This window comes from Ptychodera flava, unplaced genomic scaffold, assembly GCF_041260155.1.
Source record: "Ptychodera flava strain L36383 unplaced genomic scaffold, AS_Pfla_20210202 Scaffold_28__1_contigs__length_4768798_pilon, whole genome shotgun sequence".
NCBI classification, from domain to species: Eukaryota; Metazoa; Hemichordata; class Enteropneusta; family Ptychoderidae; genus Ptychodera; species Ptychodera flava.
This window is the reverse complement of record NW_027248350.1, coordinates 3,869,930-3,942,018: the sequence shown is the minus strand read 5'-3', so window position 1 is coordinate 3,942,018 and position 72,089 is coordinate 3,869,930. Positions and strand designations below refer to the sequence as shown.

At 37.2% G+C, this 72,089-nt stretch overlaps 3 protein-coding genes and 1 long non-coding RNA gene across 4 annotated transcripts; all 4 read left to right on the top strand.

Annotated features, from left to right (window-relative positions):
* Positions 1 to 8,085: 8,085 nt before the first annotated feature.
* Positions 8,086 to 10,213, top strand: LOC139127089 (uncharacterized). The gene is made up of 4 exons (XR_011550923.1): positions 8,086 to 8,317; positions 8,634 to 8,754; positions 9,644 to 9,793; positions 10,168 to 10,213. It is a non-coding gene; the product is annotated as an uncharacterized lncRNA (long non-coding RNA).
* A 6,445-nt stretch (positions 10,214 to 16,658) lies between these two features.
* Positions 16,659 to 26,497, top strand: LOC139127019 (SID1 transmembrane family member 1-like). The gene is made up of 14 exons (XM_070692948.1): positions 16,659 to 16,742; positions 18,765 to 18,817; positions 19,371 to 19,511; positions 19,930 to 20,003; positions 20,352 to 20,472; positions 20,744 to 20,861; positions 21,795 to 21,931; positions 22,363 to 22,465; positions 22,811 to 22,866; positions 23,602 to 23,648; positions 23,884 to 23,989; positions 24,196 to 24,312; positions 24,483 to 24,596; positions 25,398 to 26,497. The coding sequence occupies exons 2-14, from the start codon at positions 18,782 to 18,784 to the stop codon at positions 25,461 to 25,463; spliced, it is 1,236 nt and encodes a 411-aa protein (XP_070549049.1). The 5' UTR covers positions 16,659 to 16,742; positions 18,765 to 18,781; the 3' UTR covers positions 25,464 to 26,497.
* Positions 26,498 to 27,653: 1,156 nt separating this feature from the next.
* Positions 27,654 to 58,199, top strand: LOC139127021 (SID1 transmembrane family member 1-like). Its single transcript, XM_070692950.1, has 24 exons — positions 27,654 to 27,810; positions 31,342 to 31,551; positions 34,019 to 34,140; positions 35,216 to 35,365; positions 35,933 to 35,978; positions 36,894 to 36,992; positions 38,009 to 38,092; positions 42,207 to 42,303; positions 42,571 to 42,642; positions 44,211 to 44,307; positions 45,120 to 45,160; positions 48,992 to 49,046; positions 49,623 to 49,763; positions 50,517 to 50,590; positions 50,923 to 51,037; positions 51,357 to 51,474; positions 52,491 to 52,627; positions 53,065 to 53,167; positions 53,519 to 53,574; positions 54,294 to 54,340; positions 54,556 to 54,661; positions 54,872 to 54,988; positions 55,685 to 55,798; positions 56,530 to 58,199. Exons 1-13 carry the CDS (start codon positions 27,790 to 27,792, stop codon positions 49,711 to 49,713), a joined length of 1,185 nt encoding a protein of 394 aa, XP_070549051.1. The 5' UTR covers positions 27,654 to 27,789; the 3' UTR covers positions 49,714 to 49,763; positions 50,517 to 50,590; positions 50,923 to 51,037; positions 51,357 to 51,474; positions 52,491 to 52,627; positions 53,065 to 53,167; positions 53,519 to 53,574; positions 54,294 to 54,340; positions 54,556 to 54,661; positions 54,872 to 54,988; positions 55,685 to 55,798; positions 56,530 to 58,199.
* LOC139126973 (SID1 transmembrane family member 1-like) lies at positions 54,656 to 56,595 on the top strand. The gene is made up of 4 exons (XM_070692890.1): positions 54,656 to 54,661; positions 54,872 to 54,988; positions 55,685 to 55,798; positions 56,530 to 56,595. The coding sequence occupies exons 1-4, from the start codon at positions 54,656 to 54,658 to the stop codon at positions 56,593 to 56,595; spliced, it is 303 nt and encodes a 100-aa protein (XP_070548991.1).
* Positions 58,200 to 72,089: the final 13,890 nt, after the last annotated feature.

The window sequence follows — 72,089 nt, the reverse complement described above, 5'->3', positions numbered from 1 at the left end:
CTCGGATTGTACTGCTTGTATGTGTGTGTGTGTGTGTGTATGTGTGTGTGTGTGTGTGTGTCAACATGGCCCAAGTACATGTAGTATTGTAGCACAAATATGTGTACTGTATGTACAGTGTACATAACATTATGTTACAAGTGTACATACAGGGAGTTTTCCTGACACTGGTGCAAACTCTACAAGATATTCTGACATCAAAGATAGATGTTACTTTACTTTGACAATGTACAGTCTTGTGTGCCTGACACGGCGGTTGCGTCTGCCTCAGCTCCGTGAATACGCTGAATATCTCCGATGTAGTGAGCACCGTTGTTTCCGCGTTGCATCTTTCAAGATAGGGAACAAAGGTTAGCACAGGAGTGTCTGAACAAAGCTTTGATAAATGGATGACCTGTTAAAGTGTTAGAGGGCACCGCTCACGCAACTGTACCAACTCACTGCACAGATCATTGGCCGCAGTTAAACAGTAGAAAAAAACCACGGTTTCTGGAGAGTCATGTCGGAAAACTCAGAAAAACTGTGGTATTTCAGTGAAAAGGCTGTCTTCCAATGGTTGCCATGGAAAGAGCGAATATCGACGGTTTTCTGTGCAAGCAGGGTTTTGACAAGTGTCGGGCTTACTTACAATAATCCCTCGATTTTTAAACATATTTTTGATAAACAGGAAAGTCGAGGTTCTTGTTCAATTTTTGCAATACGTTTTACTTCACATTTTCTTGCAAGTGTAATGTAGGTCTAGAATTATTGACCTCAGGAAGATTTGACGGGATAGGATGGTAATTTAGTGTTGACAACGTGGTGTGAAGTCCCAAGAAAAACAAATTGAATGTGCGCCCTCATATCATCATTGCTATACGAACGTGACATTAGAATCCTAAGAGCCTGTCTCCTCCCTTTAGCTTTAGGTTTGTCGGACAAGTAAGAGGGTTAGCTCGCCTATATGGCAGTATTGTGCTTTCTTTCACAGACTCTCTCAAGTACCTTATCCGCTTTTACTATTTGCAAGGTTTCCCTACAGACTGCATAAGACTGCATTCACAAATAACGGTTGGGGGGGGGGGCTGGAGGAATCGCGATTGAAATGGGTTTTTTTCAGATTCCCCCTCAATACCCTCAAAACTTTTCAAGTCCCCCGTCCATATGATCAAAAATTTTAAAGTGTACCCCCCAAAATAAAATTTTCATATAGCCGCATAATTAGGGATGCACGCAAAGAAGAAATATACATGTGTTGGGCAGTTCTTTTCGCAACTGTTAAACTACCTGTTACGATCAGCTTGTATTGCCATATTCCAAAGACAAGTTCTGAAATTGATTCATTTTTAAACACAGTAGTGGACTTTTTTATTTTTCAGGTCAACTCGATCTGGCCATGACAATGGTACCTGCTAAAGAGCACACAAAGTGATGATCATGAGAGAATATTCTAGATCTACATTACACTTGCAAACAAATGTTAAGTAAAACGCATTGCCAAAATTGACCAAGAACAACGACTTTCCTGTTTATCACAAATATGTTTAAAAATCACGGGATTATATGGCTATATTGGGTGCTACTTATAAGTTTTACAAAATTGACAATACTGGAATACTAAAATATTCCATCAAATAAACGTTTTAATCACTGAAAATCCGGTGTAATAATGGTAAGTTTCGTAAAACTAAAAAATTAAAATAATTCCATTTACTCACACATTTTTTTCATTTAAATTAGAGTCTTACTGTACAAAGTTTTACTTTTGCGATATTTTACGGTGACAATACGAAAATTTAAAAAAAACAAGCATGGTGACCACAGTCTTTTTGTTTAATATTTGATTATTCTCGTATGCCAGAATTTAAAAAAAATCCTTATAACTTCCAAGTGTCCTGGTCTCCTTGTCGGGCCTGTCGCTGCCAGTGTATGATTGATTGCTACAAATGAAGTAAGCCAGAGGCGGGTATTTAATGACTAGCGATTGGTCAGAAAGTTTGGAGGAAACACTTGTAGGTGTATGATTGGCTACTGTCGTGAAGGTGGCTAATGACTTTCTGATAGAGCACGAGGTCGTGTCACTCCAGGCTGCAAGCTATACGACGAAGTTGTGTGGTAAATAACTCACATTTTTCCAGAGAGCTTTTCCCTATCAAAAATTAAGGAATAGGGTATTTATCTCTCGTTTTTAGAGCGGGCAGTGAGCCACTGTAGCATTTCCTTCATCGATTTTCGCGCACGGTAATCAAAATACAGTCAAACCGCCTCCCCACAAACACAGAAGTTGCATTTACCGTGCGCGTGTTTTAATTATGCACTGCCCGTTACTGTGTAAGGTTTATACAACGCCTCGATTTTACTTCATTTCTTTGTGATTAATAACAAAAAAAGGGAATACAGCATTTTTTTATCACATTCAGTGACACCTATTGGTGTCGAATTGATTGAAATATTGTTCTAATCCAATGAAGAAACGACTGTTACTTAAAATACTTCGTTGTTGAATAGTGATGAAATCTGAGCGAGAAACAATCCAGTGACCTCTGACCTCTGTCTTTTTTGCGATGCGGCATTTCCAAGTGGTCATTGCCCCTTTGATAAATAAAGTTATGTGCTTTCTTGCAGTATTGGCACATATGTTTTTGTACACCTACATATGGCCTTCACATTCAAGGAACCGGTCATTTTCGACGAATATTGGTATGAACGAGTTTGCGATATAAGATAACTGTTTTAATTATGCATCTACCATCGAGAACAATAGAATTTAGCGTCCGCTATAAAAGCCGTACGGAACGCCCGTTCTGTAACACGTACGTTTTCCAGGTGCCCCATACCCCGCAGCTGTATGTGCGCGTTCACTGTTGAACGGTTTCAAGGGACTCATTGGACGAGTGCCAGAACATGTCTCTCGCGCGCTCTGTGGTACGTTTGTAATACACCCAGAGCTTGCAGAAGCGCGTTTTCGGATTTGGTGAGTGATAAGACCAAAGAAAAAAATTGTGCTGTTCCGATAACCCGACGAACCCTATTTTTTGTCTGCTGACCCTAAACTTTTTAGAGCTACATACACACGGAAGTGGCAAAAAGGAAAAAAACACGTAAAATCACGTGCACGTGTTCGATACATGGCATTTGATTTTTGCTTTAACGAGGACGTATTTTATGTTTTTTTTTTTCCTTTTTTATGTATGATACGTTTTTTCTGGAAATGTTGTGGCCAGTGTTTGATCGCCCTGAACCCCTTGAAAGTGCATATTTAAAATAACAATATTTCGGAAAAAATCCTTGCCGACCTACCTGCCCTATTTTTGAAAACTGTGTTATCGGAACAGCACAATTTTTTTTCTTTTTGGCCAAAGCTGCAAGCATCACACAAACGTAGAGTATCGCAGGCGAGCCAATCAGCGGCTGTTTGTTACTGCCTTCCACAAACAGTACGTGTGATAACATGAATTCTTCTACAATCAACGGTTTATAGTTCATTGACCGAAGAGACTGGATGGGCGCCATGGAATTGCTGTATGTACAATCAAAGACGCTGTCTTTCTCAGACAAACAAATCCAAAAATTCGGGTGCGAAAAAGAAGATAGTGATGCATATTTTAACGTAACTGGATCGTTGAAAAGTAGATATCAGTTAAGTGAGATATTTTATTAGATGAGAAAAATGCTTTTATTCCAGGCTTCTAAAGTTTACGCATGTGTGCGCTTTCTTGGAGTGTAACGTTAATCCTGACCAATATGCACCTGTAAACTAGTCGATCTAATTCAGTTTAATGCCGCAATACTCTCTTTGCACGAGGATACCATTGATCAGATAAATCAATCGATCAATCAATCAATCAATCAATCAACCAGTATATATCAAACACACACATTGGATGTTAGTTGCTAAGTGTAGAATGACTTGGCCTGGGTCGAGTTTTTTCCATCGAACTAGGTGTACACTGAAATCCGAGCACAGATTCTGCCTCCGTGACTCTTGGCGCGTGGCAATTACAGATAAAACTGTGCGTGCGTTCTTCTCCATCACAAACATTATTTCTACACATTAAACAGTAGTCGCTTATTATTGCAGTAATGCTCTAACATAATAAACAGGACTAAGTCTGATTTTCCAGATTAACACCCAGGCCTCGATAATCTCACTTCATAAAATGACATCCTTGCCGCTATGGTTTTGAGCTGTTGATAATGTTTATCTGACAAGGTGAAAGGTCATCATAGCATATATAAAGAAAACGAAAGAGCGGCCATAGTCAAAATTCGTTTTGCAACGGAAGATTCACGATCTGTGGTAAGTATTTCTTTGAGGTTTTCGGTATAATCATGCCTATCTAAAGTGTCAACAGTGTTTTGAGGCTAGTGAGGAGATTGCAAAATGCTGTTCCCGGCATCTATTATACCACACCTGACAGCATCTAACGCAGAGACATTAACACGCACGTGTGACACGCATGACTTTGTGTGAGCCACATCGTAAAAGGGTTGAGTAAATTCTCTCTTGTCAACAATCACACGCAAGCATATACACCAGAAAATGTTTCCCAATCTGTTCATAAAATAGTCAATTGTAATTGTTCGTACAACTATTTCGATGGTCAATAACGATGAAGTCCTCGAGAAAAGAGCACAGTAATGTCTGACCTTCGAGTGCTCTACAGGATCCACAAAATCGGTCCTATCATTGATATTTTTTCTTCCTCGTAAAACATTATGTGGTGCGCTTAAAGTCTATGCTATACTGTGGGTCTTGTTTGACCTCGTTCAGATGAAATTCTGTAGACTTCGGTGAAATTCTGGAAAATGGGGCAATGAGGGTAAGTAATTGAATTTAGGGGTGACCATTTGATATCCAAGGGGTCCTGAAGATTTAAGAGGTTGCATTTTTTTCGTACCTTATTCACTGTTCAGAATTTTTTTCACTCTCTTACTACCGGTTGTCCCCGACAACAAATGTACAGTCAACTTCTACTTTGTGCGGAGTAAAATGTTGCTGCGTCGCGACTAAGGTAAACCAAAAGGTGGAATATAATGCAATAATATATATATATATATATATATATATATATATATATATATATATATATATATATATATATATATATATAATTTAGGGTATATTTTAAACATTCAGTCGTTCTGTGTGTTAATGAAATTGTTGTCATGTCAGTTGTGAAATGGGATCTTAAAAGTGGCAATTCTCAAGTTTGAATACAGGATTTTGAATTAGCTGTTAATTTATTCCACACTTTGTATGCATACCAGTTGTCCAGAACTGTTGTAAAAAATGTGATTGTGAAATATTAGTGCATGTTGCTTTCTAGTGCTGAATTCTCAAAGAAAACTCAGAAAACTATCAGGAACTTCCCATGCTTCTGATATATATATATATATATATTATATAATATATATATATATATATATATATATATATATATAATATATTAAAGTTTTGCGCTTGGAACTGGAACTCTGAAAAATATGTCTTATTATCATTAAAGTTACGCGCTCGAAGGGTGCGCCGAAAAATGCAACTGAATGATGAAATTTGAGGCTTGCACGATGTACTTTAGGCAAGTATGAGCCATCTTTTTTATCCAAGACCCCTCTGGCTGATTTTTTTATTGACATTCGCGGGAATATTTTTTTAAATCTTCCAACCCCCCAGGATATCAAATGGTCTACCCCTTATGTCACTAAAGCTGGCCCACATCTTGAGCTTGTCGTTGCCACATATCAATGTGGAATAAGTATACCGGTCATTTCTGAATTCTCAACCGTTTATCACGTTTTCTTCTGTACAGACCATACTGTGCCATACACAATATGGGCATGGTTTCAAACTAAGTTGTTGGACTGATTAGAGAATAAATCATAAACCAGATACAGAACAAACATATTAGAAATAATGCCAATCGCTGGAGTCACGTATGACCTTCCATCGAACTTATGGTCGTCAACTATGTTCTTGTTGAATTTCATAGCGAATAAAGTAAATGGAAAGGTTTATATATGTCATCCGGGTGATATATTAACTCAACATTCACATTCAGTGGATTATTAAGTATTTAAAAAACTCTTTGCTCATCAGTTCTGTTGCTATGCTAGAAAAGTCCGGGGAACCACATTTTTTCATTAATTTATACAGAGTTCGGTGATGGCAGCGTCTGATATGCTTTACTGATGTTAATGTAAGCGAACATTACTTTTAATTCATGTTACAAATTTTGTAATACGCAGTTCTATGCTAGCAGGTAGCTGTCAATTCAAAATGTACAGCATATATGAACTGTGTGTGTTCATTTTCGATTATTTTGTATACACGTCATTTTAGTTGTATGTAACTATGCGTTTCCTTTAGATAGTACGCGCCTAGGAAGTACAAGAATTAAACTTTTGCACAAACGTTCCTTAATGAAATTTTCAAACCATTCTCTTACTTATAAATCAAGAACATAATTCCGAACTCGCCATGCACTGAAGAATCAAATTACCACCTAACATGCAACGATATTTAAAATTCAAAATGGCCGCCACCCTCCTCCACCCCCACCCCCCCCCCCCCCCCGTTAACTCTATGGTGAAAATCAAATTTAGGATTTTAGAAAATCTGACACGACGGAAATCGTTTTTACTCCAATGGCGTAAAAATGAGCTCGACCAGCGGTGGATCAGCAAAGGATTGATTGTAAAAAAAAAAAACATTTTCCTTGAGGCGCGTTCTACAAGAACCATGTCTCAGACGAGCACGGAATTTACATGAAGACTGTTTCGGCCAAGTTTTCATCCAGATTGTCGGATTCTCATTCTATCTTTAATACATTACTTAATATATATTGATAGCGATGCATAATCTAGAGCACTTTGTTTACATAATACTAGTCTCAATGAAATGCCAGCGACCACGTTACATGCCAAGTGACATCCCGTGACCTAATATCAATCGAAGTTGACCTAGTTTAACCTGGTACTAAAATTAAATTATAAACATCATGGGGCTGCCCCCATTCCTTTCAGACTACAGTCACTGTACGCCTATTTATGTCCTAAGGTCTTCGCAACCCGGCAACAGAAGTTACAATAAGATTTAGCGAACATCGCAACGAAAACGGTCCATCGGCCATTTATGTTGGCTTAAAAGATTTTGTGGAAATTCAAATCGACTTTGTCGATAAGTCATACCAAAGGCTCATTTCTTCGAACATCTAATCGTATGTAAAAGAGGCGAATCATTTTAAATCAAAACCACGTTGAGGTCTCGGTGTGCTTGAAAATGAATCAAACTGAAAGCAAAACGCAGAATATGCCTTCTCAAGCCTAATTGCATATAATATGTTACCTATTCGTCTTTGTAGGATTTGCAGTGAAAATTCTGTTCACATTTGACAACAATGAGTCTTCACTCTAAAGTAGCTTATGGTCTCAAGACAAGAAATCAACCTTTTTATGCCAACAATTTTCTAGTGGTTAATGAGCTCAGGACCCTAGTAAAAACCCTAGTGAAAATTCTGTTTTCATTGACAGCAATGAGTCTTCCCTCTAAAGTAATTTCATCACAATCAATATTACGTTTAAGGCAATTGCTTATAAATTAAAAAGACGTCGAAATGTATCTAGATGGAAGAGAGGAAACAAAGACATTTATTGTGATGGATAAGTTTGTAGAACGAACGGTAAGAATAAATAGCACATGGCTAATGATGAGCATGAGTACACGTTGAAAGACTTTAACTTTTGATAAAGTCTTTCATCGACGAAGCTTGCAATTATTTTCCTTCAGATTCAAGAATAAATATCAGGGTCGCCGTGCAACGTTTGGTACAATGGAGGCAAATTATCTAAATTTACCGATATTTGACATTCAAAATGGCACCAGTCTTGTGTTAACTCTACGAGGAAAAATGATATTTCGATTTTAACAAAACTAACACGATGAAAATTGTATTTACTCCATAAGCTTGAAAAAGGAGCCCCCACACAAATGGTACACAAAAAGAATATCGCAAAAGTCGACAAACCATATCAAAAACCAGTGGCACACATTGAATCATATTGACATAATGGATATATAAATGGCTGATGTGCATTTACTCGGCAGATGGCGTTGAAAATATCGCTTAAGAGTTCGATGTTGTTGCTGTTCCTCGGGGTGACACTTTCAGTCCGGACGTCGTGGTGTTCCAATTCAACCGACGTTCCAGCCATGACAACGGTTGAACCAACGGACAGCCATGACAATTCTTCATATCAATTGGACACTTTGTATCACGGTAATGTTAGTGAAGGAGAAGAACGACAATATGTGTTCCAAGTGAGAGGGGGCATGAACAAGGTGGGAGAAAAACTAAAAAATTACCTTTTTTACTCTCAGGTGAACGACATTCACCTCATTCGAAAAGCGCGTGTTTACAGATCAGAGGCGTTGACAATCTACAAATTCTGAACGCCCTTCCTGCATATCAATAGAAAGTATTGCACGTGTGAGAACTTCTGGCTTTTGAGCTCCTAAATGAGGCAAAAACTCAGCATATGACAATTAAGGAAGCAATATTACTTAATTGGAACCACAGCTGCCTGTACTAATTTTTGTCGCTAGTACAGGAGCTGGATATCAATTTGGTAACATAATCATGGGTTTTCTTTTCTAGTCAGTTGCAGTTCGTGTAGAGGTGAATAGCAGCAACGCTCTTGAAACGTATCCTGTGATGTTTGTCGTCACAAGCAGGAAGGTATCATATCATGGAAATTACCTTTGGAAATAATGTCACTGTAAGTATTACTGTTTTACTGGACATTTCCAAATGAAGTGTCTTGCCTATTCCATTCTTGTACATTTAAAAGGTCATTGTATGGCGTGTTCATTTGGGTCATAAAGAAGAATTAAACTATTGAACCAACCTGTTTTAATGTCCACTTGCACGGTCACTGAGTAAGTAAATGAATGAATGAATGAATGAATGAATGAGTGAATGAATGAATTAGTAAATGAACGAATGAATGAATGAAAATGAATGAATGATATTTTTCTCTTAAACTTTAAAACATTGCAATTCACGTTAAAAAGGGAAATATCAAGATTGTCGAAGTGAGGGCTAACGATGGTTAAAATTTAACTAATCTGGTTTAGCGTCAACTCTTATGAATACATGTATTAGGTACACAGGTATAGGTTTATTCAGACCATCGCAGTGAGCCGAGCGTCTTTGGCTCAATTTTCGTGTTTCAAATTTGAGCACTAAAAGAGAATGAGATCAAAACATTACGCATTTAAACAATGTCAATGTCTTCCAGCTTTACAAATGGCTTTCGGTGTGTGAAGAAACATGTAAGGTTTATGGCCAAGTGTTGAAAATGTGTATTTTGAACACCGAGCAAGACAAGAAAATTGCTGAGTCAACAGTTATAGCAGCTTATTTTATAGCAATTACAATTTTGTCGCGACTTATGACCCTTAGTTTTCAAGGTGTCCTCTTGTATCGAGTTTTCTGAAAACATTTCAAGAAATAGCTATACTAAACAGATACATTCTTGCATATTTGCAAGCACGTAGAACTAAGAAGTTCCTTGTCTGACGTTTACTGCCAGAAAATAGCGGTTTGGTTTGAGCGTATATGAGTCAACTCAAGTCACTGTTTGATTAACTTATTTTTTGTTTCAGTCAGAAATACGACACTGTTGCAAGGACACTGTGTCCGATGAACTTTGGCGATAAACCAGTGAGTAATGTGCTCATCAGAGTGACGTGTTCTTCGCCAAACGCTACTGACTACAGTCTGATTGTAACTGTTGTCAAGGATTTTGAAATGGAGTAAGTCTTACGTTACAATATTTAATCACAAGACTTTTCTTGACCTTTAACATTTTAGGACCAATGTATTCAGAAGGTCTTTATACGATGTGGAAGAAACTGCCATAAATGCTCTACTTTCTAATTTTCACTGAAATGAATGAATGAATGAATGAATGAATGAATGAATGAATGAATGAATGAATGAATGAATGAATGAATGAATGAATGAATGAATGAATGAATGAATGAATGAATTTATATCAAACAAAAGTTTTGTGTTAGCGTAGGCTATATATCTGTGCAATGTTATATGCTGATATCCCGTGTCCTCTAACATATAATACCCTGTAAGGCAAATAAGTTTTTCATTATGTGTATTTTTGACGTTGCAGATTGTCTGCCCGCCACGCTGTGATGGCATCCCCTTCACGACCACAGGTGAGTTAAGAGAAAGTACATGTCACGTAAATGTAACTGGGCTATGGGTGAGAGCAAATCTTTGAAGGACTTAAAGCCGTGAAATTTGCGTATACAAACGCAAGTCGTCATAATGACCGATAGTTACCTTTACTCATTACACAAATATCTCTGAATTTACTCTCCACCGGTGGTGGCGCTCTGACTACAGTCTCTGCCAAAACGTAAGACAGAAACCGATCTATTCGGGGCTGTGTATATCTATGTTATATTGCTTTTTATCACGAAGGGCTAAAAAATCGCCTTTGCTTTTATGCTGTGTCATCCTGACGCTTAAGTTGTGTCAGTTTGCAAATTTCTAGTGTGAAACAGGAACAAGATTTGGCATGGACCGCCTCAATACAGGTGTAAATTAAATTGCCCTTGAAAATGGCGGGAAATCTAAACCGATGTTAAAACGTTTCAATTTACATGCCACTTTCGACACTTATGACAGTATTACACACTTTTTCTGTCTTCGATGGGTCTTGTGTAAAGAAAACTCTTGGAAAACCCGGAATTTTTCGAGATCGGTTTATAACACATTTGCAGCTATTGGGGCTTTAAGCAATGTCCTGAAAGAGTATATCTAATCTCACAATAGATATCAATTGAGGGTAAATATTCATCCGATCTTGGACATCAAAGCTCTTATTAAAGCATCAGGCGCCTTTCTCGTTTACCAAACTAGGTTATTGATAACTGACACGTCACAGTATAATATAACTTGTAGACTAATGTGTGCTATGTATCAGACAGATCAAACAATCTGGCATATTAAAGGAAAACCGCTATTGATAAAAGATTATGTCCTTTTCATGATAATTGTCGAAGTACTCCTGTCAATATAATTTTGATTTCTGTAAATGAAATGAGAGTGGAGGCGAACCGTAACACCATATCCCTCCATGAACTAGAAAGTAGGGGAAAACACAGCTTTTACAGGAGTTGTATCACGCTCTTCATGAAAGCAAATGTGCAACTGATAAACGTTAGACATAACAATACAAGCAGTGGCTCCCATATATCGAATAACTTTTGTATTGCTTTCATATCTCCCTTTATTGCAGTATTACTACTTCAAGTTTCCCGAGGGCGTGGAGGCGGTTCAAGTCCGAGGACATTCCAAGGATAAGATCTGTGCCACCATATCAGTTCAAAAAGCAACGGTAAAGCAATAGCCTGGCATTGTCATTTACAAAGTCTGTATTCCCTAATCTTTGTCAAGAACTGCTCATTATTTACTAACATTTCTCTCTGTCTCCACACCATCAGCTTTTTGGTTAATAAGTCAATGATTCATGATATGTCACACCGCATGGATTAAACATAAGAAAATACTCGTTTTCCCATACACCTTTGCGATTACCTGTAAAACGCAGTCTATACACTCCACAAACTGTCTAAATTCGGGTTTTCCTTTGTTCTCACCCACATCTCTTTCCATCATCCGGTATCACCAAGATAAGTCCAATGGCTTATCAGTTATGTTCTTTTTTGTATTCTAGTCATTTCTATCCAATCCAGCTGCAATGGCATTTTCTTTAGTTTAAATCCAGCTCTTTCCTGCATCAATCACAACCTTTTCAAAGTCTTCCTCACAAGCGGTGTATTTTCAACACTAACTTCTGTGCACGCTAATTTGAGCAAATTTAACTTTTATCTTGCAATTTACAAAAAAAACCCCTCAGGTCTGCACATTTTATTACTGTCTTTAGATGTACCCGACAAAACCCAAACTATAAAGCAAAAAGTCGTACGCAAGAGAATTATCAAAGGTTAGACGAAAAATAGAGTGCCTGCGTGCTTCTATTCAACATTTTTATATTTATTAATCCATTGCACATTGCACTATACACACACACACACACACACACACACACACACACACACACACACACACATATATATATATATATATATATATATATATATATATATATATATATATATATTATGTTTTAGTGCCCTGTCTTTGACTTACTGCGCAGTGTGAAGTTTATCGGAATGTACCAGACATTGACAACGAAGTCATCGATAATTGTGCAGGTTAGGTTCATACGATTGATTTGAATCTATGTTTTAAGTTTTTTTGTTTCCAACGCGAAAATGGCATTACAGCGGGTTTTTCATGGGAAGTTGTAACGAATCGTGCAAAAAAGGATGACGTCACATATTATTCCTAGAATATGACTTCAATATAGATTTTCATATGACGTCATCGGGCACTCTCAGCACAGACATTATCACTGCCGATGTATTGTTAACAAAATGAGAGAAATTATTGAATACACCGTACATTAAAAAGTCCGTTTAACAAATTCCAAGACAAACTTAGTTTTAAGAAAGGGACATACATTAAAAATCCCCCAATTATCACCGATCCCTGTTCCGAATGTTACGGTGAGAATAGTATAATATTAATTAACTAATAACCATAATGACGATACGTTGTTTTTCCGTTGAGAATTTGACAAACCTCTGCAGCATGGTACACTGTTTCTTTCTACACTGTCATGAGATATCTTCCCAGTAGTGTATAAATATGAAGTTCCTTATCAAAGGATAAACGAACAAATCTACTTTTATGTACTGGTCGATATTCTAGTTGAATGGCTTGATTTTTTCTCCAGAAACGTGGAAAACGTGATTTTCAAGAGTTCTTCATCGTACTAGTGGTACATCCAGGCGACAATGAATGCAGTGAATTGAAACAAGGCTTGTCACTAGGAGACGAAGGTAAAATGCCATTGGCCAAGTGAGATGGATCGATGGAAAGATTGATTGATGGATGTGTCTGTCTTTATGTATGTATGTATGTATGTATGTATGTATGTATAAATGAACCTATGTATACATGCATCTCGTTGTACCAGCACAGTCAACGTCACCATCACTAACATCATCGTCGTCGTCATCCCTGTCATCATCATCATCATCATCATCATCATCATCATCATCATCATCATCACACCAAGGTAATCCTCAGAACTATCACAACCGTCAGCCTCAACATCTTAATAATTATCATCATAATCATTATCACGTAATTGTCATCATCACTGGCGAATAATAGAAAGTTTAACATAATTTTATAAGCACCTGTAATTTATTACAAGAAGCGTAGTGTTGTTGCATGTCGCTATAAAATTACTTTAATTTTTACACTTTTTCTTTTTTCTTCGGATTTAGCTAATTTCGGATATGAAGTGGATAGAATGAAGAATGTAACGATCAATATCATACCAACAGCATCAGGTAAGTGAAAATTTTACAATACAAGGTATCAGCAATGTGACGTCACTGTTTCGCTCGTTGACTACATAATTTGTTCGGCCGGAAAGCAAATTATATAGCACATTATTATATACCCATGGCTATATCGCCTCATCCTGGTGACGTTTAGCGTAAAATATCAGCCGTGATATTTCACTTTAAACGTCGAGATATGCACGAAAAACGTCATCGGTTTTGAAGTGTTCCCGAATAACATTTGCACTTTGATGGTAAACAACGTAAACAAACAAAATGGCTGCCGCTCTCCGCCTGCGAAGTGATGTCGCCGGCGTAAAAGTCTAAAGGGCTTCGAGGAACATGGATATTTTCGGGTTGCTAAATACGGAAATAATATTATGTAGGGCTCAGCCCTTGGTGTCGCGCCAGGGTTAAGACTGGCAATGTTAGTTGTATTGATTCATGATAAAATAGAATTAATTGTTACTTGCTATATACGTTTATATGACAACTATGCCCAGTTTCCCTCTGATGAAAGCAGTTCACGCACGTACATGACGTCAAACCCTGCAGCAGTGCAGGTATAGATTTCTGTTTTGTGTACAAACGTTGGACAAAAATGGGCAATTTTTACCATGATAACAGCCTATTGTGTTAAACAAGGGACGTATTATGCCATCATTACCATTGCAATGGTAACTGCACTGCCCAACCTCTAATTGCAAGCTGAAAACTATAGCGTTCTGTCTAAACACTGACAATTTTTGAATCTAGTTATTGACACAGGGGGCGCTTTTCTAAAATTCAATCCCAGCATTCTTTGCGTATTCCCCCTCCCCGTTAATATGCATGACAGTTTTTCTCCCTTTTTCTATTTTTTATGCGTGATATTAACGATCTTTTGTACCAGCGACAAGGTGGATAATAATACTTACTGGTTGATAAAGGAGATATATTTTATAAATAGCAAGTTATATAATAAAAATTTGCACGTTTCAAATTTGTTTTATGAGTACTCAAAAAAAAACATGGTGGCGCCCGTGAAAGTAGGGTGCACTTCCGGTTACTCGCATAGAATATTATGAATCTACGTATGAGTAGTCAGTAAGCCGCTGGCGCGACTATTATGTTGAGTCTTGTAATGTTTCCCCGTGGTTTTTCTGTTAAAGTTCTTGTATTTTTGTAGAGAAGCTCTAGCAAACATTCTGCTGTTCGCACTGCACGGTCTACCTCAGAACATGTAGCGAGGGCGTGGTGTGACAGCGATGTCACGCGCGCGATGCTTGTTGACACTGCAACTTTAGCGTAAACAAACAAAATGGCAGCCCCTCTACAATGATCGAGCGCGATCGAAATCAGGAGAGATTTAAAGGAAAAGACAGTTTTTGATAGGTTACAATTGTAATAGCATATTGCCCCTTAAACAGTCCCCCCATTCACGACAACATTTCACGCTGAGGTCCGGACTCAGAAAGGCGAACTGTACTCGAAGAAGTCTTTGTGTTTTTGTGTCTTTGCATGTTTGCTTGTTCGATGTAATAAAAATAATAACACATGAGAGCTAGGGCAATATCACGATTTTTTGCCTGCCCAAGGGATGGTGGTCATGATCGAAATATTGATGATGCCCTCGCCTACGGCTCGGGCATCATCAGTACTGACCACCAGCCATGTGTTACTATTTAACCAGTATATTGATGGTGCAAATACAGCGATCTGATTGATCGAGACGCTTAAAGAACCGTGGTATATTGGCGATATACCACGGCTGGCATGCTCGCTAGCTGTCAGCTTGAGGAAAATTCCTTTTTATGATGTTCCACGCCAAATTTTCAATATATTGTTATGACATATTAGCAATAAATCACACCCATCGACGGTTTACCACTCGATTTTGACAATTTCACTTCATATATGCACTCGTTATCGCTCGTGCATATATGTCGTGAACTGGTCAAATCTCGTGGTTTACCATCGCTAGGTGTGCTTTATTGCTTAAATATATGGGCCGCCATTTTGTTTGTTTACACTGAGAGTTGCCATGCCAACAGATGTCGCGCGCGTGACACTGCTGTCACGCCACGCGCTCGCTACCTGTTCGGAGGTAAACCGTGCCGCGAGAAACGAGAGAATGTTAGCTACGAAATATCCGTATTCCTCAAAGCCCTTTAGATTTTACGCCGGCGATATCGCTTCACTGGCTGACAGCCGCAGCCATTTTGTTTGTTTACGTTGTTTACCGTCAAATTACAAATGCGTGCGTATCTCAATGTGTACCGTGAAATATCACGGCTGATATTTTACGGTAAAACTCAGTAGGATGAACCGATATCGGCATGAGTAAGATTTTTTATGATAAAATATTATACCAGTACTCAAATGTGTTTGACTTTATTTAGGCATATTTTAGAACACAAAATCCCATTTCATCATGACGTTAATTGTTTTTCTGGACAGGATCTACATACTGGCTAGGCACTACACTAATGGTTCTATTTTATTTGTCGTTCTATGGCGTCTATGCGTTAATTCTGCTGATACAGTATTGTTGCTGGTGGGTATACGTATGTATGTATGTATGTATGTATGTATGTATGTATGTATGTATGTATGTATGTATGTATGTATGTATGTATGTACGTACTTATACGTACGTATACGTATATACGTAGGCAAGTACGTACGTACGTATATATGCATGCATGCATGCATGTATGCATGTATGTACATATGTACGTACGCACGGATGTATTTGTACGTACATGCGTACCTACATATATATGCGTGTATGTATGTCTCTAGGTATGCATCCAGGTATGTATCTATGTATCCATTATGTTTCTAGCGATCTATCTCTTTATGCATGTATAAATGCATGCATGCATCTATCTATCTATCTATCTATCTATCTATCTATCTATCTATCTATCTATCTATCTATCTATCTATCTATCTATCTATCTATCTATCTATCTATCTATCTATCTATCGACATATCGATCGAGATATCTATCTTGTACGTCTGTATGTCTGTATGTCTGTCTATCTATCTATCTATCTTTCTATCTATCTATATTTATTTATCTAGGCATGTTTTATTTAATATGTGAATGAATACATGGTTTAGATAACGTAAATGTTGATATTGATCGATCGATGCTCAGTGCACTCAAGCTTCTTCAATATTACAACAGTTCTTTCTGAATTTTCATCAGTAATGACGAAGAGACGGAAGGTGTTGATCCTGAACCAGAAGGAAGTAAGAGACGTCAGCAAGGTAATAAAATAAGCAATGCTCTGTTGTGTAGATTTTGTGTGCATGAATTGGTATATGGCTAAGGACGTGCATTATAGTCAAAAAAGACTTCTCTTAATGTGCGAGAGTCTTTCCGGGCCATGGAACCTCAGCCAGTCACTGGTTGTTTGCGATGATTTAATAGTCGCGCCAGCGGCTTACTGACTACGCATGCGCTTATTCATAATATACTATGCGACTAACCGGAAGTGTACCCTACCTTCATATTATGGGCGCCGCCATCATGTTTTTTTGAGTACTCGTAAATAAACAAGTACAAACGTGCAAATTATTATTTTATAACATGCCATTTTAAAATATATCTTTTGTTAGCCAGTTAGTGTTATTATCCACCTTGTTGCTGATACAAAATATCGTTAATATAACGCATAAAAAGTAGAAAATGGGAGAAAACTGTCGTGCATATGAACGGGGGCATACGCAAAGAATGCTGGGATTGAATTTTAGAAAAGCGCCCCCTGTGTCAATAACTAGATTCAAAAATTGCCAGTTTTTAGACGGAACGCTCTAGTTTTCAGCTTGCAAGTGGAAGGTGGGCAGTGCGGTTACCATTGCAATGGTAACGATGGCATAATACGTCCCTTGTTTAACACAATAGGCTGTTATCATGGTAAAAATTGCCAATTTTTGTCCAACATTTTTACACATTACAGAAAATCTATTCCTGCACTGCTGCAGGGTTTGACGTCGTGTACGTCAGTGTACGTACGTGAACTGTTTTCATCAGAGGGAAAGTGGGCATAGTTGTCATATAAACGTATATGAAGTAACAATTGATTATATTTTATCATGAATCAATACAAATAACATTGCCAATGTTAACCCCTGGCGCGACACAAAGGGCTGAGCCCTACATAATATAATTTGTAATTCAATGTCAGTGTAACTCAGATACAGAAACTTGTCACATCAACGTGATAGACAATGTGTTAATGCTTTTACTTCATTTGAAGGACGATATCAGACTAGAAATTGAGTCACAATAATAAGTAATTGTAGCAATCGGTGATTAAACATATAGAAATCAAATGCAAGTTTAACAAACAGGCAACTACGAAGCGACGTTGGGATATTTTCATAGTTTGATCAAGTTTCGATGCATAAGTCAAGGATGTGTTTTCTTTGCGGTACATACTAACCATAGCTCGGCAGAGGCAGCGCACGTCGCGTAGAACACTAAATAAACGACATGAAAGTGTATTTGAATTTAGTACGTACATTTGAAAATGTGATCGTGACATAAATCCTTACCTATCGTTCTCAGGATATGAAATAATTATGACATTTTTGCTTGCAAATTTTCTGAAATTTGACAAGATATATTTTACACCGCATGACGATAAAACTTCTGCTACTTCTACGAAATTGTCCTGTACATTGTCCATCATATCATATGGCGATTTACAGCGCATGTATTTTAGATATGTTGTTTTTGGATCTCATAGTGCTGCCTTGTTGCCATCATTCACACATTTTTAAGTTGCATGTGCAGATACTTTACACAAACAACAGCTCAATCCAATTGACTGTATTTAAACTTGGACTATGGACGTCCGTCTGTCGGTTGTTAAAAGCCCCTCTGGCAATTTACCGAAGGTTGAGATTTTGCACGTCGATCACCATAACACACATGAGTGTCAACAGATTTAAATTTACTTTGCACAATAATAATCTGCAAAGGCGTACAAATTTTGGTCAAACAACATCCTAGTAATGTCTTCCGATATAAAAAGAGCAGCCATCAAGAGTATTTTTTCAAATCAGCCAAGGGCATACGTATGTCATAGTAAATTGACACCTACCTTGAAGTATTTGAGTGGAATAAGCAGATTCACATTTAAGTGATGGATTCTGTCCTGCAAATAGTCCATCTCTAAGCATATGTTACCATATTACACATTATGTGTATACAAGCACACTCTCACAAATTAGACATGTGAGAGAGCCAATGCTGAAAAAATGTTCTCCTTCGTTTTCAACAAGGTGGAGTAGATTACCTTATGTTAAAAAGAGAGAGCAGCACTGACATCGCAAAGGTATGACCCAAGTGGTATATTGGTAAGGCATTATAAATTCGTCCAGCAAAATGAACGGGAAACACGGAATTGTTAACACACAAGAAAACGGTTGTCTCTTCTGTGAATAATAACAGTGTACATCTGTCCATCACAGGACATTTCACTCTAGCATTAAGGCTCCAGACAAGACTTTACCTGTGGTATCTATTTGATCGTTCTGCTTTCGCGCAAAATCACTGTGTGCGTGATTTGCTGAAGCAAAGTGCCATAGACAAGTCCAATGGACACGAATTCTATTTCCATCACATAACCATGTCATGTGATGGCGTCACGACTAGACCTTGAAAACAAATGAAAGCCCATTCTACCATCGAATACAATTTTAATATATATTTAATTATAGCTGTGTATAGTGACCGCAAGCAGTTGCAATTTGAAGCGTCATTCTCGCTTCTGTTATCGCTTTTTAAGTCTTACTCGTGTTGGAACATCGACTATACACATTTTTTCGTAGGGGAAAATATTCATGTATGTGAAGTATTCGGTAACCATGCAAAACTTCTTCTTTCAGCCACCACTGTCTGTGGCTGATTTGTCGAAGAATCCTGACGAAGCCCAATCTGAAAAGTACAAGTTGTATTGCACGAACCTCATTCCTATAGCCATCTTCTACGCATTACCAGTGATACAACTCGTCTTGGCTCGCCAAAATGTAGGTATGCACGAAATAAAGTCCAAAGCAAAATATGCTTGGTATATCAATATTAAAAGGTGGTTTTTGTTGTTGTTGTTTGTCGTTGTTTGTGGTCGTTGTTGTAATGTTGTTGTTGCTAGCCTTGCCTCTTGGTTACTCTTTCTAAGATGTGGGAAGAATACACGGTTACTCATGGACAAGGATGGGTAAAATGAACAAATGATTAAATAAATAAATTATATATATATTAATATATATATATATATATATATATATATATATATATATATTTAACCATTTGTTCATTTTACCCATCCTTGTCCATGAGTTACCGTTTATTCTTCCCAAATTATTATTATTATTATTATTATTATTATTATTTATTTATTTATTTATTTATTTATTTATTTATTATATGTTCCATTTTTCGTCCAAGATATTCCATGATAATGGTGACGAAGATGTCTGCTACTACAACTTCCTATGTTCTAATCCCCTCGGTGTGCTAAGGTTAGAATTTTGTCAGTTATAATCTGCCGTTATTCCTAAGAAGGTTGGAATAGCATTTTCCATTGTTGTTTCAAATAAGACCGGCCTCTGACATCAACTCTTTCAGAAGAAAACTTTATCCGACAGCACATAACATATCTTTAAAGTTGTTTTTCTAGTGACCCCTATTGTTTCTAGTATGTAAATCAAACCCTAGACGCTGGTAGAAACACCGATAGCCATTTATTGTTCAGAGACAAACACTTGCGGTATTGTAAATATAAATCCAATCAACAAGTGACACAAATATTGAAGTAGACATGAAGGATTTTGTTGTCAAAGGAATGTCTTAAATATTTTCCTCACCAGTTCTTTCAACAATGTATTCAGTAATGTCGGTTACATCTTACTTGGCATACTATTCATCATCATCACTCGAAGGGAAGAACGGAAACATATGGAGAGATGCAAATACAAAGAAAGCGGACAGGTATTGTTAAAGTTTTAGTGTAACTTTTATTTTCTTTCATGTCGAAGTGCACACGCATATAAACGAGTATTGACAATTTTGCATGGTTCTTCTTGTATTGAACCCGGATTCGTTAAATTTAGGAAATGTCGATAATTTACCTAGGTGCGGGGTGGGGGTAGGGTCTATACCGATTTGAAAATAACAAACAATCAGTTTATTACTCGTACAGATTAAATAGGGACCGCCAAGCCTTCTAAAGAATATCGTCGATCAAATGTTTCCATCACAGGAACTCGGTCTCCCAAGATATTTTGGCATATTTTACGCCATTGGTATCGCCTTGATCATGGAGGGAATTCACAGTGCTTGCTATCATGTGTGCCCAACTCATGCTAACTTCCAATTTGGTAAGTTTGATTTTGTAATATTGATTTTAGATTGAACCCAGACGGCTTAGAAGTCGCCAACTGAATCATAAGGAACAATACCTAAAAATAGTTCTGCCACGAAAATCGACTGAGCCCAGCAAACCACTTCGCCGTTCATCCCTTCCTATGTTTGGCTTAAAGCAGTGCGTGCCTCAAAACAGTCCTCTACTGTCGCTCCAACTGTTATCAAGGGAACTTTTATCATTTGCCTTTAACATTGGAAAATGCAATTAGGGTTCGCCGTAAATATGTGGTACTCCAGAAACAAATACCTTACATTTACCACATTTGAAATCCAAACGGCCGCCATGTCTCTATGGGAAAAATCAAAATTTTCTATTTTAAGAAAATCAAGTAACCTTACTTACCCAAGAGCTTCAAAATGAAACTACACGAGCCATAGGCCGGAAAGTTACTGAAAAAATTTGAGACCTCGAATACTTTCCGAAATTGCACACAATAGCAATACTATTCTAACAAGTCATGAAAATTCAAATATTTATTTTTTTCTGTAAGCGTTAGTCTAGTGTGTGCATTGATTTCATTTGTGCATTATTTTGAAAACATCAAATAACCATGAGGAAATTCGTGTTTTAAACCCATCATTACCACGGTAGAATACTACTGTGATCAGCACCATGGAGAAGAAGATTTCAAGAGCAAGTTTGGCAGATATAACGACAACCATATCCCAACAATATTATGAAATAAAATCAATTAAGACAGGTAACCATGTATGTATCCGTGCCTTTAACAATACGTTGAATACGTCTTGTCACTCATATGCACAACTAGAGTTTGGTTGCACTGAATTGTACCTGGCCTTTTCGCAATGACTCATAGTAGGGAATATTAATACAATACTTAGTAAGATAACAAAGGAATTCTATCATTGTTTTTTTCTCACCCAAGATACGTCTTATATGTACATTATGGTCGGTCTTAGCATGCTAAAGCTATACCAGGCGAGGCATCCAGACATAACATCAACTGCACATTTGACCTATACATGTCTCGCTCTTGTCATCTTTGTCACTGTCATTGGAGTGGTAAGTTTTTTCCTTCTTTTGCTGGTTCGTTATTTTTGTCAGTCTAAGTAAAGTACTTGCATTGGTGTTGCAAGTGTGTGTTTAAGCTTTTTAGATAGGATACCTCTGTTTCTGTATAACAAATGCGTCTCCTTTGAACCTGGGTGCATTGCAAAGTGAGCGTCTTCAAAATTTTCATTCGAAAAAAGGATGCGAAATTTCACGAAGAGGGCGGGAGAATGTTAGTAACCTTCAAATTATTCTTCAAACAATAAAAGTCCGGAGAGAATATGAAAGTCCAAGCGTGTACATATTTGTATGTGTCGTTGAGTTGTAGTGTCTAGTTGTGTCTTATATAAAAATTTCGTAGAGTTGTTAATACTTAAATATGAATATTTTAGGAAGTCGGTACGGGATTCTCTAAGATAGTTGCAAAGTTACATTGTTTTCAGGTCTGTGGGACTGTGTGGTTCTGGGTTACCTTCACCATATTGCACATTTTGGTGACCTTTGTACTAACTACGCAAATATACTACGTGGAGGGGATCAGCCGTGGTGAGTCGAAAGTCCCTTTCGTGTAGAGTAGACAGAGAAAATCTAATGTTTTTCAAATATGTAACTGGAAGTGAAAGCCTCATGTGTCATCTCCTTTCGGTTTTATCCGCGTATATCTTTAAAAACTCATTGCTTTTACTTTGTTGATAGCTTCATTTTATTTACCTGTTAAGCTTCCTAGGTGTGTTGGAATCAAGAGGTGAAGTCTTGCAAAAACAATGCCTTATGCACCTAATGGTTTGTTATTGTAGTGAAATGTATGATTGTACTGTAGGTGAGCACGGACATAGTGGTGGAATAGTAGTGTAAGATTAAAACCTGATTTCACTTCACTTCTACACACAGACAGGTTAGGGAAGTCATTTCAGGCACTACGAAAATGCAGTCGACCAAAGTATCCGGTGAGTGATTAGTCGTGACGAAAAGATCTCTATGGTTACAAAGTATATTACGAAATTTCACAAAAGATACGCGTTTAATCTCCGATTAACTTCACCAATTTATTCCACCCTTCTCAACGGTTGACCTTGAAAACTCAAACTAAAAAATGATTGCTCTAAACTTGACTGACGTTTTGATCCGTTTGTGTGACTATTTATTTACAATGTAAGCAATTGGAGTCACAGTTTCAACTGAATGGTAGGTCTTTGATAATAATGGCAAATTTCAAGAAGTAATTATTTACAAAAGACAGTATGTTAACAAACAGATAAGTGTTTGTTTTCACCATGTACGAATGTAAATTGAAACCATAGACGTTGAGCTGTGTCCGCCTACTATATATCATCCTATACCGGTACCCAATTCAAGCGGTTAGCTTGTTATCAAAGAATGCCAATGGTATTTTCCACAATTTATTTAACAGTAGTCAGAATCAAAAGAGATACCATGACTGCAAAAGGTTTGGCAGAATATTATTGTGTCCTGAGTATAATAACAATAGTTTGGTCTTTCACGGTTGTCATTGTCATCACTGCTGCGTCGTTTAAGGAGAAAAAACATTCTGTGTCAATTCTTTATGTGTTGAAATCGACAAAGAGAGACAGTGCACGTACATGCGCACCTTTACCAGTGTATTCACCAGATTTCTCTATGCTCCCTCTATAGGATTTGTGTTTGTTTTCTTTTGTTTTTAGGCGCGGATTGTGCTACTTCTTGTTGGAAATGTCATCAATTTGTCGTTGTAAGTTGCAGAGTCCCTTTTGTTAGATAGGTTTTATTTTTAATAGGCTTTGTAGTAACTTGGGCATGAGTGGAAAGTCGAACTTGATGAAATTGAGCTGTAAGCTTAATTGTCGTATCCGCAGGCCATAAGTGCTGGAAGCAAATGAACATGTTAGCATATTTTGAAAAGATGACTAGAGCGTTATCATGCACACATCGTTCACGCCTGTCTCTTAAAATGTTCTTTGTTTCAGTGCCTTGTACGGCGCAATCGCACAACCTCAAAATTTTGCTTCGCATCTGTTGTACGTCTTCTTGGCCAATTCCGCGTGGTACATAGGATTTTACATTACCATGAAGGTAAATGATATTCTTGCCTAATTAAGTCAACATTTGAGGTGATGATATATCCATTTTCAAGTTGTAATATCTTATATGCAGGAATTAATATTTATGCACAATATGGTAAAGGACTGCACAAACTTTCAATTAAAGTCCGCGATAGTATTCATTGCCAAGCCGCTGTCCTCTTAATTGATTATCTACTATTTTGAGTTATATTTCAGTATCTATGGGGAGAAAGAATTCTTCCAAAATCACCACGAACTGCCGTGTTTCTTGTGTTGAACGTCGTGTGGGTGCCAGCGTTGTATTTCTTCGTTCAGGGCTTAGCCCAGTGGGAGGTGAGTATAACTTACATGTAATGTATAACTATGGCTCAAGTGGCTGAAATGACGCCAGCTACATATGACAATTTTGTGCAACATGGCTGTGCTTTTTATTCACATGGTTTTGCTTATTTTCATGTATTCGCTTCCGCAACCTTATCTTTACACTTTTTCCACTTCTGCAGAAAACCCCGGCAGAATCACGTGAAGGAAATCGTGACTGTCTTCTGTTTGATTTCTACGATGATCATGATGTATGGCACTTCTTGTCAGCCTGTGGCCTGTTTTTCACATTCATGGTAGGGTTATACTATGAAATCATACAAAAGAATCTTGTTGATTTTACTCCATAAAGTGGCCCAATCTATTGCAATGGCAAGCCAGTGTAAATGTAAATTCAACTCATAGCCATCGCATTGTCCCTGTTGTTCCCAATTTCTATTTCAATACGCTAATAAATTTATGTCTTCCACTTGTTTACTTACGAAATTGCTATTAAGCCAGCTGAACAACTGAATATAAGACCAACAGCGTGGACACGTAATTAACGAAGAGAGACTTGTTGTATGTCTTGCAATGGAAACAACCAACCTATTGTAATGCTTTGTATTTAGTTTATATCAATTTTATCAATAGCTGCGTCTGTATTTCATGTAAATTCATCCATACTTGCCTACCTACCTGCCTGCCTATTTACCCATCCTACCGTGCTACCTGGCTACCTAGCTGCCTACCTACCCTACCCTACCCTACCCTACCCTACCCTACCCTACCCTACCCTACCCTACCCTACCCTACCTACCTACATACCTACCTGCCTGCCTGCCTACCTACCTACCTACCTACCTACCTAGCTGTCAATCAAGTAATCATCCACACGCACGCACCCATACATACATGTTTCGCTGCTTCTTTAGCTGCCTGTTTAGCTGTCTGGCCATTATAGGTACCCTACTGACAGTGCGACTTCCAACCAGACTTCCTTCCCTGCTATTAATCGTACTAGTTGTCGTCCGTACGCTTACTAGTCTCCATGAAAGGTATAAATGTGCCGATAACTACGATGTCTGCAATAGTCTTTTTGAAATTTACTTTCACAGACATTGTTGACTCTGGATGATGATGTGGATTACAACAAACCAAGGAACGAAATACCGGCTTTCTAGATTGGACTTGAAGCATGAACGCGCTACGAATTTGAAGAAAGAATTATCATCGATTCTATCCAACTTATTTTGCTAGCGCCTCATATCAGCAACCCTATGATACAAACAAAACTAACGATAATTAGACACTTAAACAGTAGAAACAATACTTTTTTATCTGACAGTGTACTGTTTGGAGAGTGTACAAAACCAGTAGAAATCCGATAAATTTGCCTTATTTAATGAAAGTTTATTCTGTAATGTTAGTTAAAAGTCGTGTCAACGACTTGCAGGCATGATATGGATTGAAATGAGTCGGACAAAGTGCTCTTTTTTGTTTTCAATACATTGACTAAATATAGTAGATTAGATTCCCAATGGTGTTGAAAATTCTTGAATTCACCTTCGAGGTGACTCCGTAGATCAATACTGTAACATTATATGCATGCGAAGCAAATTTGAAGCATCACTGTCGCATAGGTAATGACTTTGTTCTTTCATTAGCGCAAATCAACTTCTGTAGTTATTTTTAATGCATGAAAACAGCAGACTTGAATTAAAGCATTATTCACAAAAAGGTCTGATAGAAGTGGTATAGCATGAATTTAAGGGTAACACTCTTACATCATTTTAGCAAGGACATGATATTATGATTATTTTTAGATACTATACTTTGCATATCAGTATTTCCTAGTTGTCTTTTTCAACGGACACTCAGTCTTCTGTTTCGTTTTGAGGACATGACCTATGTCTTTTTCATTTCATGTTTAGAATTTTGCTGTGTATTTTTTCCTTTTATGTTGTCGTTCATTTGTGTACGTATTATTTTTGTGGGGCATCCAAGTACAATATCATATCTCTATGTATGATAACGTTGTGCCTTCATTAGTGCTTGCGATACCATGTTCTTTCCAACTCTACATCATATCTAGCTATCCATAAAAAGTGATGATAATGTTGCTATTGGAAAATGAAATTACTAGGTTTGAATAATATGCTCAATTCAGGGGAAATTTGGTGATATTAAAATTCTCTCTGATTTCTCAGCTTCTCAGCACATGTTGTATGTTGTCTTTAATTATATTATAGCTTTGTCAATATCAGTGAATGTTGTGACATCATCCCCTAGATTTATACCAATAATGTATCCGATTATCCAGCATTGTTGCCCCACATGTTTCCCACACCTACAAATTCACTGGCATTGCCAAAACTATAAAATAAAAGCAATGATGTACCCCGTCCAATACCTAGCCCATAATGAGCCATACGCTGGCATACGTCGAAAAGTTTTGTGCGTGCACAACATTTTCGACGACCTCGCCGCACAACGACGTATACCAGCGCGCTTCAGTGTGCTTTTAACTTATACAAAAGTTTTCAATAACGTATTCGACGTACGCCAGCGTATTCGCCAAATTTTTCATGTGTTGACATACGCTTGCTAAATCGTCAAGGTGTGACAGTGTCATTAGCTACGACTAACACAGGAATTTAACCTAGGAAAAGAAAATATATAAATTAAACAAAAATACCCCGATAAATTTGGTCTGCCCCTTTCCAAGCCCATTCCCCGATCCCATGAGGTCGCTAAAACCCCAGGAGTGGTACTCCTGAAATTTTCATTGGAGGGTGTGCCACCATGGTCGAAAACATCCAGCCAGCATATTCCAAATACATTACTCATTGTTAGAGATTTGCTTGACAAATGTTAGACATTTTCAACTTTATATTGGCCTAGCGCACGACCTAACCGACCCTGCGATGCAGGGACGTCGACACATGCATAAGCTCTTCGTTCGTGTTAAACTGCTGATCTGGGTCATTATCTACGGTTAAAAATTGGAAATGAATTGGATATTAAAAATAAACAAACGAAAGTCAAACTCATAGTAAAATCAAAACGACGGTGAATTTACATTTGAAACGAATATCATAACGAAAATTACTTTTGTTTCGAAAGTCCAAGTCAAAATGGAAATCAGAAAAATGTCAAAATGACAATAAACTAAAAATAAAAATGTAAATTGAAAGGAGACTCAAAAATGAAAACGAAAGTTAAAATCATAGTAAAATCGATCGATCGAGTTAGCAACACTGCGAGCGAGCTCTCTCGCTCGTTGATCAGCAATAGCGCCGTCACCGGATATTATTTAGGTCAGTCTATACATTCGTGGGGGAAGAGGGGGAGCTGCAATTTGCTCACGGCTTACATTATATGTGAGAAAATAAAGGTCATCAGACAATATATTAAGGAAGTGAAAGCGAGAATTCAAGCCATTTCTACGAACTCTTCTCTGCAGAGAACTTCAGACAAATTTGTACAGACGTAACTCTTAGCTTTTTGATGGAGGGAACACGACAAATGGTAAGTAAATTTCCCGAGCGCTGTCCGTATTTCTGTGGCATGGGTCTTTGCAGTCTCAACATATTATTTAATAGAAGCTAGTCTAAGGATAGAAATACACTGCTGTTGTGGATAACGCCTTTCAGGCCTTTGCAATGGGCTCATCCGGAAAGGAGAACTCCGTACCGCTTATAGGGCATATAGGGCATAAGCAGGGTCAAAATCAGACTGTAGTACCTATCATTCGGAGTGAAAGGCATTGGTTTTGAACCACGCTCAATACTCTCGTGAAGAGTGTTCGTTTTGAGCCGTGCATAATTCAACTCTCCTGAAACGCTTTCACTTTTAGCCGTGCTCACTGCAACTCTCCTGAAACGCTTTCGCTTTTAGCCGTGTTCTATGTAACTCTCCTGAAACGCTAAAACGTAGACGGATATTTCTGTTCTTGGACAACCTATGTCAGGCCTCGGCTTCTCTAAGCATTGTGTACGCACTTTTCAAGGTCATAGTAAGTTAATGGTAGTTCACGAAGCATCGTTAGAATAGAGGTCTCCTCTTCTGCAGTAATGTATTTTACAGCCGTAGCATGCGGCCGGGGGGAGGGGTTCAGTGATGCATGGAATTCTCCACACTATGATTGTGTAAATTTATGTACGTTACGCATATCCCACCCGGCCAGGTTCTGCCACCTTCGTTATCAATCTGGCCAGGATACGGCATTCTGCTTGATACCGAGCAATTTCAAAAAATGTCCACATAAAATACCCATACTCTCATGATGAATTCTCGTACGACTTTAATACGCTGAAAATCTAAACGAGGGCAGAAAGTTATTGATGAATCTATGTTAATGCCTCTCGTAATTGTGGCCTCTGCGAGATAGATTTCCGACAAAAGGTGTAGGCCTACAGGTAGACAAAGCGAGAATTCTCGTAAACTTGGCAGAGTTATATAAGATTAGCGTGAAAGGTAATTCTGTACCATCCAATGTAAGCGAATTCTCCGTACATAAAGGGAAAGAGAAAGTAACAATTTCCACGAACTGATTATGTGAATTCTGCTAAAACGTAAGTGAAAGTAGATCTTCAGAAGTCGAATTTTTTGTCGTACACATCGAAATCAGTCATCCGAATAAGAAACAATGGAGGTGTAAACTTTATTATGTTTTTGATAATTAAACAATGTATATGAATTCAATTCTTAAGTAAATTGAATTGAAACCGCATCAGCTGACATCTTCAAGAACAAACGGCAGAGAAACGTATTCATAGGGCAAGATTGGACAAGTAATTGAAACTGGATAAACATAATATGTGATTGCAATGGTCATTCGTCTCCTAGGACAGTCTATATGAATCTAATTTCCTGCCCTAATACTTCTGTTTCTAATTTTCTGCAATTCTCTTCTTATGCGAGTTAAGTACAGGAGTCGGTCAAAGTTAATTACTTTTCCCAACATTTTTTTCTTGATAACGGAAATATAATCTACTAATCTACGTTGGCTCCGCGACAACTAAGCTATGCCTGAGCACAGTCATTTAAATTCGTGCATGTGAAACACCTTTTCCAAAATCATTAAAGAACAGGCTACCTAAGTTTTCCGTTAAAGGTGTAAGCTTACAGGTAGACACAGCGAGAATTCTCGGAAATTTGGCTGACTTATATAAGACCAGCTGCAAGCTAATTCTTTGCCATCGGATGAAATCATATTCGCCGTACATAAAGGGAAAGCGAAACTAACAACTTCCACGAATTGTTTACATGAAAGTGAAAGTAGATCATGGGAAGTTGGACTGAAACTGTGTATTTTTTGTACATATCAAAGTCAGTCATCCGCATCAGAAACAATGTAGGTGTAAGATTCATTATGTTTGTGATAACAACACAATGGATATCAATTTCAATTATTAAGTAGAATGAATTTAAAGCGCATTTGCTGACATCTTCACGAATCACTTAAAGAGATATTGTGCCTAGGCTTCGCCTTTTTATTGTCATTTAAATTCATGTACTATGTAAAAACACCTCCAAAATCACAGAAGAGCAGTCTATCTAAGTTAATAGAGACGAATTCAGCCTTTTGAAACATATCTTCTGTGGAGGTTATAAACGTCAGGTGAAGGTATTTGGTTGCAGATAAAAGACCTCCAGGGTGAAAATTAGCATATTTTGCAGGAAAAATCAGCGAACGAAGCTAGTTCGTAATCAAGCCTTAGACCTGTCGAACATGGCGGCGCGTCGAGCTCGCAAACCGGAATTTGGAAATTTTAGCGAGCTTCTAAATATTATGCAGGTTTTCTTGACAATGTTGAGAATATAAACCCTGGCTCCAACCAATCACATGGCTAGATTCAAGCGAACATGTTGTAATTAAACATATCCTCAATAGTATTTTGGTTCAAAACCTCCTAAGTATTATTTGTTCCCTCGCGAGAACCACGCGATATTTAGGATAATACTGAGACAGCATTTAATTTTCATTTTGTAGATCTTAATTTCTTTCATTCTGGCAAAATTATAGTGTTCATTGCAAGTCTTAAACGCTAAATTATCCTCGTCAAGTGAAATCTACACTGATTTGTAACCTTGTCAATTTGCAAAACGAAGAGTCAAGATGGAACGATTGTTCTTACAAAAAAAGGTGTAAATTGTTTGCATACAAAAGTGATAATGTTTAGTATTCCAAGGAATATACTCCATCGAACTCCAACTATTGAAATCATCAGGACGCAATGGGAGTAAACCAAAGTCATGACAAAATGAGGAAAAATGATGGACGTACCCAGCCAGTTTCTTCAATCTTCATACGATCTGCCCAGATTGCCAGACCAAACGCTAATAGACAAAAGTGGATAAAATTGAAAGTGTCAACAGAAAGTTGAATGACTACATAAAAGTAAATAGCAATGTTGTTCTACCGCCCCAGTATTGTTCTTTTTTATTACAGCAACTGTTGGTATGTCTGAAGTCCTCTTTTAGTTAATTTCTAGGGTTTCCTAAAGAATTTACAACCAGTTATATTGGTAAGATATTTGAGATGCTATTTTACAATACCGTGTCTTCTTACCACTACTTTATCTAAACAGAGCGATTTCAAAAAATATTCGGTTTGTCCCCAATACGCACACATCATTTCTTGCCTACAATTTTCTTCAACATATGACTCAGCCAGTTGAGCTTTGTCATGAGCCCAACTTTAGAAGATCCCAGTTCGTCCATCAAGTAGATCGATCCCACAAGCACTGCAAAAGACAAAATCAAACGATGGGGGTATAAAAGAGTAAATGTATAGTTTCATAATGCTTTGTATGTAAATAATACGAGTAAATCAGACGTCCATTAAAAGTGTAAATAAATAAATAGATAAATAAATAAATAGATAAATGAATAAACAAATAAATATATAAACAATACATGACTGCACTACGTAAATGTGCATGTGGCACGCACAAACTTCATTCCTAAAACCACTTGATAGACACACAACTCCTGAAAAATACATGTAAGAGATTGAGGATCGAAGGGGTCACTATTTTTCGATTCATTCGACAGATGGGACAGAAAGCGTCACTTGGGTGTGCCATTCCACGGTTTGTATGGTTTTTGCTGCTTATTTTGATCGCTTTGGTTCAGCCGTCGTGGAGTATAACGTCAAACGGAGGCGGCAGCCTCGCCCATCAGTTTGACACACTGTACAACGGTAATGTCACTGAAGGTCAAGAGATACAGTATGTATTCCAAGTGAGAGACGGTATGAACAAGGTGAGGAACAACGCAATAACTCCCAATTCTTTCTACTAGTATATGGTAATCGACAAAATTGTATTATAAATATGCACAGTTTAGGTGAGAGACCAAGACAATCTACTTTTCCATTACGCATATGTTGTTACCGGTTGAATTTGAATGCTATGAAAGCTATACTTGATTGAATCTTGATATAGATGCCTTTGCATTGGTAACATATGCATGTTAAGTCGTATTTAAGGAAGTTTTTGTCTCGTTTACAAACATTTGGTTCAGATTTGAGATCGAAAGCATTACATTTTGTTTTGCCGGGGCGTGTTGCAGTTCTCCAGAGCCCTTATGATTCATACAAAATAAACCTCTCGAGTTACGTACACGTGTAATTAGCTGAAATAAAAGTACTTAATTTCTTTGACTGCTGTCATTGTATCACAACTTTAAATTGCAAATGCAATTGCCTTTGGTCAAGTCCTTTAAGCTTTGTTTGCTGAACTGTGAAAGCTCATTAGATATGCAAATTATGAATCAGCTGACATGAAAATGCGAAATGACTTTCAATATTGTTTTAACCGGGTATCACCAGTGTATATGGCAATCAGTGTACATAGCATGTCTTGCCAACTTTGATCCAGTAATCCAGGCATATATCCCTAATTAGGAGAGTTCATTAAATATGCAAATAAGTTATTGGTTGAAGTAAAATGCTAAAGGACTTTGAATAATGTTCTATCAAAGTATCTTAATGTATATAGGAAGGTTCGTCAACTTTGGTCGAGCCAATCAAGACAAATATCCCTAAACAGGAGAGTTAATGAAATATGCAAATTAGGAATTGGCTGAAGTAAAAATGTTTAATGACTTTCAACAATATTATATCACAGTATCTTCAATATCAATAGCAAGTTTTGCCAATGTTAATAAAGTCAATTCAGATATAATTATCCCTAATTAGGAGAGTTCATAAATATGCAAATAAGTAATTGATTAAAGTAATGTTGTATCATAGTCAGTGATCTCCCCAGGATTTCTGATAGAGTGGCGGCTAATTTGCATAACAATAATGTAATCGTTATGGTAATGAGTTTCTATTGTTTACCAAACATTATAGAGTGGCGGCCACCACTCTATAATAGCTCTGGGGAGAACACTGATCATAGTATCTTTAATGTATATAGCAATTTTCTTCAACTTTGGTCTAGTCAATTCAGATAAATATCCCGAATTCGGAAAGTTCATTAAATATCCAAATAAGTAATTGGTTGAAATTAAAAAATGCTAAATGGCTTTCAATAATGTTGTATCACAGTATGTTCAATATAAGTAGCAAGTTTCGTCAACTTTGGTCAAGTAAACTCATATATGTATTCCTAATCAGGAAAGTTCATTAAATATGCAAATTAAGAATTGACTGAAGTTAAAATGTTAATGACTTTCAGTAATGTTGTATCACAGTATCTTTGATATACACAGCAAGTTTCGTCAACTTTGGCCAAGTAAACTCAAATACATATCCCTCATCAGGAAATTTCATTGAATATGCAAATTAGGAATTGGCTGAAGCAAAAATGCTTGATGAATTTCAATATTTGATTTCGTCTTTCTCTACCAACACAGAAAATCATATTTTTGTAATGCTTTAAGAACATTTTTCTACACGTGAATCATGTATTATATGGACTGATTTAGTCCGAAATAAAGTGAAATAAAAAAAAATATGAATTTCAATATTGTTGAATCATGGAGTCTTAATGTACATTCCAAGTTTGGTCAATTTTGATCAAGGCAATCCAGAAATATATTCTTAATTCCAAATTATGACCGTATAATACCTTTCAAGGCTGATGTATCTAGTTGTGATCAACATTTGTAGCAATTCTCATCGAGTTTTGTGCAGCTGTTCTCAATGTAAATCCGTTTTTTTCTGAAATCATTAATTATGCAAATGAGCAAAAAGCAAGCAAGCCACACCCACCAAAAACTAATCAGTTCTTGCCATTTGCAAACTGAATCTATGTACCAGATTTGATTATGAGTAGATCGTTTTTGTGATATCAGACGCACAGACAGACATCGCTGCGACATTAGCTCACGTGTGTGAACACGTGAGCTGAAAGGGCTGAGTGCCTGTGAAATTCATATAAAGGGCAACGTAGTCAGCAAAGATGTTAAGAGTATTGACTATTCCTGCTTTAGACATGCCATCCACTAAGCTGGTACAATTTACTTGGATGCATTCAAAACTGCATTCCTGTCATACGACGCTATCTAATCTTGCAACCCCATATTCCATGCCTATTCCAATATGCCATGATTACTGATGCAATGGAAGGAATGATATCTCCATGCGAAAGATGGAACAATGACCGACGTTCAGCGATGTTGAACTTTCGATCACCTATTTCTCAAAATAACACAATTCGCAACTGAGTGATCGATGCTCCCCGTCTATACGATACAGCTGCCGTGTTTCTTTGCTCTTTAGTCAGTTGCAGTTCGTGTAGAGGTGAGTAGCAGTGAAGCTCAAGAGACGTATCCTGTGATGTTTGTTGTCACCCAGCAGGAAGGCATAATGTCGTGGAAATTACCTTTTGAAATAATTTCAGTGTAAGTATGTGTACTTGTCGTCGAGTGTAAAATATTTTAATGTTTTCTGGACATTTCCAAATGAAGTCTCTTGCCGAGTCAGTCCCTGTTCATCTAAAACTTCATTATATGAAATGTTCATCTTAGGCCAGGAGGAACTATTAACCTGTTAAACCGACCTACTAATATAGATTTGCACGGTCACTGATTATAAGTTTATTCGAACCGCTACATTAAAGGACAAACTCGGCCATTTTTTCATGAATTGTGTTTGATACGAGATACTCTCTACATGTTTTATTGTTTGACATGTTGAAAGAAATCTGATACTGAATGAATGGGTGCCCATGCGTGTATTCGACCCAGGTTTGAGACACAAAACATTAAACCATCGCGAAAATGAATTAATGGTCAAGACATTATTCATTTTCGCGATGGTTTCAGTTATCGTGTCTAAAACTGAGGTCAAATATATGCATGGTCATCCTTTCATTCAGTATCTTTCAGCATATCAAACAATGTAAATAGTATCTCGTATCATAAAAAATTCATGAAAATATGGTCGACTGTGTCCCTTTAAGACCGGGGACTATGCAAGGAAGAGGGCGTCTGTGGCTCAATTTTCGTGTTTCAAATTTGAGCACTTAAAGAAATAGGAAACTAAATGTTGCCATTGTCTTTCATCTTAGATATAATTAGGACATTTCTTCACAATTGACTTTTAATATGTTAAGAAACATGCGGGCTGATTATCAAGTGTTGACAACATTAGTTTGAATTCGAATACCGAGCATAGCAATGAACTTGACGAGTCAGCTTTTATAGCAGGCTATCTTATAGCCATTTTAACGCGAAATTTTGCATAGTGATATCTTTTTTATGACTCGGTTTCTTTTCAAAGTGTCTGCTCGTATCGAGTCTTCTTTAAACGTTTCAAGAAAATAGCCATACTAAACAGACATGTTCTTGCATATCTGCAAACACGTAGAATGAATATGTTCCTTGTCAGACGTCTACTGTTAGAAAAGAGCGATTTGGTGTGAGCATATCTGAGTCACCTAACGTCATTGTTAGATTAACTTATTTGCTGTTTCAGTCATAAATACGACACTGTTGCCAGGACACTGTGTCCGATGAATTTTGGTGAAAAGCCGGTGAACGATGTCGTCATCAGAGTAACATGTGCCTCACCAAACGCGACAGACTACAGTCTGATTGTTACTGTCGTCAATGATTTTGAAATGGAGTAAGTCCTATGTTATAATATCTAATCATACAAAACTTTTCTTATCCTTCACTTTTTGTGATCAATGTCATTCAGAAGATCTTTATACATTGCGGCAGAAACTAGTGTAAGTGCTCTAATTTTCACTGAATGAAGGAATGCATGAATTCATATTGTGCACAATTTTGATTTTAGCCTGGATTATATATCTATGAAATATGAATTTATATGCAGCTGTCAAGCTTGTTACCTATTTTATCATACCAGTATATTGATGGCGTAAATACAGTGATCTGATTGGTCTAGACGCCAAAAGAACCGTGGTATATTATAGCACGGCATGCATACTCGCGAGTTTGAGCAAAAATCCGTTTTTGACGTTCCACGCCAGAATTTCAATATACTGTTATGATATAATAGCAATAAATCACACCCAGCGACGGTATACCTATCGATTTTGACCAGTTCACTTCATATATGCACTCGCTATCGCTCGTACATATATGTCGTGAACTGGTGAAATCTCGTGGTATACCGTCGCTAGGTGTCACACAAGTTTTTCATCATGTGTATTCTTTGTCGTTGCAGATTGTCTACCCGCCACACTGTGATGGCATCGCCTTCACAACCACAGGTGAGTTATGAGATAATATGTAAACGTAGCTGCCAGGGCCGGGGCGACTGCATATTTTTCAAAGGACTGGTCGTCATAATGGCCAATGGTTACCTTTACTGAGGAAGGCAAAATATTCTCTGAATTTACACTTTAACAATGGTGGCACTCAGACTAGTCTTTGCCAAAACCTGAAAACCCCATCAATCTCTTCCGGGCTTGTGTATAGCTTTGAGGTATTGATTTTCATCACGAATCTCTATGGATTCATAAAATCATATTGCTTTGTGTTGTATCACAACGCTTTATTTGCTTCAAGATGAAAATCTTTAGTATGAAGCAAGACTAGCAGCTTGATACAGATTTAAATTAAATTGCCCGTGTACGGTTATGGGATGTTCCACCATTACAATAGCTGAATATGAAGTCAATAATTAAAATTTGTGGAATGTCTTGATTGACAAATAATACGCTTAAGGTTTAAATAGCAAAGACAAACCTTAAAGAGTTAAATATGTAGGTTACAGGTGATTGTTAATGGGATGGGGGAGGGGACTCAAACTCGGACAGTTACTGTCAGATGCCCCAGCCTACAGCCCCAACCTTTCACAATAGTCGTACTTTATTTTTAAGAAAAAAACACTCATACATAGGCTTGCACTGAGAATCCATCCTATGTACCCTTAATATGGCCATCATGATATCAAAACCTTGGTAGGTAGTTCACCATACACGGTGAAAATAAATCAACGGGAGTACATCATCTGCATGAACTGTTATTTTGCTCAGTTAGCTTAAGCGCCTCACATACAACAGGTCTAGAAGTAATATCGCCTATCGGGAATGGAACTATGTAACTGACAAACATTTGACATTACACTGCAAGCATTGACTCTGACATGCGTATTGCTTTCATTTTATCTCCTTTTATTGCAGTACTACTACTTTAAGTTTCCCGAGGCCGTGGAGGCGGTTCAAGTTCGAGGACATTCCAATGATAAGATCTGTGCCACCATATCAGTTCAAGAAGCAACGGTAAAGCAATAGCCTGGCATTGTCATTAACAAAGTCTGTATTCCCTAATCTTTGTCAGGAACTACTCATTCATTCTTTTCTAACTTTTCTCTCTGTCCAGTCTGCCATCAGCTTTTTGGTAAATAAGTAATAGTCAAAGGTTTTTTGCTATTGAGCATGTTATGGCTTTATAGGCAAACAATCTATCTATCTATCTATCACTCTATCTATCTCCATCTTTCTTTCTATCTTCTATTCTTTGTAAAGATATTATATATATATATATATATATATATATATATATATATATATATATATATATATATCGAAGTATACAGATGTCCTCGTGGGAAATTACTGCGCTCGATGCTAAAAGCAGAGTGTTATAAATACTAACACAGTAGCTAATCACATGCAATCATTCCGTAACGAAAGGTATCGGCACTGTACGGAGCTATCCAAGTACGTGTGGTCCTTGAAACAAAAGAACCAGGTCTTTGGTATTTCGTGGTCAATTATTGACAAAGCATCAAGTCACTCTAATATACAAAAGCGATGTAATCTTCTTATATCAGAAACACTACACATTATCAATGCTGACAAAACTACGCTGTTAAACAAACGCTCGGAGTTGGTTTCAAAATGTCGCCACCAAAACAAATATTATTTTTTTCAAATTTTAACACCACGTACAAGTGTTGAGAGTGTTGAGCTAAGAATCTTATCACTTATTCTGTCTGATGATTGCAGGATGCATGAAACTTAAGTAACATATATCATTACTTTGTACTAGAAGTAATTTTGTTATTATATATATATATATATATATATATATATATATATATATATATATATATATATATATATGTTGTATGTATGTATGTATGTATGTATGTATGTATGTATGTATGTATGTATGTATGTATGTATGTATTATTTGTACCTAAGTTCTAGTTTTCCGACGTACAGAAATTCTTGTTTAACTTGATATTAACATGTGAAAGACACGTGATAAAAGCCGCTTTTTTATGTTTTAGTGCCCTGTGTTTGACTTACTACGCAATGTAGAGTTCATCGGAAAGTACCAGACATTGACGACACAGTCATCGATTATTGTACAGGTTAGGTTTATAAGATTGGTTTATATCTATGTCTAAAGTTTAACTTTCCAATACGAAATGGCATTAGAGCGGGTCTTTTATAAGGGAGGTAGTAAAGAATCTTGCAAAAACAAATGACGTCACAAAATATTTCTAGAACATGTCTTTCATGTGAGTTTCCATATCACATCATTGGACACCCTCATCACTGACATGATCACTGCAGATGTATTTTTTAGCAGAATAAGAAAAGCGTATCCAATAGACTGAAATCCTGAAATACGCTGTATATTTAAAGTCCAGTTACATGAATGGGTACTTCGGACACGACAAATTTTATTTTAAGAAAGAAATATACATTAACGCTCCCCAAGTAATAACGATCTTCTTCTGAATATAACGGTGAGAAAAGCCAAAAATCGGTTAACTGAGAGCCATAATGGCGACACATTTTTAGTCCTTTGTGCCCTGTGGGCACAAAGTACTAATGTGATGACGCGGCCTCTGTTGTCGCATACAGTGGGCCGTATGCTGTGGACGCAGGTATCTCAGAAACGCTTCAGTAACTTTTTCTGAAATTTGGTCTGGTGGTCACTTGGGCATGTATCTCAACGGTCTTTTTCTTTTTTTGATTGAATCATTTTAAAGTCACTTTTTTAGCTTCTTTCTGAAAACCACTATTTTCAATTTTTCCTCAAAACCACTGATTTGATTATTGTGATATTTGGCATGGGTGTTCGTATAGTTGCAATGCCGTCAGAAATGTTCAAAATTTGGTGATACATGCCTTGTATTATTTTTAAACAATATTTTTATCCATTTTTATTTTATATTTACTTGATTTTGCCTCGCTTTCGTTAAAGCTACCGTCTGCGCATGCGCACAATTCTAGGACAATTCTGACTTGAAGAATTGAATCGGACGCCATCTTGTTTCTCGGTGTGGGTACATATTTTACGTATTGAACGTTTCACAGTGTATTTCAATATGTTCTATAGTTATGGAGTTGACAGTGATGCACTTTTGCGGCTGTCGTGTATTTTTTGGTACGAAAGGCGCCTTTGATCGACTGAAGAATGATGGCCTCCGTAGGCGATAAACACCGGTACCGGCAGGCATATCAGTTCTACTTAGGAAGCAATCCACTGGCCCGTATAGGTCACTTAGGGAGAACCACATGATTTCCGGGGGGGGGGTATGGAGGATTTTGAGGAAAAAAATGTCACCAGGCGAAATAAAAGAAAAAAATTAAGCCTGTCATGGCTTGAGAAAAAATAATTCTCATAACAGACAGAAATAAAAAAGGAATTGTCACAATGCAGTTGAAATTAGCAAAATTTTGGAAACTTCATCCTCATGTATTCTTTGCTGGCATACTGCCATAGGCAGCGCAAATGTTTTTACCAAAAGCAATTCTTATGTGTTTTTTTTTCCCAGCGCTTACGATATAAGCATTCACTACTTTACACCTCAGTGCACTCGATGTTTCCCTTCCCTTTTCCGACCCAAGAATCATATTTCAGGATTTCTGTTGCAATATCTCAATGGTATAGGCAATATCTAGGTTGGACTATTTGACTTCTGTAAATTGTGAAAATTTAAAACACAAGACAGGAGTCAATAAACTAGTGTTAAAACCAATACATTATTCTCTCAATATAAATATGTTAGAAAGATTACAAGTTGACAATGAAAAATTGAGGAACAACAAATATAAAGAAATACAATGTGTGAGCCTTGTTTCTCTGACCACAAAAGATAACATCCCCCCCTGAGAACTTAAAAGGAATTGACTATTTTAAAAGAAAAGCAGGTATAGTACTGATCACAGTTGATTTGAAAGTTGTATTTATACTAGACTTTCCATTTTGTTTTCATTTGTTGGAATGTAAAATGAATACATAAAACCATCCTGTGATAAGTGAAACAGTGGCTTAAATTTGAAAATTCACTGCTACTCCATTTGAAAAAAATTGATGCAGGTCTGACAGTAGAAAAAAAAATGCTGTCTCTCTGACCAAAAAAAGTTCCTGCATACCCCCCCCCCCGAAATCAAATGGGTCTCCCTTAATATGCGCATGCGCATATAACAAGTTAGCATTATTTTGCGAGGACTTTTAAAAATCAAACCGACGCCATCTTGTTTCTCGCGTCTGGTGCGAATCTTGACGTTTTTTGGGGTTTTTAGCGTGTATTTGATGTTTTGTAAACATGAAGTTCACAGTGATGGTACTCTTGTTGCTGTCATGTATTTTTTGGCACGAAACGCTCCTTCGATAGACTGAAGAATGATGGCCTCCGTACTCGGTACTCCCCAGTACCATTGCTTCAGCGAGGCAATCCCACCGGCGGCCCGTACTAATAGCCGGGTGAGAGCGAGGGAACGCTCTGTCCTTCTACCTCCATGTCATAACAAACTAGCGTCGTTTTATGTTGATGTACTGTCCTTTCGACATAGCGATAACTTTTAGTTTTCTGTTGCATATTTTGGGTAATTTCGACAGTTGTGCATTGATTTTGACATCATTGTTGACTCCGATCGCTAAAGACAGTCTGAGTGTGTGCATGCTTATGTTGACCTAGCCCTGCGTACGATGCTGTGTGTTCCGCTACAGCTAAATCGCCCCGCTCACCACAGCCATGCAAAGACCCGTACGTAGGGTGAGCGGGGCGATTAGCTGTAGCGGAACACACAGCATCGTACGCAGGGATGTTGACCGATTTACTAAGGAAGTACGCGCACTTCAGAATCACAGCATAATCCAACATGGTATAAATTTGGCATGATCATCAGATCATACATGATCCGAGATTGCACTTCAGCAAGGTCACGATAACTAATGTTGTTTGTTTCACTGTCGTTTAATACCTATATTTCCGCTAAAAGACCATTAGAATTTCATCCTTGCTACTTTGAAATCGTGCACCGGCATGCATGTAGTAGTCAACATCACTATGCTTGAATGTAGTAGACTCTTACTATGAATATATCGACTGTCACTGCATATTGCATATGTGTGGAAGTCACTCCATATCATATCAAAAAATGTAGTATTGCGACGTTTGAGCTGCCAGAAGCCAGAATTTACAGTTTACGAGAAAGTTATCTTACATGTAAACCTCAGTTCTACTGTGAACAAAATGCAAGCTATGTTGTATAACTATCGTGAATAGCATAATATTTTGTACCTATCACCGTGTCAGAAAATCAGAAGGAAACAACCAGTCAGACAAACTGTGGTCAGGATGATACTGTCCAATTTTAATATTTGTCTCTCGGCACACACCAGATACTCATGACTGTAAAACAACATTTCCATATAATTGTATATTCAGTTTTTATATTAATTTGTTTTTCACCATATTGTATGTCCTTCCCTGCACTACATAATTCAAAATTAAATATTGTCTTTGGCCTATACATACTTGAGGGGTAAGCTTATTTAGTCTCACACATTAAAGATGCACTGTTGACCTACAGAGTCCAAACTTTTTATCATTGTATTGAAGATAGGTGTACACTCCAAATACTAAGTACAAGTGTGGTGAGTGTAACAAGCAAATGTTTTTTAGTCAATGGCCCAAATTTATTTTCTATATGATGGACAATAAATACATGTGTAATCAATGCCAACAGTCCAGTTTAAGTAATTTGGTTTAGATTAGCCATTGGCTAAATTTTCTCCCCTTCTGTATTATATAAGTTCACCGTTTCCTGTTTTAGATATTGTTGATCCTATTGAGTCCCATCTCTAATTCTTAATTCACTTTCATATCAGGGTTGTTGACACTTAGAATCCACACTTGAACTTATGCTGGAGCAGTAACCAACCAGTTCAAATAACTTTCATTTATGTCCAAACAATTTGACTTTTTGCCAATTTCACATTTATGGCAAATAATGAACAGTAAAAAGGTACAAAGGACGTCGGTGCCCCCGGGCCCCATGTTTAACTTTTCGCGGAGAACTTGACGAATCGGTGATGCTTTATACTGTCATATGATATCTTTGCAGTGGTGGTGATGTAGCATATTGTAAATTTGAAGCTTCTTAGCAAAGCAGATACGAGCAAAATCAATTCTATTGTATCGGTCAGACACTCCTAATCCATTGAATTGAAATTATTCTTTTAAGAAACGTGATTTTCAAGAGTTCTTCATCGTACTTGTGGTACATCCAGGAGACACTAAATGCAGTGAATTGAAACAAGGCTTGTCACTAGGAGATGAAGGTAAACAAAGCGATATGTATGTATGTATGTATGTATGGATGGATGGATGGATGAATGGATGGATGGATGGATGGATGATCACATCAAGGTTATTATCCGAACTATCACGACCGTCATCCCCAACGTCTTCACGATTGTCATCACAAACATTATAACGTAACTGCCCTCGTCACTGACGAATAATAAAAGCTTGACATCATTATATCTGTAGCGTGTGACTGTCACTATATATTACTTACAGTCTTTACACTTTTCCTTTTTATTCAGATCTACCTAATTTCGGATATGAGGTTGATAGAATAAAAAATGTCACGATCAATATCATAAAAACAGCGTCAGGTAAGTGGTACATTTTGACTTTAATGTGTCAATGCGATGTCACAGTTGCAATTTCATTCGATGACATCAAAAATTCGTTCAGGTGGTTTCGTTCGGGTGTCCAGATATTTCCGTTCAAAGATAAAGGGAGAGATGTCTGGTTACTTCTATTTACATTGGCCTTATGTTCTGTAAACAAAGGACGAACATTGACACCATTTGCTCATCATTGCACCTTACGCATTTTTAAGGTTATTATCAAAATGTACATTTTTAAAAGAGACAATTACGTAGGGCATTAAATTCATGTTTCATATCTGCCACGTTTTTATAAGAGTATGAACTGCAGCACACGGATAGAACGTGTACTTTGAAGTGAAAAATGACGACTGTTTTGATAAATCAGAGAAATGCCCTGGTTTACTTAACGGCGTCAACGGATATTGTTGCCACAAGATAAATGTTCTCCTGAACTTGACATTTCGTCTAACTGACCTGCAATCAGATGTGTTAAGCACGTGCTGCTTCTTTACCCAACGAACAAAATCCCCAGTACCCTTTTCTAACTCACAGTCCTTGGCAGTGCTACTATGACTATTCGTAGTGACTGAATTCAGATGCATGTAATGTACTAGACTTTTTCACTTTGCTTCCACCCTAGTTTGCTTTTTCTTTTCACGTCCCTGCATATTATTTACATACTCCAAATGTATTTCTTTTCTATCCCTTCCTTTCCATCTTTCCATAGGCTACCATTTTTCCGATATGCAAAAGATATGATTTAGCGATCATGAACTCCAAGGTAGTATGGAGACCTTTTTAATCTGTGGGTCCGAAGCTTGTTGAAAGATTTGCAATCAACATGACATATAGATATAATGCCAAGTTGATTTTTATTTAAACTTGTGAATCTCATTAAAGCAAAATTTGGATGGCTCTTGGCAGGCTGAAATATCTATCGGTTATAATAAAATTAATCAAGTGGCAAATTTACGTACTGGCACTGGCTAAATTCAAGACGAAACATATACACTTTCGCTAATAAGACTAAATATTGTAAATCGATTTAAAGGAACGCAGCGGAAGATCACCTGATCTACAAAAATGCAGCCATGGTCTAATTTTTACAGTCATCTTTGTATTTGATTTATATATATTTATGAAGAATGTACACACTCTCCTTGTCATATGTTTGAGTTTATGTCGAACGCTGTTTTTGTTGTTAGAGCGTTAATGCTTTGCTCACCGTTTTATGTATGACTGCCTTATAACTCACAATTTAATAACTGATAACTCCATTTTTAACCTGTACCATGGAACCTACTAAAACCATAGTTAATATGCAGAAATCCCAGGAAGATTTGTCGATAATGATGTTTTGTCCTTTCTCAGCATTAGAGATAAAGCATTTTATGAGACCCTCTTCAACTTCTCTGTAATCTAACTATAAGGCGATATTCTTACCTCGATATCGATAGCTTGAATATACTTTGAGAGTTTTAACATATTATCCAAACGTGTCTTTATTTACGGATAATTTAGAGCACTAATACGCATTACATCATGATGGCAATTGCTTTTCTCGACAGGATATACATACTGGTTTAGCACTACGCTGATAGTTCTATTCTACATGATTTTCTATGTCATATATGGGTTAATCCTGCTGATACAGTGTTGTCGGCGGTAAGTGTACGTATATACGTACGTATATATGTATGTATGTATGTATGTATGTATGTATGTATGTATGTATGTATGTATGTATGTATGTATGGATGGATGGATGGATGGATGGATGGATGGATGTGTGTGTGTGTGTGTGTGTGTGTGTGTGTGTGTGTGTATGTATGTATGTATGTATGTATGTATGTATGTATGTATGTATGTATGTATGTATGTATGTATGTATGTATGTATGTATGTATGTATGTATGTATGTATGTATGTATGTATGTATGTATGTAGGTAGGTAGGTAGGTAGCTAGGTAGCTAGGTAGGTAGCAAGGTATGCTTGTATGCATCTATGTATGTATGTATGTATATATATATATATGTATCTATTCTTTATCTATCTATCTATCTATCTATCTATCTATCTATCTATCTATCTATCTACCTACCTACCTACCTACCTACCTACCTATCTATCTATCTATCTATCTATCTATCTATCTATCTATCTATCTATCTATCTATCTATCTATCTATCTATCTATCTATCTATCTATCTATCTATCTATCTATCTATCTATCTATCTATCTATCTATCTATCTATCTATCTATCTATCTATCTATCTATCTGTCTGTCTATCTATCTATCTATCTATCTATCTATCTATCTATCTATCTATCTATCTATCTATCTATATCTATATCTATTTAATGTGAATGAATACATGCATTGAATTACGTAAATGTTGATATTGACTGATCGATGGTCGGTGCACTCAAGTCTTTTTCAATATTACAACATTTGTTTCTGAATTGTCTTTAGTAATGAAGAAGCAACGGAAGCAAGAGAAAGACGTCAGCAAGGTAATGAAACTCTTCACTTCTGTGTGGATGTTGTTTGTATGAATAGCTACATGATTGATAACGTGCATGATTCTCAAAAAGATTTCCTCTCATATACGGGAGTCTGCTGTCCGGGCCATGTAACCTCAATAATGATTTAATAGTCTTAATTTAATGTCAATGTAATTTTGATATCAGAAATCTGTCATTTCAAAGTGAGAAACAATGTTTTCATCATTTTACTTCATTTGAAGGACGCTATCAGACTAGAAATTATGTCTTAATAATAATGGACTAGCAGCAACCAATGATACAGCATATGGAAATTAATATCAAGTTCAAAAGATAAAATCTTGCTGATATAAACAATGTGTTTTTGCTAGCAAATACACGTAGTCGACACCACTTACGCTATTTTCGCAAGTTTTGTAATATTTTCATGTTTTGATCAAGTTTTTAACGTATAGGTCAAGGGCATGGTTTGCCTTAAGTAAAGAGTAACCAGAGCTTGGCAGATGCAGTGTACCCCGCCTAGAATAACTAAATAAATGTCATAACAAAGCATATATTAATTTGTACGTACTTTTGAAACTGTGATCATGATATAGAACCCGCACCTATTTTTCTTAGGCTGTGAAATGATCATGGCATTTTACTTGCCAACTTGTATGCTATTTGAGAAGATATATTTTTAAAAATTCGCGAAGTTCATACAGTACATGCATCAAAATAAATGACGATCATAACTTTTTTTAATCCTACGAAATTGTCCTCATCAAGATAGTTAGTGCCTTTCGTTATATGCTGATTTACAGCGCATACGAGTTTGATCTAAGATGATTTTGTTTTTAAATCCTATAAGGCTGCATTCACAGCCACCTCTGGAGGGGATGGGATACAAAAAACGTTCTAAGATTGTTTCAACTCAAACTCACGATGCGTTCAAATCCCCCTTCTGACTTGCCATAATTTTGAAACCCCCTTAAGGGATTGGAAATAAATTACAGGTGAGTTGCAATTTCTTTTTGCGCAAGCATTTTCGAAGGGTAATGAAATTTCATGCATGGGGAGGTCACAATTTTTGCGAAACTATTAGAAGGCAAAATGCGGCTGATTAGGTTCTCCGCCAAAAAATATCAAATCATAATCCTTTGCCAAACTTTTAACATTTTTCTCCTAAAACCAAGCCATATCTCTTCATTTATAAATGTTTGATAACTCATGTAAATGTAATTTCCTTGAAGTGGCAGGTAAAATGTGCATTTTTGTACAAAAGTGTGATTTTTGAATTTCATTGATAATGTAGATTCACTATACGTGGAGTCTAAGAGAAAACAAGGAACAATATTTTTCCGATATAAAACGAGCAATATTTGTGCATTTATAGATGCTTGTTAATTGATATAAATGTAGTTGATTAGAATAGGATGTTATAAGTGCATATGTTTTCAAGAAATTTGATTATGGAATTTCATCTAAAATGTTGATCCACTATATGTAGACTAGACTCTCCACAGTCGCTGTGCCTTGTTTTGTGCGCGCCGCCATGGGCCTGCATTCAAACTTGAAGGCTGTGCAGCTGTGAGCACGCGCTGCCAGACACAGCGACTGTCAGTTCTTGCAAGTATATGAATATTCATAAGGGTAGTGATGTCAAAAGAAACATCTATCTAACTGAGCGGAGAGAATATAAACAAGTAGCTGGTAGACCTATATACGCGGTATGTTTTTATTTTTCATTTTTGATTTTATTTGGCTATGCTACCTGTCATTTTTGTTTTGATTAACGGATGTGTGGAGTTCTATAAAGTACCCGGATCAGGCAGAAATCCGACCGGTCGCTTGCAAGAACGTCCAGACCCTGGGATTCGCGTCGCGTCTCTGAAGGGCGCGTGCGTGTTCCAACAGGGAAGAACGCGAATCGCAGGGTCTCTGCCAGACTAGTATGTAGACAAGAAATTTGATTTTGGAATGTCACCGAAAACGTTGGGTCACTATAATAGCACTATACGAGAAAACTATGAATAATATTTTACATACTAAACTACCTAGATCTTTGCTTTTATAAGTGTTTGACAATTGATACAAATGTACTTGGGTTCAAATAGGGTGTTTAAAGTGCAGATGTGGACACGAAATATGATATCGGAATTTCACCCCCAAAATATTAATTCACTTCTCATGGTAGTCTACATGTAAACTATTAAAATGTTTTCCCTGACAAAGCTTGTTATATGTGGAAAATGTAAATGTAATGTATGTTTATATGTAAGTGTTGGTAAATATTTACTTTTAGACTGTAATAAGTTCCTTGACAAGCGATGATAGTGCTCTCTGAAAAAATTACAATCCAAACTTTAAATAAATTTAAACATTACAACTACTGTCCCTTTTGAGTTCACATAAAAAAAAGTTTTGAACACAGGGTGACTTCTCTTAGCTGTCAGAAAAACTGGACACAATTAACAAATTTGTATAAAAGGGACATTAGGTTTGACTTTTTGCCAATCATGTATGTTTTCTCCTGTTTATTGACTGCAGTTTCTTGTTCTACTCCCCACAGTATGCTAGAATAACAAAATCGTGTTTGGCAAATACTCTGTATATGCATGTGTAAAGACCGTAAACATTGTTATTGATCACAAATGAATTCTTGTCCAGACTTGAATTCGATTTTAAACAATAACAATGCTGACTGTGCAAATGTGGCTGTGTTGATGAGTTAAAAACTGGACTTTTCATCACGCCTCAGGGAGTAGAACGGGAAACTGCAGTGGATACACAAAACAAAACCACCAAAAATTAGCCAAAAGTTATAGCTTAAAATTGACAACCCAACACGTACTTCATATCAATCAGAAACATTTTTGTTTCGAGTTCCCCCATTAAGTCCCCGATTTCCTTCAAGTGCCCCCATACCCTTGATATTTTCAACTCTCCGTCAATTCCCCTCCAGAGGTGCTTTGTGAATGCAGCCTTATGTCGGATTGTTGCCATTAGTTTTGAAACTATTCGCGCCCATTCATTCTTCTCTGGATTTCAACGTGATATTTCATGATGTGTTTTGTGGTATGACCATATATAGATGTGTGGTGCCAATTTGAAACAAATATCAAGAGCCTTTAAACAGACATCCCTTGACAGATTCTCTACAGTTCTAGAATAGCATAAACAGCATGCCTATTTACATTTTGATACCATCCAATGACACTGCTGTACAGCATATTTTTTTAAATTGCATGTCCATATCCTTTACACAAACAATATTTGTAAAAACTGTATTCAAACTTGGACAGTGGGATACCAAAGCACATCCATCTGTCATGCGTAAAAATCTAATATGGCTATCGGATAGCTATTTCGTTTCGAATTATCTTTACCCTAAGTCGTTAACGAAACATTTGCGCAGATTTTAAACAGGTAAACTGCCTAATAACACGCATGCATACGTTTCTTAATTTATTTAACGATATGATCCAATGTGGATGCCTTGTGGCCATTTTACCGACACGTTTCACGTCGATCACCATAACATACATAAGTGTCAACAGATTTAGATTTAACTTTGCACAAGAATAAGGCGTGCAAATTTTGGTCAAACAACTTCCGATATGAAAAATAGAGCAAACATTAAGATCATTTTTCAAATCAGCTAAAAACATTGACATCAATCTTTAATTACATAGAATAAGCAGACTCATGGTTAAGTGATGGCTTCTTCCTTGCAAACAGTCCACCTGAAAGTATATTTTACTATTATATCACACATTACATGTATACACGCAACCTCTCACACATTATAGACACGTGACAGAGCAAATACTGACAATGGTCTTTTCCTTTGTCAACTAGGCAAAGCAGATTCCCTTGAGATCAGAGAAGGAGGGGGCACACTGATAGCGCAAAGGTATGATCCAAACGGTATATTGTAAAAATATCCAGACGTTCCCAATGAAAGAAAAACGCGGAATTGTTAAGACACAAGAAAAACAATTTTCTCATTTGCAAATAACAAAAGAGTGTATCTGCTAACCACGGAACATTTAACTTCTAGCATTAAGGCATTATACAAGACTGTTGACCTGTGGTATTTATTTGATTGTTCTGCTTTCGCGTAATTTTCTGTGCTCGAAGTACTGTAGACATGTCTAATGGACACGAAGTCTATTTATGTCAAATATTCGTGTCATGCGATGGCGTCATGACTAGGCCTTGAAAGCCAATGAGAACCCATTTTATCATGGGATACACTCTGTTGTATGTACATGTAACTGTTAGCTCTTGTTGAATGAAGTATTACTGTAAACAGTCGCAATTTGAAGCGTCAACAGCTTTTCCATGCTAGGGTTGTTTGTGCCAGTATAATTGTCGTATTGCATTCTAAGTCTTACACGTCTTGTACCATCGACTGCATACCCTTCGCTATAAGGAAGAACATTCAAATATGTGAAGAATTCGATAACCATGCCAGCCTTTATTTCAGCCACCCCTGTCTGTGGCTGATTTGGCGACGAATCCTGATGAAGTCCAATCTACAAAGTACAAGCTGTATTGGAGGAACCTCATTCCTATAGCCATCATCTACGCATTACCAGTGATACAACTGGTCTTGGCTCACCAAAATGTAGGTATACACCGCATAAAGGCCTAAAGCAAACTATATGATAGTATATCAATATTAAAAGGTTGCTGTTGTTGTTGTTGTTGTTGTTGTGGTGGTGGTGGTGGTGTTTTTTTGTTGTTGCTGGTGCCAGCCCTGCTTCTTGTTTACTGTTTCTAAGATGTGAAAAAAGTATATACGGACAAGGATGGGCCAAGTGTATAGATACATGCATGCATGCATGCATGCATACATGCATACATGCATGCATGCATACATACATACATGCATGCATGCATGCATGCATGCATGCATACATACATACATGCATGCATACATACATACATACATACATACATACATACATACATACATACATACATACATACATACATACATGCATGCGTGCATGCATGCATGCGTGCGAGCATAATTCTGAAACCTTAGGCTGATTCAGCGACATTTAAGAGATAGTGGTGTAAGGAAGTTTGGTGCCATTGTCTTTTGCTCAGGCAAAGTCATATGCATCAATATCTCTAATTGAATTTGGTCTCATGACCAGATGTAAAGTATTGATAGAACTAGGTCGGGAGGCAACTATGATATAAGATCATAAAATCTTATATGCGATGTTTCATAAGAAATGCCGTGTGCCCGCAAATACAATTATAGCTGAAACATAACTATATATTATATGTTTTCTACTACTACTACTACTACTACTACTACTACTACTACTACTACTACTACTTATGATATGTTCTATTTTTGCCAAAGATATTCCATGATAATAATGACGAAGATGTCTGCTACTACAACTTCTTGTGTGCCAATCGCCTCAGTGTGCTAAAGTATGTGGAAGTTTATAGGTTACAATCCGCCGTAGAAAAGCATTTTCCATAGTTTTATCAAATCAAAACGGCTTCTCAAAATCACATATTTCCGAAAAAATGTTTATCCGAGAGGACATAACAACTTGTCTTTAAAGTTCTTTATACTGTTGTTTCCAGTACGTGAAGAAAATCCTAGTTGCTAGTTGGAACATTGATAGCTGTCTGTTGCTAAGAAATAAATATTTGCGGTATAGTAAATGTAAATCCAACCGAAAAGTACCACAAATTGTGAAGTAGACGTGAAGGATTTTGTTGTAAAGGTAACGTTTTAATATCATCTTCCTCGACAGTTCTTTCAACAATGTCTTCAGTAATGTCGGTTACATCTTACTTGGCATACTTTTCCTCATCATCACTCGAAGGGAAGAACGGAAACATATGGAGCGATGCAAAGAGAACGGACAGGTACTGTTAAAGTTTGAGTGTAACTTTTGTTGTGTTCCATGTCGCTGTACACACTTATATCAATGAGTATTAAATTTTGCATGATTCTTTGTGAATTGAACACGGATTGATTACATTGAGCAAATACCGATCATTCATCGAGGGAGGGGGCAACGTCCATGCTGATTTCTTAATAACAAACATTCGGTTCATTAAAAAGCCACAATCTTTACTCGTACAGAGCAAACAATTGCCGCCAAGCATTCTTAACAATGTCGTCGATCAATAGCAGCTGAGATTATCAAGACTGAGATAAGTTAGTGAAATATTTCCACCACAGGAACTCGGTCTGCCAAGGTACTTTGGTATATTTTACGCCATTGGTATCGCCTTGATCATGGAGGGAATTCATAGTGCTTGCTACCATATCTGTCCAACCCATGGTAATTTTCAGTTCGGTAAGTTTCATTTTGTAATATTGATGGGGTTTTAGATTGAAACGGCTTAGAAGCCACCAAGTGGATCAGAAAAAACAATACCTGAAAATAATTCTGCTTAGAAAACTCAGTGAACCCAGCAAACTACTTTGCCGTTCATCCTTCCCTATGTCTGGCTTAGAGCACTACGTGCCTGGCAACAGTCCTATACTTTTACTCCACTTTCTTCAAGGCAACTTATTAGTAGGGTTGACCTTAAAAATGTGATACTAGAGAACCAAATTACTCTACATTTACCACATTTGAAAAGCAAACGGCCGCCATGCCTTTGTTAACTCTTTGGGAAAAATTGAATTTTCTGATTTTCACAAAAACAAGAGGGATAAATAAACATCACTTACCCAAGAGCTTCGAAAATGAGCTTACATGAGCGGTTTACCAGAAAAGTACTGTAAAAATGTAAAAACTTGAGGACTCGAATACCTGCCCTCGGGGCACTCTACCAAAGTGGTGTGAATTGGAATTGGCAAAAAAGCTGTATCCTTTTGTTCTCTCTCCAAAATTTACAAACAATGTAAGATTATTTCGCGTTTTAATTTACACTAAGTCATCTAAGTTATAATATCTATCTGTTTCTGTGAGCGTTAGTCTTCTCGTGCGATAAATCTACCATTGGTGCACTCCTTTTTGTATATTTTAAAACACCAATCAGCCATGAGGAAATTCATGTTTTGATCTCATAAGTACCAACGTCAAAACACTGCGGCGGTCAGCACTCTTCGGAGTAAGATTTCAAGAGCAATTTCAACAGATAAAAATGACAACAATTTTCTAACAATATTATGAAATTAACGCCATATACCTGTGCCTTTAGCAATACGTTGACTGTGTCTTTTGACTCATATGGATCACTAGAGTTTTGTTGCACTCAATTGTAACCGACCTTTTCACACGGATTCATGGGTTAGGAAGATTATTACTGTATCAATCTTCGTAAAATAACAAAGGAATTCGATAATTATTTTTTATTGCACTAGATACTTCCTATACGTACATTATGGTCGGTCTTAGCATGCTAAAGCTATACCAGGCGAGGCATCCAGACATAACATCAACTGCACATTTGACCTATATATGCCTCGCTCTTGTCATATTTGTCACTGTCATTGGAGTGGTAAGTATTCTCCTGCTTTTGTTGGTTCGTTATTTTGCCAGTCTAAATAAAGTAGTTGCATTGGTGTTGCAAATGTGTGTCTAAGCTTTTTGGATAGGGTGCGTCTGTTTCTGTATAACAAACGCGTTTCCTTTGAACCTGGGTGCATTGCAAAGTGAGCGACTTCAAAATTTCTTTTCCAAAAAAAAGGATGCGAAATTTCACGAAGAGGGCGGGAGAATATTAGTAACCTTCAAATTATTCTTCAAACAGTAAAAGTCCGGAGAGAATATGAAAGTCCAAGCGTGTACATATTTGTATGTGTGGTTGAGTTGTAGTTTCAAGTTGTATCATATGTAGAAATTTCGTAGAGTTGTTAAGACTAGGATGTGAATGCTTTAGGAAGTCAGAACCAAATTCTCTAAAATGGTTGCAAAGTATGAAACCATTGTTTTCAGGTCTTTGGGACTGTGTGGTTCTGGGTTATCTTCACCCTATTACACATTTTGGTGACCTTTGTACTGACTGCCCAAATATACTACGTGGAGGGGATCAGCTGTGGTGAGTCGAAAGTGCCTTTTGTACAGAGTAGACATAGAAACCGTAATGTTATTAATATAGGCCGTAGTAAGTGGAAGTCTTAAAGGTACAATGTCATGTGTAATCATATCCATTTGGTTTTACCCGCGTATTTCAAAACTCATTGTCTTTACTTTGTTGGTATTTTCATTCCATTTACATGTTAAGCTTCCACTGTTGGAATCACCAGGTGAAGACTTGCAAAAAACAATGCCTTATGCACCGAATGCTTTGTTATTGTAGTGTGTATGATTGTCCTGCGAGTGAGCACGGACATGATTGTTGAAACCTGCCCAATATAACATTAAAACTGATTTTCACCTCTTCAAACAGCCAGGTTGCAGAAATCATTTCAGGCGCTACGACAATGTAGTCGACCAAAGTATCCGGTGAGTAATTAGTCAATAGGAAACGATCTATATGCAGTTACTTAAAAAAAGTTCCGCAATTAAAGTTCCGCAAGTAAAGTGCGTTTAAAATCTGATCTAGTTCACCCATTTATTGCACCTTTCGAATAGTTGCCCGTGAAAACTGAAACATAATTGCTATGAAACTTTTGTCTGACGTTTGATTCGTTGGTTTGACTATTTCTTTACAATGAAAGTAATTAGAGTTACAGTTTTAACTAGGGGTCTTTTACAAGAACGGCACATTTCAAAAATATTGTTTATCAAAGAAATTCACATAAACAAAAAGCTAATATTTTTATTTTCACCATGTGTGGATGTAAAGTGAAATAAACCTTGCGCTGTGTCCGAATACTATATTGTCCTATACCAAATTAGAGCGGTTATCTTGTAAGCAGAGAATGCGAATGGCGTTTTCCACATTTATTTAACAGTATTCAGATTCCAAAGAGATATCATAACTGCTAAAGTTTCGGGAGAATATTTTTGTCCTGAGTATTATAACAACAGTTTGGTCTGTAGCATCTTTCAAAGAGAAAAACAGACCGTGGCGGGTTTTATGTGTTAAAACGGCCAGGAGCAGAGAGCACACTTCCCACTGTATTTAGCATATTTATTCGAACGGTTTACATTGCTCGATATGTCGCATTGGCTTCTTCTTTATGATCATTCTGTGGGAATTTTTGTTTGTTTTGTTTTAGGCGCGGATTGTGTTACTTCTTGTCGGCAATGTCATCAATTTGTCGTTGTAAGTTGCAAAGTCCCTTATGTTCTAATAGGTTTCTTGTTAAATATGTTTTGTAGTTAGGCATAAGTGGAAAGTCGAACTCAATGAAAGTGAGCTGTAATTATTGTATCCGCAGGCCACGTGATGGAAGGTTAGCATATTTTGAAAAGGTTACTAGAGCGTTAATATCATGTGCACATCGTACACACCTGTCTCTTAAATCTTCTTTGTTTCAGTGCCTTGTACGGCGCAATCGTACAACCCAATAATTTTGCGTCGCATCTGTTGTACGTCTTTATGGCCAATTCCGCGTGGTACATAGGATTCTACATTACCATGAAGGTAAGTGACATTCCTGCCTATTTTAATACTAGTCGACATTTGTAATGGCAATAAATTCATTTTTCGAGTTGCAACAAGTACTGTGCACAAAATGAATATTTGCACACGAGAGAGCAAAGCACCACACATGTAGTTAAATTCCGCGATAGCACTCATTGCCAAGCCATTGTCCTTCTGAATGAAAATACACTAATTTGGGTTATATTTCAGTATCTATGGGGTGAAAGAATTCTTCCAAAGTCACCAAGAACTATCGTGTTTCTCGTGTTGAACGTCGTCTGGGTGCCAGCGTTGTACTTCTTCGTTCAGGGCTTAGCCCAGTGGGAGGTGAGTATAACTTACATGTAGTGTATAACTATGGCTCAAGTGGCTTAAATGACGCCAGCTACATATGACAATTTTGTGCAACATGGCTTTGCTTTGTATTCACATGGTTCTGCTTATTATCATGTATTCGCTTCCGCAACGTTATCTTTACACTTTTTTCTATTTCTGCAGAAAACCCCAGCAACTTACATACACGTGTACTGAGTTCAAAGTGTATAACTATGGCCCAAGCAGTTTGTCGTCGTTTGCGCCTCGAACTTGAAAGGCGTAAATTGTTGTTCAAACTTTCCTTAACGAAGCTTTCGTTCTCTTGACATGAGAATAAAAGTCATTTCAAATTTTGTACTAAAGAAGTACATTACCTTGTATTTAGCGATATTTGGAATTCAAAATGGCTGCCATCCGTGTGTTAACTCCATGGGGAAAAATTAAATTCTTTAATTACACAAAACCAAGAGGGAAATATTAAATTACTTACTCAAAGACTTTCAATATGAACTCCCGCAGGCGGTAGACTAGAAAAGAATTATGATTTTAAGGCCGGGTATCTGTCCCAGGGGCGTATATGTAGATGCCAGATGCATCAATTATGCATATTTTAAGCTTCATGATTGTGCTTTTTCTTCACTTATTTTCGTGTATTCGCTTCCGCAGCGTAATCTTTACACATATATTATACATTTTCTATTTCTGCAGAAAACCCCAGCAGAATCACGTGAAGGAAATCGTGACTGTCTTCTGTTTGATTTCTACGATGATCACGATGTATGGCACTTCTTGTCAGCTTGTGGCCTGTTTTTCACATTCATGGTAAGGTTATACTACGAAATATTGCAGACAATCTTCTTGATTTGATCATAAAAAATGACCTCCACTGTGGTAATTACAGATCGTGTCATAATTCAAGGCATAGTTATTGCATTTTCCATGCTTTTCCAAGTTTCTCTTGCCATACGCGGAAACGTATTCTACGTCTTTGCGAGAGAATTTGCTATCAAGAAAGTTAGTTATATAGAACAAAGCTAAGATCAAAAGCATAGACAGTAATTAAACCTACCTACTATCTACCTGCCTGCTTGCATACTGTACTGAAGTACATGTATGTATATATAGGCCTACATACATACATACATACACACACACACACACACACACAAGCACACACACATACATACATACATATACATACATACATACATACATACATACATACATACATACATACATACATACATACATACATACATACATACATACACACACACACACACACACACACACACACACACATTCATGCATGCATGCATTCATGCAGATAGACAGACATCAACGGCTGGGCTGACTGCTTAATTAGCTACCTATTTAGCCGCCCAAGGACAAGTCTTTCTGAAAATAATAGTTATTCTTCTGACAGTGCTACTGTCCTACCAGACTAACTTGTTTCCTATCAGTCCTAATTCTACCTGTCATCCGTAGGCCCATTAATCTCAATGAAAGATATCATCATCCTTATAAACACGATGACTGTAATTTTTCCCCAGACACTGTTGACTCTTGATGATGATGTTGATTACAACAAACCAAGGGATGAAATACCGGCCTTCTAGTTCCGGCGTGAAGCATTATGGTATTATGAAATTGAAGAAAAAGTTATCAGCGATTTTACAGGTATCCGACTGTTTTTGCCAGCGCCTTATGTCAACAGCTCTACAATATAAACGAAACTCGAACTGGAGTAGAAACGGCGTATTATCAGTCCTGATTGGAGATTGTAGAAAATCTTCTAATGTATCAAAGATGGCGGGATGTTTAATGCTAGTTCAATGTCGTGTAAACGACTCGCAGGCATGATATGAATTTAAATGAGTCGGACAAGATGCCTTGTTGTTTTTAATACATTAAATTCCTCTTGTGTTTGTGTTGAAAATTCTTGAAATTCGCCTTTAAGGTGTCTCCGTAGATCAGTACAGTACACGCGTGCGAAATAAATTTGAAGTATTATTGTCAAGTTGTTGATGACTTTGTTCTTTGATTGACTAAAATCAGGGTCGATAGTTATTTTCATCAAAATAGCAGTATTATTCACAAAAAAGGGACTGATAGAAGCGGTATAGTACGAATTGAACGGTAAGACTCTAAAATTGATTGAACAAGGACATTAACTTTTTAAACACTATATTTTGTGTATCAGTGTTTCCTAGTTGTCATTTTCTGTAGACATTCGATGTTGTTTCGGCCTTCAGAACACAACCCATATCAATTTCCTTTCATAGTTACCCTTGCTATTTATCTTCTACTTTGAAAATTTTGTCGTTCACTTGCATGTTTAATATTCTTGTGGGTATCCAGGTACAATGTATGATAAGGTTTGTTCATTAGTAACACGATTGGAAGTAAATTGGGAGAATAGGATATTGTAGTAACATTTGTTTATTCAGCAAATTTAAGCTAAGCTACTCTTCTGTTTTGCGGCAATTCACGTGTTTTAAGGGTAATTTGTAATATTGCAACTTTCAGCTATAGGATACACTTTCGACAAATTTGTACGACTAAAAGATTTCTACCATTTCAATCTGACAGATTCCGTTATTTTGTTTAAAAAGATTGTTTATTTATTTGTTTGCTTATCAACAATGAACTAACCAGCGAGGGTTTCCCTTGCTGGTTCATTCGTTGTTGACTTTGTGATACTTAATCGTGTGATAATCTGCCGATAGCGTCCACAGATAAGTAGCTTACACTTGCTTGCTTAGTCGTCTTATTTAGGCGACCAAACTCATAATAAAACTGCATACAATTATCACAGGACAAATAAATGACACTATGCATAGCCGTATAGAAAACTATGGTCTATGACAAAGTAAAGAAGAAAAAGAATTTTTGCAAGACCAGGGCTATAACATAACACCAAGACACCAAAAGGTTAGTTGTACATATCTTCATTGCCAACACATATCATCATAGTCAACCATATTGAAATAAGATAACTAATAGAAAACTGCATGGACCAAGACGCCCCTCTCCTCCGCCCTCACCCCTGGGGATGGACTTGTCAACTGCCCCATGATAATTTTAAGGGCCATGGCCATTGTGGTCCTCTATAATATACGTGGTCATGGCCGTTTGGTTCTTTGTAACTTATAGAGTCATGGCTATTGTAGGCTAATGAAATTCACAGGCTCAGATCCATAAATATGGCCTTTTAAAGCTACTATATAGTTGCCGCAGATTCCTTCCACTTTTTAAGCTGCATATTTCTCCTTCAATGACATTACAAAGGCTGTACAGATACCATTTTCACGGACGATTTTGGCAAAACTACCAATATGCAGTTATCTCCATGTGTAAAAATGCAAATTTAATGAATAAGTCTGAAATCTTCACGGACCCGTTGCAAAATTTGTGTATTTGTGTTAAAATATCAGAGTTACTGAGTTTATCCATATCTGATTTGTCAAAAACAAGAGATATTCGAAATATTCATACTTTGGGGGATTTTGCTGATTAATATTAATGGCGGAATATGACGAGAAACAAAGTGTTTTCGATGGTCATTTCATCAGTATATGCAGCACAGTAAAGGCTCAATATTGGCAAGTTCAAAAAATGTAATGAAGAGACCAGTAATTGAATAAAATGCGAACAAGTGACAAAGTGTCAATTCAAGTCGTCTTTGATAATATCTGCATTTTGAAAATATGCCAAAGTAGCTGTAGAGATAATGAAATAGGTTTAGTGAATTCCGTAAAGCAGTAAATTGGTAAAAATGGGTGAGTAATCTAATTCTGCACCAAAAAGAGTGCATGATAGTAGTTTTTTAACCTTTTTTGACAAACTGTCCTATTCTCCTAAGTGTTATAGTTGTTGGCAATATATCCCACTGCAGACAGTGCAAAACACATACGTTGTTTTCTATAAACATTATAATAAATATGATAACATCACTTTTGGATAATGTGGAGGAAACTTAGATGTGATATTAAAATTATCTAGGATTTCTGAATCTTGAGCACCAAGCACTTTCGTGTCTTGTTTACTTCCTTATTCTTCTCGGTAAGAGATTTTCTATATTTGTCGATGTAATACAGATAATGTAGATTTTATTGCATACAAAACATTTGTGCCGTTTATACAGAGAATCGAATATAATATCGCAAACAGAGAGAGAGCAAGCTTAATTCTCATATAACGAAATGGTGAAGTTTCTTGAGACTTGTAAAGTAGACGCGATGAAAAGCTGATATGTATTTACTTTTTTTCTGTTAATATAATGAGTGAATTTAAAGCGTTTTTGACTTTTATTAAGTTAATTATGTTTTTGTAGTTTTTGTCAAGACTCCAATAAAACGCTAGAAAAAGCACACAATGTATATTCTTTAATTATATCATATCTTTGTCAATTTCGTGACGTCATCCCCAGCGTCCTATTTTTACAGTGGGCAACTTGAAAAAGGACAACTTGCAATCATCGTTGGATGCTGGTACGTCTAAGAGAAACAACACTTCATCAACTTGGTGAGTTAGCTAAAACTGAATTCATTAAAATACGTCTCCAGTCAAAGTTTATTAGATTTTCGGTCCAAATTCAAAAGAAATACTACTTAAGCTGAAAGATATCACACTTTAGTTGGACAATATCACATACTTTCGTAACGGAAAAGCGCTGGGCACTTGGGATCTCAAAGTGAGGAGAGTGGCACTTGGGAGTTTTGGTAGCAGTAGGGGAAATTTTCCTTTCCCCTTCATAATTGTATTTTCCCTAAAACCTTTTGAAATGTCATATATATACCTTTAAACACTGAAAATTTCTTGCTTGCAATTTCTTAAAATGGGCTCATTTGCTGTCCCTGTAATTAGTTGCAGTGTTTAGGGAAATTGTTAATTTTCGCGTTTACAAACTTTTGTTCAGGGTTTGAGATCGAACACATTTCGTTTTTCGTGGGCGTGTTCCAGTCATAAACTGCCCCTACTTTTGTATTATTCGTACAAAACAACTTTTTGAGACACGCAAACATTGTATAGTCAATTTTTGGCTTGCTCAGCGTATCTAGTGTCTCAATGTCGATGATAGTCTGTCTCTGTCTGGGCAGTCTGGGCGTATAACTATTCAAACTTCAAACCTAACTACAATCTCAGAAAAGGATGAGTGCCTTTGAATATACCCACTTAGTAGTCTAGTCGGAAGGTAGGGTTCCCATGCACCCATGGATGTATTTTCTTAACCTACATTTTTGTAATCCTTAGGGTCTATATTTAATGAATTTTGATGTTCCCAAAATCAAATAAAGTCCCACGGGGTTCATTTGCCGCCATCTTGGCCGCCATCTAGGATTTCAACAATGGGGTAGGGGTCACGTATTTACCGCTCGACGGAAACAGAAACAATAAAATACTATAAACGTTACATTTTTAGAAAGCCAAGATGATGGCCCTTTTCACTGATATATATATTTATAGGGATAAATTAATATTCGAACGTCGATTAGACTTTATATCGGCCATTGACCGTAAATCGTAAAATGTGCTAAATTTCACACCAAATAATTAAGTTCCCGTTCCTCCAAAGACTTTTTAATGAGGTATTTATATATTTTTTGGAAGAACTCAGTGCAATAAACAAGAAAACCATTATTAAAAGTATGTGTCTTGAGATTTAGTGGGTGCATGAGCTTGTTTTTCTTATTACGCGGTATGCAATATATCCGTGTGTAACATAAGGGGTAGGGGTAATGTTTCCCTTTCTGTTTCGAATCATGAATGATGAAACCATAAAAATGTTACATTTGAAAGTGCTGTATCAGACCTTTCTAAAAATATATAGATTTATGGGAAAAATTACTTATTAAAAAGTTACAAAGCATAAACCTTTCAGTTTGTGTCGATTTTATGAGATTTTTAAGAACGAAATTACAGCATATGGGGTAGGGTAATGTTTCCCTTTCTACCTCGAACCATGAATTATGAAACCATATAAATGTTATACTGTTTGAAAGCTCTGTAAAGGATCTCTTCAAACATGTATTGTTTTATTGGGGAAAATCGCATATTTTAAAGTAACAAAGCTTATGCCTTTCAGTTTGTGTCAATTTTAAGTGATGTTTTTAAACAAAATTATAATATAAGGGGTAGGGGTAATGTGTCCCGTTCTGCCTTGAACCATGAATAATAAAACCATATAAATGTTATACTGTTTGAAAGCTCTGAAATAGGCCTTTTCAAGCATGTATAGTTTTAGCGGGAAAAGTCGCATATTTGAAAGTTACAAAGCTTAAGCCTTTCAGTTTGTGTCAATTTTAAGTGATTTTTGAACAATATGCACAAAACAGTTAGTCCGTTGGCCAGGTATATCGAAATCATCCTAAGGCATTTTACCCACTATGATTTTCTGTTAGCTAGTATTCTCAGCTGTCATTATCTGCTTATTTTCCATTTTACTGATGTTGTGTAAGAGTGTAACGACTTGTTTGTGAAGGGCTGTCACGACCTCAGTAATAAAATAGGAATGGGTTAGGGGTAACATATTTACCTCTAGTAGGATACAAAAACAACAAAGTACTATAAAAAATACATTCTTAGAAAGCCCATATAATCCCCTCACCATTGGTATACAACTAAAAGGGGATAAATCAATATTCAAACATCGATAGGTTTTATATCGTCCATGAAATGTAAATTGTTAAATTTGCTTAATTTCAAATCACACAATTGCGTAACTTTGGATTTCGAGGCAGACAACTGAGGTTTTAACACTTTTGAGCAGATATTGACAAGCTCACCCGTGGGATGGGACTGTTGGAGACTTGTGACAACTGCTTCTGAGAATTAATCTTTGACTACTGAGAAGATTTTGCGGTCATGTAACGTCACTTGTCTCACCAATCAGATATTGTTTATTTATTTGTTTATCATCAAGGGGGAGGCGTTAGAATCTAGTTTCTCCCACGTTGCGGGATGGTGTGTCGCCTTACAGAAGTCTAGCTACGTTTTGTTGACCCTTTTCCGACAACAAGACCTTAAAATATGCTACTGGCGCGTGATATGGGACCGAAAATTCATGCAAACACGTGCTTTGATGCAAATACTGTATTGCTGACTCAGATGCGTCAGTTTTCGGTGCGAGCTAAATTGTAGCAATCAACAGTGCTAAGTGAACGATGGCTTGAAGCAGGGGGCCAGGGCGATCTTCACCGCCCCTAAAATTACAGGCTGTTTTTCTAGTGAAAACCGACTGTTTTGGAGAAAGCCCAAAATGTCAACAACTTTATCGTTTCTCATCTTTGACAGTACTCGCACCATACACAATGTACCATTAATTACAACATCGCTTTAACCCCTGAAAACGACTGGTTGAAATCTCATTTCACATGCATATTTGCAAATCCCAAGCCCTGTCGGCTTCATTTAGATGCAAATGAACGAAGGGTGCAGTTGCCAATCATTATATCCAACAAAGGACTGCCGATTTCTAAGAATACCCTACTACCTCCATGGAATACCTAACATAAAACTATTACCCAATCGATCTGCGTATCAAAATATGAAAAAGTTCTCTGGGAAGGAAAGCAATTCTATAATTTAGCGTAGCATTGCGGTGTTTTTGTCCGACAGTAAAACCATGTACAGAAACAAAGCCTGTGGTTAAAAATAAGCTTACGCGGACAAGTACAATGAGACATACACTGATTTTCTTAATTTCGTTCATGCTTTCCTCTGACTAATTTTTCTGTGATTTTTTTTCCTTCTGAGTCGACCAGTAGAATCGAAAGCCATCTATTCGATCGACACCCGTGACACACTTGTCCGATGTTATCTTCGATACCTCTGATGTCCGACGCGGCGTTCTCTTCGACAAGCTTGTCCGTTCTCTCGATACCTCGACACACTTGTCCGACAACCTCTAAAATGGGTTATTTCTCCGGGGAATATATGGGCCACGAAATGCGGCCCTGTGACCTTTTATTTCACTTTTGTACTGAATTGAACTGACTTCGCATCAATGTTTGTCAGCTGAAATATTTTTTCATGATTGTTTCGAGAGTTTCCTGACGCAATGGTCAGCTGAGACGGCGATGTCTGATAACAGATTCGACTGATAGCCTTTCATTGACACGTTTTGTACAAAAAACACCGTTTGGCTCATCTCATGTATTAACCATCTGGTCGCTAGATTTGAAACATTTGAAGGACTTCCTCTGCGGGAAAAGCGTACCCGTTTCACACGATCTACATTTGTTGCATAATTTTTCATGTCGGTGGCTTTTCTGCATTTTGAAAAAAGTTCTCTTACCATCATTTGTTTTTCACTTGTAGTGCTGACGTCGCGATGGTCGGGCGGATATCGATCGCACTGTTTTGATGTCAAAGGAAAGTTTCAAAAACGGCGATTTTCAGAAATTCTCCCGGACGTTAGAGGAAGCTATTAGGCCGATTACACCAAGGCCATGATATAGCTGAATGATCTGGGCCTGACCTACACTTTGACAACTCAGTTTTATCTTGATCTGGCACTTTCTCCCACGTTTTGATAACAAACAACTGTTTGTTTTACCTTATGAAACATATTACAATTTTTTCCAGTGGTGCTTGACTTCAGTTGGATCGAGTAGATTTGGGCTGAAATACTTGCAGTTGGGCCAACTTCTGCACCGGGCAGCTTCCCGTAGTCCCCGCGTATGTACAGGGAGTATTTAGTGGGACCGATGTCATGAGGAGTTACCTAGTCAGTAGCATTTATTGCATTGTTGTCAGAGTGCACGCTCGTAGTTATAATATAATAACTGTATGCTCGTTTTCAAGCTCTGATTGTCGCAGTTCCAAACTTTGACAATATCCTATCTCATTTTATCAAGTTCGGGGACCCGCTAACATATTTTTATATGCAGTGCATTAATCATTGTAATAGAATTCAACAGTATCCATAATGGATATAGAGGTGTATTTTCTATACCTGCACTTCTTACAACCTAGCAGATCTGCAATGCATCATGGTTAGGGAATCAAGATGTATTCCCAAAATCACTTCTTGGAGCGTTTAACTGGATACTGTACTTATAGTATCCATTGTGTATTCTACCACTATATTCTCTAAACTGGATAGCAATGGATTCCCTTATGGATTCTGCGCTGTATAGTGGTAGAATCCACCGAACTATATTCTAGTGGATTTTGATAGATACGGAACATTTGGCACAGTGATCGATTGCATAATCCATTGGAGTGCATTGCTTTCATTTTCATTCTGTCATTTTATTTTACTGTATGGAGATCAAACTTTGTTGCAAAAACCCAACAGAATTGGGCAAAACCATGGCGGTTAAAGCAATAATTTTCCTGTGAACAATAAAGTCAGATTGCCCTAACCTTGTCATCTCATCCGAGGCATATACTAAAGAGAATAACCACCAAACTGGAAATATATTCTATACTTTCAGGTCAAATTGACAAATTTTATAAATATTTTGCATCGTCATTTTCAGGTTTTGCGAAAGAGTTGTGTTGTCCAATGAGCAAACAAAATATTGCCATACAAATCCTACAAACATGGGATACTTGTATCTTACATCTAGCTGTAAATTGCGACGTCTTCACACTATGTACAATAATTATCTTTCAGTTTGATTATGATTTTTTTCATTATGTTTTGTTCTGTTTGTTTGTTTGTTTTTTTGCTTCTGCTTGAATAGTACTTGTCTATCAACAAGACCGTAATCCGTAGCTATTGAACAATCTCTGACGTTGTATCTTTTGACCTTTGACATTTAAACAAACACACTGCATCATACCATGTTTACAGAAAATCATAAAGCTTCCATCCAAATTATGGAAATACATACACGCACGCAACGCCATATATACTCAAACCTTAACAACTGGCATTTGAACACAAACTACTCACTTCATTAGTAGGGCATAACGTGTGTTTCTGCACTACCAACCTCGTTTCTACGGCTTTAATAGGTGAGATGACAATAAATTAAGAAGAACGGACTGGCCTAGACCGTATCCATGGAGATGAAATTTGTGAAGTACCAGGCATATCTACAGCCTCAGTATCATATGGTTAACAAATAATAGACTTACGCATACGCAGATACATCGATTGCATGATTCACTGGAGTGCACTGCTTCATTTTATGTGTCTCCCCATTTTCCTGTATGGAGATTCAACTTTGTCATAGAAAACAAAAGAATTAGGACAAACCATGGGGGTGAACGGGTTAAAGTTTATTTGTACCAGAAAGTCAAGACTGCCCTTGTCGTCTCATCCGAGCGATACAAAAATTAATAAGCAGAAACTGAAAACATTCTACATGGTAAAAGCTGATAATTTTATCAATATTTTGAGACGTTCTTAAATCAGCATAATGGAATAACCAACAATCAGAAAACATATTCCTCACGGCCCAATTTAAAATGGTATTGTTATCGATTTTATGTGTTGTCATATTTTCTTATTTGACACAGGGGTTGTGAAAAAGTAGTGCAGGCAAATGAGCGTGAACAATATTCTCATGCAAAGCCAACAATTATGGGATACTTATCTTGTCCATCTGGCTGGATATTTCATCGTCTTCACACTGCTTACACATCATGTTTTGTAATAATGATTGCAATCCGTTGATAATTTTCCGACGACGTAGTTTTTTACCTTTTGCATGTAGACAAAAAGGTTTTCTTCGTAATAAAGACGCTTCCTTTGTATCGACACTCTGAATATACCGACATGATCTCTACCACGTTTGGTAGGGTTGACCACTCTAGAATAGCACACAAATCGAAAGCATTGGCTTAAAAGGGTTTTCAGTACCCAATTACTAAACAGTGCCAGTAAACAACAATTGCTTGCTGTTGACAAACTGTGCAAAGCAGCTTTTCAGTCTGACGAAAGTCTGCCCATACTGCTTGTCAAACAACAGATAAGTACAATAGTAAAGAACAGACTGAAAAAAGTCAATGCTCCAAGTCTATCCCAACACTGTCAGCCCTACAAAAGACATGTCAGATATTTTGCTTGTCTTGCCAAAGACAGATATAAATTATTTGTCAAGCAAGTGCAAAGTAAGCAAAAGGAGTCTTTTGTACCTAACATTCCCCAACATCTTATCCAGTCACTGTCACATTTGATGTGCATAAAACATCACAAGACAAAGAAAATCACAGTTTGGAAAAAAGTTATTGTCAAACATGTCTTGTTGTTGTTGTTGGGGAAAAACTTGATGGAGCGTCAAAAAAATTACTATTATCTGACTTGCAAATAAGCTTGACAGAATGAACAAGTATCTGACATAGCAAAAACAAAGACGTGTCATTTTGTCCAGAGGCATCAGTGTTACTGTCCACTTTGACTGCCATGAATATAACTTGGTGACAAATACAAACTGCAGCCAAGAATTACAGAAAAAGATATATGACATGCTGAGCTTCCAATAGATACCTTTAAGCTATTTTATCAAGGCAGACCCTTATACCGTGAGATAGCATTTTCAAAGATGGTTCATGTTCACGTCCACATTAGTGGTCATGGTGGAGTGTAACCATTGAGCAAACAAACCCATCCAGACAGAACTACCTGTGGGCCCTGTCAGAAATGTGGTGTAGCTGACACACCAAGATGGTATCACATAATATCCAAATCAGTAGATTTTAAAACACGGGCTGATAGTAAACACGGTATACCAAAATCAAGTTGCCTTTGCAACACTTGTAGAATTGGTCTGGACAGAGATTTTACAAGAAAAAGTGTAGACCAGAGCAGCTGAAGGGACAAGCAGCTATGCCTAAAAAGTCTGGATAAAGTCGATTTTCTGGATTGAAATGATTATTCGGTGATGTCATTGGTTGTATATGATCAAAAATCTCTGTTCAACCAATACCCAAAAATAGTCGGAGTGAATATCGATCCGACGTAATTCTGATGAGTTTTATTATCATGTTGATAAGTTCTGATCTTCGTTTCCTTCATAGGTAATAATGTTATATAAAAAACATTATTCAGGGGCAGCCAACAAGCAGTTCACTTTTAAAAAAAGTTTTTTTCCATGACAGAATATATTAAATAGGACTGGAGATATTAAGTGGCCAATTTAAAGTTCAAAGGGTAATAGCTCTTCACAGAGAAAAAGAAAATCCTGCTTCCCCTCCCTTACTAAATTCAATTTAACGTCCCCGACATATTTATGCTGCTTCTCCTCCGTAAGGTAAGCTTTCGTGTCCGATGACAAACAAATTGATTATCCCCTGTCCCGCAAAAAAACTTTAAATCCTCATAATTAAGTTTATTCGTATTATAAACAGATGAAAGATTCAGTACATCAGTTCTCCTTAATTTTATTGCGTTGGGCCTGTATTTGTGATAGTGTGCGAGCGGTTGTTGGTGTACTCTTTAGCTACCGCGAGACACATCACTGCGTTTCCGCCGTATATCGTAAAAGTTCTTGTCCTGTACAAGTTTACGAGCAATTTCCTCTCGCCAGTCGTTAATAACCCGTTCCCAACGCCAATCATGTTATTTTACCCAGCCCACAAACAAAATCTGCCACACACCAGTTAAAATATTGTTTCACTGCCCTCAAAAAATCCACTGTCCTCAAAAAATAAAAGGATTTCCCTGCCCCTTTTCGATGAACAGCTCCGTTGGCTAGCTGAACCTGATAATTTAGCGTTCTTTCAACTGTCACTAAAGTACGGACAACAATAACGCTGCATTGCGCCCATGGACCCCAGGCCATGGAATTTTACCCGAATAACCACCGTCACCCAACAAAATGGCGCGACTTTGCACAATTTTTAAATATCGGGTATTTACAATCTAGTATCGAAGTTTGACATATCGACGATTTCGGGACTAATATCGATACTAGACGATACTAGAATGAACTGCGCTTGTCCTATGGGAAGCCGGGTCTATGAAATCGCCGATATTTACCGGCGATTTGGGGACTCTAATATTGATACTAGACGATACCAGAATAAATTGCTTTGTGCCATGGCACGCCCGGTCTGTGAAATCTCCGATATTTACCCGATATTTATCGGCGATTTGGGGACTCTAATATCGATACTAGACGATACTAGAATTACTTGCCTTGTGTCTCAGCGCGCCGGGTCAGTGAAATCGCCGATATTTACCCGATATTTTTCGGCGATTTGGGGACTCTAATATCGATACTAGACGATACTTGCATGATTTGCCTTGTGCCTCGGCACGCCGGATCTGTGAAATCTCCGATATTTACTGGATATTTTTCGGCGATTTGGGGACTCTAATATTGATACTAGACAATACTAGAATAACTTGCACTGTACTTGCACTGTGCTTCAGCACGCCGGATCTGTGAAAAATCCACCGAACTATATTCTAGTGGATTTTGATAGGTACGGAACATTTGGCACGGTGATCGATGGCATAATCCGTTGGAGTGCATTGCTTTCATTTTCATTCTGTCATTTTATTTTACTGTATGGAGATCAAACTTTGTTGCAAAAAACCAACAGAATTGGGCAAAACCATGGTGGTGAAAGCAATAATTTTCCTGTGTACCATAAAGTCAGATTGCCCTAACCTTGTCGTCTCATCCGAGGCATATACTAAAAAGAATAACCACCAAACTGGAAACATATTCTTAACTTTCAGGTCAAATTGACAAATTTTATAAATATTTTGCATCGTCATTTTCAGGTTTTGCGAAAGAGTTGTGTTGTCCAATGAGCAAACAAAATATTGCCATACAAATCCTACAAACATGGGATACTTGTATCTTACATCTAGCTGTAAATTGCGACGTCTTCACACTATGTACAATAATTATCTTTCAGTTTGATTATGATTTTTTTCATTATGTTTTGTTCTGTTTTTTGCTTCTGCTTGAATAGTACTTGTCTATCATCAGGACCGTAATCCGTAGCTATTGAACAATCTCTGACGTCGTATCTTTTCACCTTGAACCTTAAACAAATACACTGCGTCATACCATGTTTACAGAAAATCATACAAGGTCCCATCCAAATTATGGAAATACGTACACGCACGCAACGCCATATTCAAACCTTAACAACTGGCATTTGAACACAAACTACTCACTTCATTATTAGGGCATAACGTGTGTTTCTGCACCACCAAACTCGTTTCTACGGCTTACGGCTGTAATAGGTGAGATGAAAATAAATTAAGAAGAACAGATTGGCCTAGACTGTATCCATGGAGATGACATTTGTGACGTACCAGGCGTATCTACAGCCTTAGTATCATATGGTTAATAAATAATAGAATTACGCATACGCAGATACATCGATTGCATGATTTACTGGAGTGCACTGCTTCATTTTGTGTCGCCCCATTTCCCTGTATGAAGATTCAACTGTGTCATAGAAAACAACAGAATTGGGACAAACCATGGGGTGAAGGGGTTAAAGTTTTTTTGGTACCAGAAGGTCAAGACTTCCCTCGTCGTCTCATCCGAGCGATACAAAAATTAATAAGCAGAAACTGAAAACATTCTACATGGTAAAAGCTGATAATTTTATCAATATTTTGAGACGTTCTTAAATCAGCATAATCATGATAATGGAATAACCAACAAGCAGAAAACATATTCCTCACGGTTCAGTTTAAAATGGTATTATTATCGATTTTATGTGTTGTCATATTTTCTTATTTGGTACAGGGGTTGTGAAACAGTCATGCTGGCCATTGAGCGTGAAAAATATTCCCATGCAAATCCAACCACAATTATGGGATACTTATCTTGTCCATCTGGCTGGATATTTCATCGTCTTTATACTTCATACACATTATGTTTTGTAATAATGACTGCAATCCGTTGATAATTTTCCGACGACGTAGTTTTTTACCTTGGCATTTAGACAAAAATGTTTCCTTCGTAATAAAGACGCTTCCTTTGTATAGACACTCTGAATATACTGACATGATTTCTACCACGTTTGGTAGGGTTGACCACTCTAGAATAGCAGCAGCGACAACTACATTATACATATCCAGATGAAAAACTTTAGAGCATGTGTAAAACGAAAATCAAATTTTGTCACAGACAGCATCAATCAATCACAAATTAACTTACATTGTGAACACGGAGAACCCACTTCGTTAGTCAGGCAAGATAATGTGTGTCTCTGCTCCATCAACCTTGTTTTGTTTCTATATGTCTATTTGTGATTAAAATAATTTAGGGGGAACAGTCGGTGGACAGTCAAGAAACGCTAAATGTACGACCAGAAACATGTATAGGGAAGCGGGGTGTGACCACGAACTCACAGGTATTTGCATAAACACGGCATTTGCATAAACACGGCTTGAAACCGAGACATAATTAACACATTTTTGACTACTTATCCCAAAATTCCTCATAATAAAGGCGGAACAACGGTAACGTATTATCAATAAAGAGTTCATCTTGCCCAGTGGCAAACTTTGAATTGTGTATATGAAAGCCTAGACCGTATCCATGGAGATTGAAGTTGTAAAGCACGAGGCATGTTTACATGGATATCATACAGGTAATAAATAATAGTAGTCGAAATATGCAGATAATCGATTGCATGGTTGACTGGAGTGGCACTGCTCAAGTTTTATTCGAACCAAATTTTGCCATAGAAACCGTGGTTGTGCAGGCGTTAAAGTTTGTGTACCAGAAAGTCAGACTTTCCTTGTCGCCTCATCCGAGGCATAAAAAAAGATAATAACCAGGAACTGAAAAAATATGCTACATGGTTCAGGTCAAAGTGATACATTTTATCAATATTTTACGATGCCATGTTTTCATAAAGTAGCTCTGGTTTTGCGAATGAGTCGTACTTGTCCCAGAAGCATGCAAAATATTCCCATGCTAATCCTACAATTATGGTATATTTATATCTAGCTGTATATTGCGTCGTTGTCACTCTGCACACACATTGTTTGTTTTGGGGGTTGGCTGGTAGTTCTGTTTTGCCACTGCTTGAATTGTACTTGTCAATTAACAGAACCGTTATTCGTAGCCACTATGTTGTTGACATTAGCCATGGACTGTGATTGGTTGAAGGGTATCATCATGTCGGGGTCACTGCATCTTTGATTAGCCTACTGTAATGTTTTGAGTCACACGTACGCTGGTATGCCGACACACTCCTTCCGATTTATGTTGAATCTTACACACAGTCTGCCGAGAATCCTCAACAATTCGTAATCAGGCCGAAATATCCACAACACTTGATGCACTGCTAACACGTCGTTTGCTTTCAGTAAACATTGTCCTTTGAGTCTGAATTCAAAGTAAACGAGAGGCTTCCGAAGAATTCCATCGTGAACCCCCTGGAATCGAGAACACATTAGCTTGAGTGCGCACAGGCAAAGTTGAGTAAACAATTTAAAAAATGTTATTGTTTTCAAAATTATTAAAACAATGAATCACAATTATAAAACATTAATATCACTAGACCTGAGTTAGTATTTCATAAGGGTTTAGCTTCCTTTCTGCTTAGCAACATTCGATAATATCACTTTAAGTGTATGAATTATATGTGACAGAGGCTGGGCATGCCGGGGCGTCCAGAATTGTCTTAAGACTAGGAAGGCGGCCAGCTTAGGCTGCGTTCAAAATAAGGATAAAAGGGGGGGGGGGCTGGAGGAATCGCGATTGAAATCTTATTTTTTTTCAGATCCCCCTCAATACCCTAAAAAATTTTCAAATGCCCCCTCTATATGATCAAAATTTTTCAAGTCCCCCCAACTATCTCAAGCCCGCATATTTGTAAAGGATGTGCATGCAGAAAAAATCACGTATTGCGGCGTTCCGCTCGCAGGTGTTCAACACTACCTGTTATTAGCACTTTGTAAAGTCATATTCCTAAGACAAGTTCTTAAATTGATTCATTTAAAAGGCATCAGTGAACTTTTTGGATTTATCAGTCTAAGCCAACTTGAGTTAATCAAACTTTGACTTGGTAAATTGCTCCTGCCGAAAAGCACACAAAATGACGATCATGAGAGAGTAGGCAAATTGTGAATTCTGGCTAATTGCCATATTGTAAAAACTGAGTGCAGTGACCTACCAAAAATTTGTTTCAAAAGTACAACACATATATGAATTAGATGCTACTCAAAATT

Bases quoted from the DNA above. Each gene is read 5' to 3' on its own strand.
- LOC139126973 (XM_070692890.1), top strand. The intron at 54,989-55,684 runs GTGAGTATAACT...CTATTTCTGCAG, and splicing joins AGGGCTTAGCCCAGTGGGAG to AAAACCCCAGCAGAATCACG. The intron at 55,799-56,529 runs GTAAGGTTATAC...ATTTTTCCCCAG, and splicing joins GCCTGTTTTTCACATTCATG to ACACTGTTGACTCTTGATGA.
- LOC139127019 (XM_070692948.1), top strand. From the start codon at position 18,782: ATGTTAAAAAGAGAGAGCAGCACTGACATCGCAAAG. The intron at 21,932-22,362 runs GTAAGTTTTTTC...CATTGTTTTCAG, and splicing joins TTGTCACTGTCATTGGAGTG to GTCTGTGGGACTGTGTGGTT. The intron at 24,597-25,397 runs GTAGGGTTATAC...TTACTTTCACAG, and splicing joins GCCTGTTTTTCACATTCATG to ACATTGTTGACTCTGGATGA.
- LOC139127021 (XM_070692950.1), top strand. From the start codon at position 27,790: ATGGAGGGAACACGACAAATG. The intron at 35,366-35,932 runs GTAAGTCCTATG...TTGTCGTTGCAG, and splicing joins GTCAATGATTTTGAAATGGA to ATTGTCTACCCGCCACACTG. The intron at 45,161-48,991 runs GTAATGAAACTC...TTTGTCAACTAG, and splicing joins AAGAGAAAGACGTCAGCAAG to GCAAAGCAGATTCCCTTGAG.